The sequence below is a fragment of the Peromyscus californicus genome, unplaced genomic scaffold (genome assembly GCF_007827085.1).
Source record: "Peromyscus californicus insignis strain IS unplaced genomic scaffold, ASM782708v3 Scaffold_2__1_contigs__length_46816999, whole genome shotgun sequence".
In the NCBI taxonomy this organism is placed as follows: Eukaryota; Metazoa; Chordata; class Mammalia; order Rodentia; family Cricetidae; genus Peromyscus; species Peromyscus californicus.
Genome location: NW_026294540.1, coordinates 42037131 through 42108682, shown reverse-complemented (window position 1 = coordinate 42108682; position 71552 = coordinate 42037131). Strand labels below are relative to the sequence as shown.

General features: G+C 47.7%; 1 protein-coding gene and 1 non-coding gene across 5 annotated transcripts; one reads left to right on the top strand and one right to left on the bottom strand.

The window, feature by feature from the left end:
- The first annotated feature begins 24774 nt into the window (after positions 1-24774).
- On the top strand, positions 24775-24848 carry Trnan-guu (transfer RNA asparagine (anticodon GUU)). The gene has a single exon. It is a non-coding gene; the product is annotated as a tRNA-Asn (tRNA).
- A 7084-nt stretch (positions 24849-31932) lies between these two features.
- On the bottom strand, positions 31933-67954 carry Uspl1 (ubiquitin specific peptidase like 1). Of its 4 annotated transcripts, none has more exons than XM_052754567.1 (10): positions 67738-67950; positions 65869-65963; positions 64485-64650; positions 63821-63949; positions 55797-56418; positions 51814-51927; positions 48995-49124; positions 45127-45252; positions 38737-38894; positions 31933-33932 (listed from the first exon to the last, which is right to left on the bottom strand). In XM_052754567.1, exons 3-10 carry the CDS (start codon positions 64578-64580, stop codon positions 32116-32118), a joined length of 3192 nt encoding a protein of 1063 aa, XP_052610527.1. In that variant the 5' UTR covers positions 64581-64650; positions 65869-65963; positions 67738-67950; the 3' UTR covers positions 31933-32115. The 4 variants fall into 4 exon arrangements, with proteins under 4 accessions (XP_052610527.1, XP_052610526.1, XP_052610528.1 ...); XM_052754569.1 differs by lacking the exon at positions 65869-65963 and having other exon boundaries at positions 33174-33309; positions 33762-33932; positions 67738-67954; XM_052754566.1 differs by lacking the exon at positions 65869-65963.
- Between the last annotated feature and the right edge of the window lie 3598 nt (positions 67955-71552).

The following is a 71552-nucleotide window of genomic DNA, read 5'->3' as shown; positions in this document are numbered from 1 at the left end:
GTCCCAATTAAATGTTTTCTTTTATAAGAGTTTCCATGGTCATGGTGTCTCTTCACAGCAATAGAAACCCTAAGACACCATCTTTCTTTCTTTCTTTTTTTTCAAAGATTTATTTGTTATGTATATATTGGTGAAATTATTAAGGCCACTCCACGTGGTTAAAAGGGAGATTTATTTAATGGCGTAACTTACAAATGAAGGGATAGGTAGGTTGCGGGTTCTGGGAAAGTCGAAGCGCAATCCGGCGGTGCTCTCTGGAGAACTCTCCCCGGTCTCCCACTAGCGTGCAGGGTCCAAGCAGGAAGAGTGCGCAGCGCATCCAGATCTCGGGTCTTCAGGGCCCTCCCTTGGCCCCGCCTTGTAGGCGTGATAGCTAACGAAGTCTCAGTGGGGGTTGGAACTTCCAGACCAAAGCTGGAATGGCTACCCATGTATACAATGTTCTGCCTGCAGGCCAGAAGAGGGCACCAGATCTCATTACAGATGGTTGTGAGCCACCATGTGGTTGCTGGGAATTGAACTCAGGACCTCTGGAAGAGCAGTCTGTGCTCTTAACCGCTGAGCCATCTCTCCAGCCCGACACCATCTTTCTACAGATAAAGAAAGTGAGGCTGACGCAGCTGCTGTGACTTGGGAACAGACACAGTCAACTTTAAAAAGCACGGTTCTCAACACCAGACCCGTCATTCTTTAGAGCGGGTTAGGCTCAAGCAACTGAGCCCATGCCACATATCAACCCGGAGAAAGGGCACCACGGAAACCCAAGAAGCCCTCCATACACAGCCACACACCAGAGCCAATCACAAGAGAGTCTGGCAAGCATTGCCCCACCCCTCAGCAAAGGATGATTCCTTTTGACCACGGCACGAGTCCAAATGCAGATGAGAGCACAAAAGTCAGTGAGTGGGTAAACACGTTGCCGCAAAGTCAAAGGAGCAGCTTGGTAAGCCCGAGTCTCCCAACGTGAACCAGGGACGATAAGCTACGGGGAGACATTGCACCAAAAACCCAGGGCGTGATGACAAGCTCAGAGGAAGTAGTCGTCTTAACAAAGACAAGGACCACTGGTCAACATTTCCGAGTGTGGAATCTTCTCCCATCTGAAGCATTGTGAGAGCCATCAGGGAGCTGAAAACCAACACTTCCCCCACTCCCCTGAGTGCTCCTTAGGCGGGTGGGTACCCGGAAGTCTGGCAGTAACTCCAGTCAGATGGTTACCTCTTGAGCAGGGGCCAGAGGCAAGTAGGGAGATGAAGGAAGAGTGAAGGATGCCAAAAAGTGGACTGCCTGCCCAGCACAAGGAGACGCTGCCCTCCGTGTGCTCCCCCAGGTCTCCACCCACTCAACCTTGCACTAGAGAAGCTCCGCTGTGAGGAGACAGAGGGATGCGCTTCCGTGCCTGTGTGTCTTTTTCAGGAGAGAGCAGAAGGAGTTGCCTGGCTTCTCCCTCTCCACAAACAGAGAGATGTTCTAAACTTGCCAGTGTTCTGAACACCCTGCCAAAGGGCTTTTCCCTGCGTTCATCACTTCCTCTCCAGCTTCCCCGGCCTGTGTGCTCTGCAGAGTCAGGGCTGGGAGTTTTCACCACAGGGGAACTTTTGGTGACATCAGTCACTTCATTCAAGACAGAAAGGAATCTTCGGATGCTTACTAGGGGTCTGACCCCATAATTCAGAAACCTGGCTCAGACGTAGATAGAGTTGGAAACAGATCTGTTTCAGCTGCCAGAAACTGCTGCTCAGAGCCTCTCCCCTTAGAATCACTGTATGAGGCCTTAGGGCTGGGTCATGTAGGAGGCATAATGGAATATGTGCACCCATGTACATGCATAGTACACATAATTCCTGCACACAAAACAGACACACCCACAGGCAACATCTATGCACACATACATACTCTCACCCCAACACTGAGGGCTTATGCATCCTCAAGGCTCCTCAGTGTATAAAGATTTCACCAATTAGAAGTTTCCAGTTGGGCATAGTGTCACATGCTTATAATTCCAGCATGCTGGAGGCCAAGGCAGGAGAATCATGAGTTGGAGGCCTGGACTATAGCAAGACTCTGTCTCAAACAAAGGAGAAGATAAAGTCTGGGGTAGTCAACCAAGCTCCAGTGGAAGGCCACACAGGGTAGCCTGGGATAGTCAACCAAGCTCCAGTGGAAGGCCACACGGGGTACCCTGGGGTAGTCAACCAAGCTCCAGTGGAAATCCACACAGGGTAGCCTGGGATAGTCAACCAAGCTCTAGTGGAAATCCACATAGGGTAGCCTGGGACAGTCAATCATGCGCCAGTGGAAGGCCACACACCCAAAACTTTTAGGGCAGTACGAATTGGTCTCATTGGGGGAGGGGCACAAAGTTGAGTGGGAAGGGAAGGGGGTGGATCTGGAAAGAGGTGGGAGAGGGGTGAATATGATCGAAATGCATTGAATGGAATCCTCAAGGAATTAATCAAAAGAAGAGGAGGAGGATGGAGAGGAACAGAAAGAGGAGGGAAAGGAAGACAAGGAGGAGGAAGAGAAAAAAACACAGCAACAAGTTATGATGGTGGGTGGTGATGATGGTGATGGTGGTGGTGAAGGTGGTGGTGATGATAGTGATGGTGGTGGTGATGGTGGATGTGGTGATGATGGTGGTGAAGGTGGTGGTGATGTTGATGGTGAAGGTGGTAGATGTGGTGATGGTGATGATAGTGATGATGGTGATGATTGTGATGGTGGTGATGATGGTGATGGTGGTGGTGGTGGTGATGGAGGTGAAGGTGTAGTGATGGTGGTGGTGATGCTGGTGGTTGAGGTGATGCTGGTGATGGTAGTGGTGGTGGTGGTGGTGGTGGAGTCTCAAGCTGTGTGCACCAAGGGCACGTTGCAGTTAAATGGACCGTTTTCGTTCCTGTTGACCCGGAGGTATGCGATGCCGTGGTTCACAGGGAAGCCAGCTCCACATAGTTGTTGGGGGTTGTCCATGTGGGACGGCACTGCTTCCTCTCCAGGGCTCTGGGGCGGGAGGTGTGGGTGACCTACAGAGCCCCTCCATGCTGGAACCCTGATCCCACAGCATGGTCTGTGCGGGAGCTGCATCACCACCGTCTCCTCTCGCCCAGGTGACAGCAACAGCGCCTGCCCATTCCGGAGGACACTGTGTCTCACAAGCCTTCCCCTCCCCACTACCGGGGCCGGGTAACAGCTATCTACCTGCAGAATCAGGGCAGTGCCGAGGGGGAGGCCAGGGTTGCCTCACTTCCGTGTACGGGCAGGAGGAAGCCCTGCTGTCAGGTCTGTAGGACAGTGTCCTGTGTGCACACTTCCTCTTTCCCAACGCCTGTGTCACTCCCAGCCTGTCTCCTACCACAGTCCCCTCCTTCAAGTCCCTGGGCCCTACCATCCTAGTCCCTTCTCTCTCTTTAGGAAATGAACCCCTCCACCACCATTAGCACCCCATCCTTAGAATATGTCCCTTCCTGAATCTTTTGGGGTTTTTTGTTTTGTTTTTTTGGGTTTTTTGTTTTTGTTTTTGTTTTTTTTCTAGACAGGGTTTCTCTTGTAGCTTTGGAGCCTGTCCTGGATCTTGCTCTGTAGACCAGGCTGGCCTCAAACTCACAGAGATCCGCCTGGCTCTGCCTTCCAAGTGCTGGGATTAAAGGCGTGCGCCACCACCTCCTGACTCCTTCCTGAGTCTTGAGAAATTCTCTCAGGCTCTGCTTAAAGGCATATGTAGCTTCCTGGTACCCAACATTCTCGGGAGAAGTGGGATGAGAGGAAGTTCTGGGGCCTGAGGGAGCTGGAGGGAGACTGGTGGTAGACGTCCCAAAAACAGGTCCCAAATGCCTCTGTCCAAAGCTCTGGATCTCTCTGGGAAGACCGTTTCTCTCCATCTGAAGCTGAGCTTGGCACAAGCTTGATGGGGATGGTGGATATTTTATGCCAGATAGACTCTCCCGTTGAGAGTCACAATGGGCATCCTTGGTTATTAGCTAGAGAAGCCCTCAGTCTAGCATGACAAGAAACCAATGTCTCTTTATAACAATACTTAAAGACCTTTCAAAATAATTCTGGTATCTCGGTCCTGGCTCCTTACAAACCTAACACCCGCCCCATGGGCTGTTATCAGTTCAGTTGTGTTCCCAAAATTTAGACACAGAACATCAGAACACAACCTTACTCATAATCAAGGTCACTGCTGATATAATTCATCATATAGGGTCTGATGATGACTGATGCAACTCCCGAGACAGCTTAGCAGATAAGAGCATGGGCTGCTCTTGCAGAGGTCCTGGGTTCGGTTCCCAGCATCCACCTGGTGACATACAGCCATCCATAACTCCAGTTCTATGGGGTCTAGTGCCTCTTCTGACCTCTGTGGGCACCAGGCACGTGCATGGGACACAGACATATATACAGACAAAACACATATACATTAAAAAAAAAAACAAATAAATCATACCAGCATACGGAGGGCCTTCATCCAATATGAACAGTGAACATAAGATGCTGAAATAGATGCCCGGGGGGGAAATGGCACATATTGACGGACTCAAGGCAGGAGCGTGTGTCTACAAGTTCAGGAATGATAAGGGCCGCTGGCCGCACCAGAAGCTGAGGGAGCACGGAGCGCATTTCCCTTCAGAGCCCTCGGAAAGCATAGCCCTGCCTACGCCTCGACACTGGACTCCAGTCTCTGTGCGAACCCATCCGGTGTGTTGTGTGTACCTGCATGAACTCTAAAACCTCAGACGATAATCCACACAAGTGACCCCAGCTCAGAACGACTCCTTACGCTCCCCCGCCCCTCCCAGTGGAAGGTGCCTGTGTTTCAATCCCTCCCACGGACGTGGAAAATTGTTTCTGATTGAAGCCCATCACGCTCTAGCCTGGTGACTGTCACATATCACAGAATCTTCCAGAAACAGAGACAGGATGCCGCTGAAGAAAGACCAACGGGAACAGCCAGCAGTGTACACGCGCTGACACATGCTGCAAGCAAGAAATGACATAATTCCCCAACGGGAAACTGAGCAAACGCTGGCTGGAAGACATGGCAAGACTCCCGTGCCACTCAGCTTACACGCCCTTAACTCTGTCATTAAGCAATGGAGGGCCAGGCTCAGCACCGTGTGCTGTGCTCACCGGCATCAGTGGGACCCTGTATCCATCAACACGTCTTCTCTGGCTTTGACATTGATTTATTGATGGGTACTGTTCAGAGAATCAAATTTTTCAAATGTTATCAGTATTCTGAGGAAGAAATTGCTTTTAAAGTTGTAAATATAGAGTTGTTCAGTAAAATAGACTCAATTGAATTTGAATTTTGGACAACGAATAATGTTCTTGTATAAGAGTGTCTCAAATACGGCATGTGTTTTTGTGTGTTTGAGGGGTTTTTAATATCTTTTGTTAATCCTTTGACAGTTTCATATATGCGTGTAATTTATTTTGATCAAAGCCACCACCTGTTCCCTTCCCTCCCTCTGAACCCTTCCTCTTCCCAACAAGTCCAACTCCTACTTTCATGTTATATATATATATATTTTCTGTGTTTGTGTGCCTGAATGTACGCATCTGCACTATGTGCATGCAGTGCCCACAGAGGCCACAAGAGGGCATCAGATCCCCTGGAACTGGAGTTAGGGCAGTTGTGAGCCAGCATGTGGGTGCTGGGAACTGAACCTGGGTCCTCTGCAAGAGCAGCCAGTGTTCTTTAACCACTGAGCCATCTTTCCAGTACCTGGAGTGGTTTTATACAGCCACGTTACATTTGTCAAAATTCACTGAACTGTGCATTTGAAATTTACATCATGCAAACAACATCTCTAAACATAAATGCCCCATTTGCTAAAGCTTGGAGAGTTGGGTTTCTGTGAAAGTGGCTGACGGTAAGCCCTGGTTAATTAAAAGATAAAGATAAGGGCAGTGAAACGAAAGCATCATGGAATCCAGTATGCCTCTCATCCCACTAGGCTCTCAGTCCTTCAGAAGGAGTTGTATTGATTGTGTCAATCACCTTCTTCAGTCTTCGGGTACAGTTGGGTGGGAAAGCAAGTCCTGCTGGGTGGAAATGAGATCACAGGTGCTTATTCCAAGGGAGACTGAAAGGCCAGGAGAGTTAAACCATCAGGCACTTGCAGGCAACTTGGGAAAGCTTCAGAAGCTCAGACATAGCCGGGTGGTGGCGCACGCCTTTAATTCCAGCACTCTGGAGGCAGAGGCAGGTGGATCTCTATGAGTTCGAGGCCAGTCTGGTTTACAGAATGAGTTCCAGGACAGCCAGGGCTACTCAGAGAAACCCTATTCAAAAAAAGAAAAAGAAAGAAAAAGAGTCACAGCCCTCAAATAGGGTGTGTGAGCCAGACATACCTGTTTTTGATACACAGAAGGTCCCCAAATGACATCTGAGTTAGACTTGGGGGGTGGGGGTGGGGTTTACACCGGATGCTTCACTTCCCACTACCGGCCCCTTGCTGCCTCTGTCCCCGCCCTTCCCACGTTTACTCTATGGAGTAATCTGGAGTGGGTTTTATCTCAAAGCAGCTTCTGCAGCCACATGGGACCCTCCTGTGGATCCTTCCCTTTGTCCATCATTTTACCCAAATGCATGGTCCCCAGGGGCAGAGTCTGCCCTGCAGGTGCCCGGCCTGGCTGGTAAAAGAAATTTGGAAACGGACTCAGGAGGGAACTGGAGGAGAATTTACTGGAGCCAGTGATCTAAAGAGCAGCAGGCCAAGCTGCTCGAGGTGCCAGCAGCTGCCGAGAGGAGGGGTGTGCAAAGAGGGGAAAGAGAAGCCTGCACTCCTCACAGAGAACAGCTAACAGACACTCTGTGGAGGGCAGGGTGGGAAAACCAGGAAAGAGAAAGAACCCTTGTTCCTTCACGTGTGAAAGAGTACAACATTTGCCTTCTTCTCTGGGTGAGGTGGACCTTGGGCACCAAAACAGCACTCCTTCCTTTCAGGTCAATGAAGGGGGAAATATTTAATTTTAATAGCATATAGGCTCGTCTAGTAGTCAGCTAAAATGGCTCAGAGTAGCCTCAAACTCAGGGCATGTCTAAGACGGGAAGGCAGAGAGTTACCGCGGGCTGCCTTTATTATTGTACGTCTGCCGCCGAGCTGGGTCAGCTTTGGGCCAGGAAGGAATGAGTAAAAACAGCTATTGCCACTCCTTACCCACTGTGTGATATTTTGATTGCACTCCGAAGCTCCTGAGACTGCCAATAAGTAAAGTTTGCTTTGAATCAGAAGGTGGAGCTAGCTACTAGCCGACCAAAATTAACCATAGAGGTTTAGGAGGACTGAAGACAGAAAGAGAGACACAGGAAGTAGTAGGGTGGGGCTGAAAGAGGGTCACAGCCCTTTTTGGATGAGGAATGTGTGTGTGTGTGTGTGTGTGTGTGAGAGAGAGAGAGAGAGAGAGAGAGAGAGAGAGAGAGAGAGAGAGAGAGAGAGGGAGGGAGGGAGGGAGGGAGGGAGGGAGGGAGGGAGGGAGGGAAGGAGGGAGGGAGGGAGGGAGAAATCACTTCTCCACTGCTCCTCTGATCATTCAGGATTTTACCGTTATCTGACTCCTGAGTTTTTATTGATAAAGAATAATTAGATAAATGCTTCACCTACCTTTACATTTTGTTAGTTTTGCATGTCACTCTTTAACGCTGCAATTAGTTACAAGCTTCTTGTGGTTCTTTATCACTCGTGGAAAGGCTGGGGCTGGCTTACTTTTAATGTAGTAATCCATTGGGAAGACTAGCACTTAAAAAAGAGTTACAAGCAGCTTGCAGACTTTTCATTATAACGTTTTATAAATTGGCCTTTCTTTCTCCTCCTCTTTTACTTGGTTATTGCCGACACCAATCATACCACTTGCCTAAGAGGAAAGAGCCGTATTGGAATTCATACGAGGCGTTCCCCCAGCCCCTTATACCACTGCCCACTCAGCCCGTCTGGAGACTCGGCGATCAGAAGCCTGAAGGCCCATCTCTAAACTCCCGCCTTCCAGGGGATGCTCATGCCAGGCCACCAAGTACAAATCCCAAGATGTCTTCCAGATTCCTTGTGGACCCCCAGGCGGGTGGGCTGCGGGGGCTCTATTCCTGGTACCTGCTCCATTCGTTGGGAAGACACCAGGCAAATGCTCCTGGCGATGGCAGTGAACGGCTGTGCCTGTGACACCGGTGGTGCCATGGGGAAGATAAGAAGCTTGGAACCCCGCGAAGGAACACATGAACAGAATGAAAGCAACTCGGCAGGGCGACTTCTTTTTGTAAGAAGGGTAGACCAGAGCCCAAACTGGACTGTCAACCTCACATGGCCAAGAGCACCTCTGTCTCTTTTCCCTAATGCATGTGGTGACTAGATCTGATCCCAGCGGTGGGAGATCAAACTTCACAACCACCCGGAAGAGGACGGCTCAGAGATACGGGCCCTTGGCAAGCTAACCACCTTCCAAAGAAAAACAAAACAAACAAACAAAACATTTCCCACAGTGATTGTTGTATGAGCCGAAATCATGCTGCATGGTCTCCCCTTTTTTATTTTATTTTATTTTATTTTAGTGGTGGTGGTGTCACTAATCTGGACAAGCTTCATTTGGGAAGATAAAAGAAACTGGGCCCATGCTCCGCTGCAGCAATGACCCTGCCATGTTCGGAGACAGGAAAGAATACACAGCTCTGGTTAGGAAGTACCTCTGGGAAAGGTCCCAGATGCAAGTTCAAGAGAGATAGATTGCTGAGGCCGTGGTAGTTTAAATAAGAAAATGTCCATATAGTCTCGGACATCTGAACATTTCCCCCAAGGTGATGGCACTGTTTGGGGACATGTAGAAGGTACAGCCTTTCTGGAGGAAGCATGTCACTGGGGGTGGACTTTGAGGTCTTGAATCCTTACCTCCATTTTTTTTGTAATTTTTTTATTTACATTTATTTATGTGCATTGGTGTGAAGGTGTCAGATCCCCTAGAACTGGATTTACAGACAGCTGTGAGCCACCATGTGGTTGCTGGGAATTGAACTCAGGAACCTCTGGAAGAGTAGCCAGTTCCCTTAACCACTGAGCCATCTCTCCAGGCCCCTCACCTACATCTTGATGCTCGTGGTTTAAAATGTGAGTTCCAGCTCCCGCTGCCATGCCTGCCTCCCTCCCTGATGTCATGGACTCTAACCCTCTGGAACTATACACCAAATAAACTCTTCTATAAATTGTGTTGGTCATGGTGTTTTATCACAGCAACAGAAAAATAACTAATACAAGACGGCAATGAGTTATTAATCCCACAGACAGACAACAGTGTGGCAAGGGCTTTGAAGAGAGGAAGTCAGGGTCTACAGGGAGGAAGTGGGAATCTCTTCTACTTCTCTGACAGTGAGCATAAGCCTACAGCCAGGCTCGCTGATTCCCAGGCAGGAAGCGAAGACCCGGTGTGAGGCAGGAGGGCTGGTGTGAGGCAGGAGAGCTGGGGTGAGGCAGGGGGGCTGGGGTGAGGCGGGGGGGGGGGGGGGGGGGGGGGGGGCTGTGGTGAGGCAGGGGTGCTGGGGTGAGGCAGGAGGGCTGGGGTGAGGCAGGGGGCTGGGGTGAGGCAGGAGGGCTGGGGTGAGGCAGGAGGGCTGGGGTGAGGCGGGGGGGGGGGGGGGGCTGTGGTGAGGCAGGGGGCTGTGGTGAGGCAGGAGGGCTGGGGTGGGGGGGGCTGGGGGGGCAGGGGGCTGGGGTGAGGCAGGAGGGCTGGGGTGAGGCGGGGGGGGGCTGTGGTGAGGCAGGGGGCTGGGGTGGGGCTGGGGTGAGGCTGGAGGGCTGGGGTGAGGCGGGGGGGGGCTGTGGTGAGGCAGGAGGGCTGGGGTGAGGGGGGGGCTGGGGTGGGGCAGGGGGCTGGGGTGAGGCGGGGAGGGCTGGGGTGAGGCGGGGGGGGGCTGGGGTGAGGCGGGGGGCGCTGGGGTGAGGAAGGGGGGCTGGGGTGAGGCGGGGGGGCTGGGGTGAGGCGGGGGGGCTGGGGTGAGGCGGGGGGGCTGGGGTGAGGCGGGGGGGCTGGGGTGAGGCAGGGGGGCTGGGGTGAGGCAGGGCTTGTGGCCCCCAGTACTCTCTTTGATGTAAACTCCCTGGCACCTGGGAGTCTGCTAACTAACAGTTCACAGTCATGTCCAGTTGGTTCCTACGGGCGGAGAAGGCTGCCGCAGGTTCTGTGGTCTGTGCAGCAGCTGGATGCGAACATCCGATTCTTACACTCTTAGCCTGGACTCTCAGAGTCCAGAGGAGAGAAACCCTCGTTCTCCGACAGAAGTGAACAGTGGAGACTCCACCTTTTTCCCCACTCCCCAACCTTTGGAAGATGATTTGACTGACCCAACCTAGAACTGTGGGAGAAAGGAAATACTACCCACGTGCAGCTCAGCCCCATGGTCAAGCCGACACTTCCCTGGCTGGCGGGCTCACCAGCCTTCCTCTCCAGGTGGCAAGATGCAAAATGGCATGCAAAGCTTCAACGCCCCCAAATTCCACGTGACCGCATCGTTTCCGAGTGATGGGTGTGTGCCGAACTCTAATCCCCGGCAAACCACAAAGGGGCCATTGATGACCCGGCATTCCTGTTGGGACCGCCTGCCTGCCATGTCCTTTCTTCTGACGAAGCCATTTTCTCCAGGAATGATGGGATGACCGTCTGCCATCATGAAGCAGGAGATTGCAGTGGAAACTTCCAGAACACATTGGCCCGGCAGAATACGCTGACCCTGTTGTCAGCCTGCTGTGCAAAAACAGGCAAACGTGCTTGTGTCTTTCCCCGATGTCAGAATAACAGTCCGTTCACAAGGTGTATCAGTTACAATTAGCCGAACAGTCCCATTTCCCTTGAGAGCCAGCTGTTGGCAAACAGAGTTCTTTTATATCAGTCTTCAATATTAACTCTCAGATCACACATTACACATCACACAGAAGGTATATCTATCTATATAGATATAGATATAGATATAGAGAGAGATGGAGTGCTTGCAAAAAGGGTAAAGAGGCCACAGCAGCAGTGGCCAAGGAGTGTAAAGAGGTCTCCCTGGAGGCAGAGACACAGCTGGATGCTAATGTTACATACACTTAATCTGGGCAGATACAGGGAGATAAGATGCTCAGATAAGATATTAGCAAATCCAGGTCTGGCCTAGTGGTACACTGCCTTAATCTCAGAACTCAGGAAGAAGAGACCCGTGGATGTCTATGGGTGGGGTGGATGGGTGGATGGATGGATGGATGGATGGGTTGGTGGGTGGATGGGATGGGTAAGTGGGTGGGTGGGTGGGTAAGTGGATGGATGGATGGATGGATGGGATGGGGTGGGAAGCCATTCGACTAATGCAGTGGTGACTGAGCTCACTCAAAACCCTAGAGACAGCTGAGCATTCTCTACCTGTGTGTCCCTTGATGGCACACTGTGTGGTCAAATAACACACCAGTATGGTCATCACTGTCACAGCATTAGATGCCCTCCTCTCTATGGGGTCCAGACCCAGGGTATTGCATCCTATGACCATCTGGTAGGTTCAAGGTCTCCAACCTAGGTTTTATGACATGATTTGAATATGTCCACATAGTCATATGATCCAAATATATTTGGCTAAGTTTATAGGTAGCACTGTTACCATTCTTAGCCTGTACCCCTAAAAGCCAGATTTAATTAATAAGCCAATTAAAAGAGCCAAATTAATAATAAAATGCAGAAAAGGGAGATCTATTCAATGTGGCCACACTGAGAAGAGGGACGGACACAGAGAGATCCAGTGACCTCAAGTCCATCTTTAGGATGTTTAAAGTAGAGGGCCGGGCTATGCGTATCTAAGCAGTCCTGGTCAAGGCGTGGTCCTGCCCATCACTGTCTCTCCTGGAGGGTGGTCTGACCATCTGTAAACTTTAGGAGAAACATGTCCCCTCTGACTGGTCCAGGCTTTAGGCTTCCTGTTCTCCCAGCATCAGGCCCGAGGGCATTCCAACTTCTCGGGAGTCCATTGTTTCAATGGCCTGAGAGGCAAAGTAAGGGACAGCAAGTTGTCTTTGGACTGTCTTCATCCCCACCCGACTGGACACGGGACATTTTACTTATAGGAATAAGTTACATCATAAGCCTGTGCTTTCCTGATTGGTACTGTTTAGGTAATGCTGTCTACATGGCAAGGAAACACAGGGTCAACCTACCTCTATATTTATCCTTAAAGTACAGCCAAGTGCGGCATGTAAAATGGAGTCACAGCAGCCAGGGAGCAAGGAGGGAGGAAGTGGTCCCAGCATCCTAATGGCCTGTCCCTACCGACCTAACTTCCTTCGCTAAGCCCCACCTCCTAGAGTCTCCATCACCTCCCATTGGAACTTCAGGCTGTCAGTCAAGCCTCTGGCGGACCCATACTATAGCAGGCCTGCATTAGCAAGCTAGTATTCCTGTTAGATGGAATGGTCCACGGAGCAGAGGATGGATGCGCTTTATGTTTGGTTATCATTAAAAGGAAAAACACAATATAAAAAGTCTTGTATTGACCTCAGCCAAGAGGCGCGACCTGTTTTCCCAGCCACGGCAGAACCTGATTTAGAAGGCTCTTCACTCCTTCCCTGTCTTCCTTCCGTGACCTCATCGGGTGCAGCAAAGCATGATGTGCAAAGCATGATGTGAATCCCACAGGGTTTGGCTTGGGGCCTGTTCTGAGATCTGTAAAAGCGATGTTTACACCACGGCGCCTCTCTCTTCCTGTGTCACCTGGACAGGTATTCCCCTCAGGCTGTCTGTAACTGTCACGGAAGGCAATTTCACGAGAGGCTTTCACCCACTTGGGATTTGTGTGCGGAGCGGTTGCTGTTAGCATCTGATTTACACCGAGTCGTTAGGCCTCCGCCGCCAAAGAGAGAGAGGCAAGAGACAGGCTTTCTAAAAAACTGGCAGTCTGACTCCATCTCCCTCACCAGATTGGCAGCGGAACAGACTCCCGTCTGTCAGACCCACCTGAAGTGCCCTCCTTCATGCAGCACCAGCTGTCAGCGGGAGCACTGGTTCTGGGGGGCGGATGTTGTTCCTCCAAAAGGCCGTGTGCTAAAAATATTGATGGCCGAGATTGACACCCAAAGAGCACTTGGCAGTGAGGAAACCGTGCTGTGAGGTAGGTGGAGCCTGCCCTTCAGGGAAAGAGCTCCCAGCTGCCCAGTGTAAACAAACACAGTGCCCTGGCCGCCCTACATGAACTCTGAGAACAGGGGCCTCTCACCAGTGGGAGGCAGGGGACCCCTCCTCTTTCTTGTCTCATACCCTCTGCTTCCCAAGCTAGCACTCATGCCTAGTAAAAATGTCTGGGGTAAATGAGATCTTGATATCCCATAGCTGTGGTCTGAGTATCCCCCGACCCCCAAATCAGCCTGCTGGACTGAGATCCCTCAGTGGGCAAGCACTGGGAAGCGGGGACCTAGGTGGGGGCTGGGGAGTTGAGTCATGGGGGAAGAGGCTTCATGAATGAATGAATGTCTTTCTTGTGTGTCTGGGGTAGTTGTCATGGAAGTGAGTGACTTCTCACTCCCGTGGAGGTGCTCTAATTACTGGCCCATCAAGTTGTGAGAAAGAGAGACTGTCTCCTCTCTTTTGCCTCTTCTGTGGACACCAGCGCCCCACCCCCCCCCCCCACCCCCACCCCCGCCCCATGAGTTGAAGCAGCACCTAACCTTCAACAACCAGATATGGCTGCAAAGTCCCAGGCTCCAGAACCATCGAGCAAGACAAACAAATGACTCTTTCTCAGGTAGTGTGTTTGGAGACAGAAAAGTGAAAGGTCCCAAGTGTGGGATTCAAAGGGGATAAATGGGCAGATTGTCCTTTCGGGTAAGAAGTTTACTGGGGGCTGGAGAGATTGCTCAACAATTAAGAGCATGTGCTGCTCTTCAAGAGGACCAGAGTTCAAGTCCCACCACCCACATTAGGCAGCTCACTCCACTACAGCTTTGCATACAACTCCAGCTCCTCTGGCCTCTGAGAGCACCTTCACACACACACACACACATTTTAAAATAATAAACCTTTAAAAAATAAGTTTATTAAAAGAATTATTAACATCATAGGCATACAGATAACACCATGGCAGGGTTCTGAGGAAAATTCTGGCCCATAAGGGTTTTCTTTTCTTTTCTTTCTTTTTTAAAAGAATTATTTATTTTTAATTATCTGTGTATGTATGTGGGTATGTTCACGTGTGTGTGTGTGTGTGTGTGTGTGAGTGTGTGTGTGTGAGAGAGAGAGAGAGAGAGAGAGAGAGAGAGCGCCAAAGTCAACCTGTAAGCCCCACCTGCCCAGGGACAGATAACTTCCTGGAATGCTGGGGGCTGTGGTTCTTGTGAGATAACAAGCCACATATTTTCACTCCCCTAAACAGTTATTTGCCCTGGACGTGTTTGATTGGATGTGGGCAGGAGGGTACATAAGCAGGAAATAATGTCAGGATGTATCCTTACCCCTGATTGGACCTGATGGGAAATATGGTGGCCTTGTGGTTTTGCCTTTTTAAGCCTCTGCAAAACGTGACTCATTGTCATTTTCTGGGAACCCCAAATGGACCTGGCCAGAATCCATCATCCTGGCCAGTATTTAAAGCTTGCTTCAAATTTGGCTCGAAATTGAGAAACTGGTTTTTCTCTCAAGATTCTCAGGTTTAGCAGGTGCTCACAGAGTATAAAAGAGGGTGTCAGATCCACCAGAACTTCAGGCACAGGGGGTTGTCGGTCACCTGACCACACGGGTCCCGGGGGAGAAACTCGGTGCCATCACTCTTAAGTGCTGAGCCGTCTCTGAGGCCATCTTCTTACAGGTATCAGAGGAAGGATGTCTCACAGTCCTAGCCTGCGGTCAGGCTGTCCCTGATTCCCGGGGGGGGGGGGGGGGGGGGGGGGGCAGGGAGAGAAGAGGAAATTCCAGAGAAGGAATTTCAGAGGATGTGGGGGAAGGAAAGAGGTGGACCCATCTAGTTGAGGTGTGCCCATTGTGTGGATGGTGGTGTGCCACTGCCAGTGGCCTTTTGATGCCCCAGGTAGTCTGTTTAAAATTCATAGACAAGAGCCGGAGAGATGGCACAGCGGTTGAGAGCACCGGCTGCTCTTCTAGAGGACCCTGGTTCAGTTCCCAGCACCCACACGGCAGCTCACGACTATCTATAACTCCAAGATCTGACATCTCACACAGACACACATGCAGGCAAAACACCAATGCATATAAAATAAAATAAAATAAAATAAAATAAAATAAAAGGCATTCATAGACAGGCTCTTGGTAAGGTGTCTCTCCCTGAGGCAGTAGGAATATCAGAATCCACTCTGAGGGTGGAGGACTGTAGACGGGTACAACCTGAGCGGCATTAGGTCTGGGGTTCTTACATACGCAGCCTTTTTATTTATGTGAAAATGAAATGGGAATAGTTATTTTAGAAAAGGGAGGTGGAGGAAGAGATGAGGAAAAATGGATATCATCTCAAATCTGCCTTCTTCTAAGCTGAATAATGTGTTCCAGGGTTAGGGAGGGGCCTCCTGTTAGAGGAAGAAGTCAGGTGTTGACCCCTGGGACAAGAATGTTGTCAGACACACAGGCAGGTAATTAGATTGACTTTTTAAATGGCTAAATAGCCCAAGGTTACCCTAGCTCTAGACCTGTAACATACTAACTCCCCATGCCCACGGACATATACAGTTGGAATTTTATCAACACAAGGGCAACAAAACTCGGCTAAAACTACTTTTCTTGGACGTGAAACCTAACAGGCACCCTTCCTGTTCCTTTGGATTGCCTCTGCCCTCGACCTCACATGGCTTCCATTTTCACTAAACAGGCTTTCCATGGTCTCTGCCCGCACTATTACAGGGAACGCCTGAGCTATGCCCCTGCATCTAACCCTCCTGACAACCCAGACACGCACAGAATTCACCCTAGCCTTGGCTTTGCGTCTTTTACAATCCATTGCCCCACTGTGTACAAAACAGAGTGTAACACCTCCACGTCTGTATTAGTTATTCATTGCTGTGCAGCACATTCACACACACACACACACACACACACACACACACACACACACAAGTGAGTGACTGACTATAACAATAAATATTCTCTCTCCAATTGGAGGAACGGCTCAGCAGTTAAGAGCACCGATTGATCTTGCCGAGAACCCATATGGTGGCTCACAACCGTCTTCTGCTTCTGTGGGCACCAGACACACATGTGGCGCACATACATAAACAAATGCGGGCCACCACTCATGCACATACAAATAAATAACCAAATCTGAAGATTAAAGACAGACAACAACAAGCAGCCGGGCAGTGGTGGCGCAGGCCATGAATTCCAGCACTTAGGAGGAGACGCAGGAGGATCTTTGTGAGTTCAAGGACAGCCAGGGCTACATACAGAGAAACCATGTCTCAAAAAACCAAAATAAATAAATAATAGATATAAAAAAAAGAAAACAAACAAAGAAACAAACAACAAGACATTATCTCAGTATTCCTGTGCTTAAAACTCCCGGGAGATCTTAGCTGAGCTTTCTGGCTCCAGATCTCTGTAGGGTTTGGTCAAAATATTGGCCGTGGCCATAGCTATCCTTAACCTTGATCTGTTCTAGAAGAATCACTGCTAATACGGCTCGCTCACATGTAGAGCAAGTTGCAGCAGACTTGACTTCCTCCGCCATGTGAGTTTCTCCCGAGACCTTCTGTATCCTCATGACAAGGCAGCTGGCTTCCTGCAGCAGACAGGAAGGAAGGGACCAGGCAGCTGGCTTCCTGCAGCAGACAGGAAGGAAGTGACTAGGCAGCTGGCTTCCTGCAGCAGACAGGAAGGAAGGGACCGGTCTTCTCTGACCTGATCCTAGAAGTGCAAGGGCATCCTTTCTTCCAAATTCAGTTGTCTAGTCAGTCACCGGTGATTCAAAGATTAACAAGACACTTGCAGAGGGATGAAGGACATGACCAGGTTCACAGGTGGATGCTGGGCAGCAGCCCACACTTGGAGAGGGTCAGCATAATGGCACAGACCCCAGCAATGATGCTACGGCGGCTTCTTCTGGTCAGGACCTTACCTCTGCTGCACCAGTACACGACACCATAATGGACACTAGAGAAATACAATAAGGTGCATTCATTTTGCCCAGCAAAATTTGGGCACTATCTCCTGACCACCAAAATTAAACAACTTTGCCCACATCACCCTCTGTGGTGATATTTTTGTTTGTGCTCTAACAAATAAAGCTTGCCTGGAGATCAGAGTGCAGAGCTAGCCACTATTTAACCAAAGAGACCAGGAATTGGTGCTACACACCTTTAATCCCAGCAGTTGGGAGGAGGAAGAAGGAAGATCAGGAGTCCAAAACCACCCTAGACTACACGAGATTGATCCAGTCTAAAAGACCCAGGCGGTGGAGGCTCACGCCTTTAATCCCAGCACTTGGGATCTCATGCCTTTGATCCCAGTACTTGGGAGACACACGCCTTTAATCCCAGCACTAGGGAGGTGGAGACAGGAAGTGATATGGCTGGGCAGAGAGAGGAATATAAGGCAGGAGGAGACAGGAGCTCAGTCCCTTTCAGGCTGAGGAGTTGGTGAGGTAAAAGGTGGCTGTGGCTTGCTCCTTTGTCTCTTGGATCTTTCAGCATTTACCCATATGTCTGGCTCTGGGTTTTTATTATTTTTTTTTTTTTTTTTTTTTTTTTTTTTTTTGGTTTTTCGAGACAGGGTTTCTCTGTGTAGCTTTGCGCCTTTCCTGAAACTCACTTGGTAGCCCAGGCTGGCCTCGAACTCACAGAGATCCGCCGGCCTCTGCCTCCCGAGTGCTGGGATTAAAGGCGTGCGCCACCACCGCCCGGCCTGGGTTTTTATTATTAAGACCAATTAGGATTCACACTACAACCCTCTTTCTGTGTAGGGAAATTAATAGAAGACAATAAAGAAAATCGAAAGTTCAATGCTTCAGCATTTGCTAGGGAAGGTCCTTGGCATAGGAGGTAATGCAAAGAGGAATCAGTTCCCCTCTAAAATTGCCCCACAGCTGACCTTCCTCCTGAACTGAGCAGCCATCCTACAGAGCACAGGCACACCGGTGGGTTAACCTTCCCTCGTGACTCCACTGAATCTACAATCTGAGGCCCTAGGAAGAATGGAAAAGCCAGGCATGGCAGCATATTCCCGTAACCCTAGCACCCGGGGGCAGGAGCAGGAAGAGTATGACTTTGAGAGCAACCTGAGCTACAGAAACTTCCAGGTCAGCCTCAGGAACCCTGCCAGACAGGACTGCGGACACAGCTTAACTGTAGAGCACTTTCCTATCACACACCAGGCCCTCTGTTTAACCCCCAGCACCAGGCCATCAACACTAGCCCTATAGGAACCACATGAGTTTTGAACCACGACTCAGGTCACAGACAGTCCTATTGTTTGGCATGAGGTTCAATAATGGGATGGGATATTTTGCTCTATCTCTGTTAAGGATTCCTGAAATATCCTCGTGCATGCTCATTTATTTTTAAAATAATTTCATACACTGTAATACGCATCACACACATAAAAAGTATGTGTAAGATCTATGTGCTTTTGAAAACCTAATCAAAAGAACACCCATGTATTTACCACCTGCTTGAGAAATATTTATCAGTTCATTATTAATAATAAGCTCCTAGTATTTTCTAGGTGTTTATGATGTGTCGACCCCATTGCAAGTATTTTACATATATTGTCTGCAGAGTCTTCCCGCATTAAAACCAACACCAGCACCCTGAGAATTAGGTACTACTGGCATCATCTAACTGCTTGAATGGGAGCTCCACCTCAGCCCCTGGCACCCTGGCATCCTATACCCAAAGAGTCTGGAATGTTCTGATGGAAGATCCACCTCAACTCCCCTCCCCCATCTCTTTCCCCAAAACCCGCCCCTTCAAAGCCCTAACCAAACACAGCTCCTCCCCCAGAGAGGCTCAAGATCACTCCCACAGGGTATTTAAACTGCCTCTCCCCCTCCCCGCCCCCCCCCCAAACAGACATGTGGTTTTCTGGTGTTTGTCCCTGTCCCTATCTCCTCTCTTGGGTGGGTGGGGGGGGGCGGGGGGCGGAGAATCACCCGAGAATGCTTTACCCATTAAACCAGAGTTTTTCTAATTTGGTCTGATTTGGTTTGATTTGGATTGCTGCATTGGTGGAGAGGCTTATTGGGGTGCGAAAAACTTATCACTAACAAAGAGAAAGGAGAGTCTCAGTAGGTGGAGTGGGGCCTTCGGAGAAAGAATGAAGGGGCACAAAGAACCAGAAAAAGCGTACTTAGATCCTGCCCGGCATCCCAAAGAGACATAGAAAAAAGACGAAGTTACACCAATCTGACTCAAGATGGGCAGACCCAGCTGAACCTCCTGTGTGTGTGTGTGTGTGTGTGTTAGGGATTCTGGGAAGGAAAAGTACAGCATCCCATTAAAGTAATAATTGTCCCACCCATCTCTTTAGCACAGCTTAAGGTGAAACTGCCCTCCTGGGGCGGTCCCTCAGCCAGGTGACCCTGTCCACTCAGGCCAGAGAGTCTGTCCTCTCGACCAGAACTTTTCTTCTTAATGACCCTTGATTGCCATGCTAACATTGCCTTCTCCAGAGTGTTTGTCTACAGAGGTAGCAGCCATCACACTACAAGGTGGCCCCGAGGGATCTTGATAAACAAGGAACAAGATCTTAAAGACCCGACCGGGCGGTGGTGGCGCACACCTTTAGTCCCAGCACGGGAGGCAGAGCCAGGCGGATCTCTGAGTTCGAGGCCAGCCTGGTCTACAAAGCGAGATCCAGGACAGGCACCAAAGCTACACGGAGAAACCCTGTCTCGGAAAAAAATAAAAAAAGATCTTAAAGTCCCTAACCCTACCCCACCTGTAGTTTAAAAAATAAAAATCAAACCACAGGGGTCTAGACGGATGGATCAGTGGTTAAAAACACTGGCTGCTCTTGCAGAGGACCCACGTTCTGTCCCCAGCAACCCCATGGCTACTCACATCTGTAACTCCAGTTCCAGGGATCCAGTGCCCTCTCCGGACCTCTGCAGGCTCCTGTGTGCTTGTCTACAAACGGCATTTGATAAGGAAGAGAACAAGTGAGTCTACAGGGGAGCATGTTCTCCAGGCTTCTGTAGAGCCGGTGCCTGAGAAATGGGCCGCTACTGTTGTTTGTGGTGCTGGGATTGAATCGACAGGCTCGCCTGTGCTGTGCAAGAGCTGTGCTACCACGGAGCTGCAACACACCAGCCAGAGCAGACCTTCTCAAGAAACGCTCTGAAGAGCTGGCTCCACAGTCAGGAGCAGAGTACCTGGGTTCAGTTCCCAGAATGCACGTGGTGGCCCCTAATGGCCTCATGGCCTCCATGGGGACCAACCATGCATGTGGTACACAGCCATGCATACCAGGCAGAACACCCATACACATAAAATAAAAGTAAACAAATAATTAAAATAAAAAAGAGCAGACAGTTCTGCCTTAATGACCCGGGGCTGCACAATGGCCACAGTGTCCCCTAACTGCCTGTTCCTCATCCCAAGACCTTGTTTGAAGTCACCGGCAATCAGAACTCCAGCCATCTCTCCAGCCTGTGGTGGTTCCTTTTGTTAAAAAAAAAAAAAAAAAAAAAAAAAAAAAAACGTTGGTTGATTATACAAGTAAACTGCGCTCACCGTAGGACTACGTGTTTATTGAGAGAGTAAATCAGCAGAAACGCTGCCCCCAAAGCAATTAAAGAAATGCAATTGTTTTTTTTTTTCAAATGGAAGATACACATTATGGGTGTATTAAATTAAGAAAAATCAATAAAAATGATAAAATGCCATGCCAAGATGGTTCTGGGAGAAGCAGTCTGCTTACACAGCATGGTGAGAGGAAGCCGCTGCTGAAAGAGATCATGGGAATGAGAGGTAGGGGCTTTCCTGTCCTTAATCTACAACACGTGGCTATCCCTTCCCCAGTCAAAAATCTATAAAATGTGTCTGTCCTTTGTCCCCTTATCGCATTCCCCACCAGGTTCAAGATAAGGCCAACGACAAACTGACCACTGATCTGTTATCTTACACCACGAGGGAAATGTGATACGTACACCATCCTCACGCCGGCAGACCTCAGCCCACTCCAACAGCTTGTTCTTTTTCTCTGTTGCTGGTTAGCCAAAGTCTGACTCTCCCACAGGTTCACAGAAGTAAGAGAATGGGAACAGCCCAGAGGGAAAAGATAGACAGGATAAGTTAAGGAAAGCTGGCAAGAAACAAGCCAAGCTAAGGCCGGGTATTGATAATTAAGAATAAGCCTGTGTGTGTGATTTATTTAGGAGCTGGGTGGCGCACTCCCCCCCCAAAAGAGAGAAATTCCCCAACAACAACCCCATGTGCCAAGTCTGGGCAGTGAGAGCCAAGGAGGGCTGCCTTGGGTATTTGGAAGGGCATGGGCTTGGAGGGCAGAGAGATTTGTGTTCAACTTTTTTTTTTTTTTTTTTTTGGTTTTTCGAGACAGGGTTTCTCTGTGTAGCTTTGCGCCTTTCCTGGATCTCGCTCTGTAGACCAGGCTGGCCTCGAACTCACAGAGATCCGCCTGCCTCTGCCTCCCGAGTGCTGGGATTAAAGGCGTGCGCCACCACTGCCCGGCCAGTGTTCAACATTTTTAATTAAGACTTTTATGGTTATAGTCTCCTGTTCACAAAACCGTATGTTTTTATGATAATATTAGAAAGCAGATACAAACAAGCACATACGTCATGTCTCTCAATGGGGACCCCTACCCTGGTAGTAACACGTGAGGTGTATGTGCATGTATGACATGACAATGGCCTGGACATGGCCAGACTCACAGGCTGTGACTAAAAGTGAGCCTTCTATCTCCTTCTTCTACTACTCTGTACCCTTTGTTTTCTCCACTGAAACGCTACTCGTGCTATAACCTTTTGATTGCCTTGTGTGTGTGTGTGTGTGTGTGTGTGTGTGTGTGTGTGTGTACAGGTGCACATGCAGGAGTGGGGGTGTGTGGGTGTGGGTACACACACACACACACACACACACACACACACACACACACACACACACACGTGGAGACCAGAGGACTACTTCAGGTGCAAGTTCCCAAGTGCCATACACATTGGTTTTGTTTGTCTGTCTGTTTTGTTTTGTTTGTTGTTGTTGTTTTGTTTTGTTTTGTTTTTGGAGGCAGGCTTTCTCACTGGCCTGGGGCTTCACGAATGGATGAGGCTGGCTGCCCAGGGAACCCCAGAGATCCACCTGTCTCCACTTCCTGAGTGCCGAAATTAGAAATACTAGGACTGCAAGCACATGCCACCATACCTGGATACTTAGTTATCTGTTTTTGTTTATTTATTCCCTGGGTTCCGGGGATCAAAGCCAGCTCCTCAGGTCTGCTCAGGCAAGCACGTATAGAAGGAGCTCTCCCCAGCCCCCCTTTTTAATAGCAGCAGACAGCCTCCCTTTTAACCACTAGAAATCCAAGTACAATCGAAGCTAAGGCTTCTACCTTTTGCTCACTTCTTAGCTTTCCCCATTTTCCTAGCTCAACCCTGGACCAGGGACAGAAGGAAGTGGGGTTGGGGAAGGGACAGGCAAATTCTTCATTAAATTGGTATAATTTTAAGGTAACTTTTAAAATTATTCAATATTTTCAAGGTAAAGACCATTGGTTCTCTTTCACACACAACCATCCATCACAAGTTCCACCCACACATGTATTTCTGAAGGGCCAAAATAAAGACACTTGGCTCCAAACATCACCCAACACACAAGAACCTGGCTCTTTAGGTGGAGACTGAGACATCTCCCCTTTGGCACACACAGGCCCAGCCTGGCAAAGACCTTCTCTTTTGTTTTCCCGGCTGTTTTTATTTTACTGTGTCTGTGCACCGGGTATGTGCAGGGCTCACAGGCGCCAGGAGAGGGCACCAGATCCCCCAGAACTGGAGTTACAGGTGGCTGTGAGCTGCTGTGTGGGAGCTGGGAACTGAGCCCCAGTCCTCTGGAGGAGCAGCCAGTGTTCCTAACCACTGAGCCATCTCCCCAGCCCCTGCTCTCCTCTTGTTTACAGCAGGTGCTGAACCCCAGTAGCCCAGCCACCTCCTCGCTGAAGCAGAGCTGGCTCTCAGTGGGTGGAAGCACACGGAAGGAAAATAAAAGATTCTACAGTTCAAAAGAAGGATCCAGAAAAGACACGGTACTAACAGTAGGGAAACGTAAAACACATCCATTAGGATAGTTACTAGTTTTTAAAATGCGGAGAAATTGGAAGCTTGTGAGTTCTTGGTGAGAATATACAGCCAGGTAGACCCAAAGATTCCGCTTCTAGATGTGTCCCCAAAAACCAAAAGCAGGGCCTCCAACAGGTGAGCCGCGCTCCTAGAAGGCAGCCATGGAGAGCGGAACGACCAACCAAGTGTGCTGTGGACGACTTCAGGCGGGAAGTCGCGGTTAGAGCTACAGTAGGGGTAAGTCACGAGGACATCACACCAGCCCTTCCAGACTGGATAACTCCACCTAGGTGAGCACTTAAAAATAGTTCAAGTAATAAAGGCAGGACGAGGCTTACCGGGAAAAGAAGAGGGATGGGGGTGTTGTTGCATATAAATGTACCTAATGCCAGTTGAACCGCATGCTCTATTACAATGGTTCAGATGGAGCTGCAGAGATGGCTCGCAGAGTTCAGGGGTTCAGTTCCCAGCACCACGTGGACCGGCTCCTAGGGGATCTCAGGGCACCGCACTCACATAACACATACCATCACCCAGATGCATAATTAAAATAAATCTGTAAAATACAGTTCAAATGGTACGAAAAGGAGAGCGGTAAATGGGAAGAGCCAAGCAGAGGAGGAGGAGAAAGAGGGGGAGGAGGAGGGGGAGGAGGGGGAGGATGAGGGAGGAGGAGGAAGGAAGGAAGGAAGGAAGGAAGGGAGGGAGGGAGGGAGGAAGGGAGGAAGGAAGGAAGGAAGGAAGGAAGGAAGGAAGGAAGGAAGGAAGGAAGGAAGGAAGGAAGGAGGAGGAAGGATGTGGAAGCTTAAAGACCTGGGGAGTTGTCCCCTGAGTCTGTGGGGTGCTGGGGGAGGGAGAGGTCTGACAGACCCGGAGAATTATTACAGGCAGCTCCTTCCTCCTCCTCCTGCTCAGGGTGGGCGCATGCTGCCTACCCCAACCCTCCCGAGGCCGCCTGGTGTCAGTGGGTTAAATTTAGAAGCCTGGGGAAGGCCCGGCCACCAGTGACTATTTAAAGGAGCATTTTAATTGCCGTAAATCTCCTTCTGCTGACCCCCTAAGCCACGCGTGCTCAAAGGAGGCTCGGGTGTAAAATCGTTCTCGGGAGGTGACTAAAACCAACCACCACGACCAAAACTTACTTGTTGTTTGTTTGTTAAACGGATAAAATGCAAAATACCTACGGCCGGCCCACAGATCACAGAGCTCACAGGCCTGGGGAAGTGCTTCTTGTTTGCTCTCACGGTGAGAGTGGGTGAGAGCACGCCAAGGTGGGCGGGGCTGGGGAGCCGGCCCAGGCCGAGGCTGCGAGCCCGCCCCGCCCCGCCCCGCCCTCCCGGGGCCGAGGCCCCGCCCCGCCCGGCTCTCCCGGGCCGAGGCTCCGCCCCCGCCCCGCCCTCCCGGAGCCCAGGCTCCGCCCCTCCCCCGCCCTCGCGCAGCCTCAGCCCGCAGGGCTCTGCAGGCCCCGGCGCCTCCCGGGAGTCCAGGGCGGCGACGCCCAGGCCGGCCGCGGCAATGTGTACACAGCGCACGGCCGCTCGAGCAGCTGGGTCTCTGTGGCGCAATCGGTTAGCGCGTTCGGCTGTTAACCGAAAGGTTGGTGGTTCGAGCCCACCCAGGGACGGCAGCGCTTCTTTTCTTTCCCAAAACGTTTTTTAGAAATGCTTCCACCGTTCTGGGATACACAGCAACTACGTGCCTGCCCAAGGCTCACTCACGCGGCGGCAGTCCTGTCTCCACCCTTTTTGGAGAGGATATATATGCAAGTGTGTTTCTGGAGCTTGGTCCACATCTGCTCACGAACAGCTGCGTTTGCACTGGAAACCAGCAACTCAGACCACCCAGGAATAGGGAACGTATAACACCACCCGTGTGGCTCAGAGGAAAGGAAAAAAAAAAACCCACCGTGAAACCGAATAGCAAATGCAGTTTGCTCTGTACAGTCGCAGCTACTTCCAAACGGAGGAGCAGGAGATGACTGTATGCAGAGTCTGGGAGAGCATGCCATGCCGAATGTAGCTAAGGGGCATCCAACTTTTGGACAATGGCTTTGAATCTAGGAAAATACATTATGTTTAACCTTAGACTGCTGGCAAAAACAGGAATTGTACGGGTTCCTGGTAAAAAGTTCTAAGAGAGAGCCAGGCATGGTGGCGCATCCCTTTAATCCCAGCACTCGGGAGGCAGAGGCAGGTGGACCTCTGTGGGTTTGAGGTCAGCCTGGTCTACAGAGCGAGTTCCAGGACAGCCGGGGATACATACAGAGTCCTTAGCTCAAAAAAATATAAACAGTTCCGAACAGCACATTTTCACCTTTAGTACCACAGAGGACGTCTTGTGGTTTTTGACTGAAGACTTCTCATAAAAACGAGAAGTCAGCTCCTATAATAACAAACTTTTCTTCCAAGACTGAGGTAGTGAAGTAAGGGCCTTGTCTCTGGGACCTACATCTTCACCACAGAATTAAGAGATCTAGAGTCTAGAGTATGGCTCTCCTCTCAATGCGTGGGTCGCGCCCCTTTAGGGGTTGTAGATCAGATATTTATTTACATTGCAATTCATAACAGTAACAGAATTACCGTTATGAAGTGACGACGAAATAATTTTTTGGTTGGGGGTCGTTACAACATGAGGAACTGTATTAAAGGATCACAAGCATTAGGAAGGTTGAAAACCACTGGGCTAGAAGGGACAGTTACCTGAGACCCTGAGGTGTCTCTTTGCAGATGCTTCCACCAAATAACTGTTGACTTAAAAAATCCTAAAGGCCATGATGGCACATGCCTTTAATCCTAGAACTCAGGAGGCAGACACAGGTGGGGCTCTGTGAGTTCGAGAACAGCCAAGGCTACACAGAGGAACCCTGTCCAAAAAAAAAAAAAAAAAAAGAAATCTTAAAGGAGGTTGGGCTGCTAGGCAGAGTAACAGGAAATTTCCCAAGATGTTCTTAGGTTGAAGCCTTCCTGAAATCCCCAAAATACAAGGTATGAAGACCCCACACCATCCACTGGTATGTGCCTTATAGTAGATGTAACAGTGAGTTAGTGAGTTGAGTCAAATGATGTGTCTACACTATAAATCATTTTGTTTGTTTGGATTTTGGTTTGTTTGTTTGTTTGTTTTTGAGACAGAGTTTCTCTGTGTAACAGCCCTGGGTGTCCTGGAACTAACTCTGTAGACCAGGCTGGCCTCGAACTCACAGAGATCTGCCCGCCTCTGCAGGATCAAAGGTGGGCGCCACCACTGCCTGGCTTATACTGTAAATCTTACCTAGCATAATGTCTGCTATTTCTAGAATTAGGAAGGGCTTAGAAAGCGGGGCTTCCATCTTGAAACTGAACACAATTACCAGAGGCTACAAGCTCCGTAGGGTGGGGCCTGCCTTCTATTGTGATGACCTTTTAAGGCTCATGGACTTCGTCCCAATGAAGCTTGAGCTGAACACCGGGCTTTGTCCTGTGTTCCTCCATGAAATTTTCCCAGCTTACACGCACCGTCTACAGGTTTCTTCCAGGGTCCTGCTGCCTCCCAGCCCCCAAGCCCCTTTCCTGATGTGCCCTTCTCAACTTGACCCCATTTACCTCAGTTTACCAGCCCAGCCATCTCCTTCTGTGAACAGCAAGACCACCCTGAAACTAGCAAGCTGCTTGTGGCTAGCCCTGGAGTATGAACTCACGGAGGGCACACATCAAAGCTTCATTCCCACTGTCCATGGAACACAGGCCTGTCGCTCGGCACCTGATCAGTACAGAAGGAATCCTGCTTTCTCACAGCTGGGTAATGGAGAAGGACAAAACTGCAAGTGATGGGTAGGGAGCATGAGGCCCACAGAAGACCATTTCCAGGCTGTAAAGTAGGCAGTCAACATGGCTGGAGCTGTGTCCTCCCGATGGACGTGAAACAAGTCTCCCAGATCAAACAGGAGGAGCATTTAAGACTGGAAAACTCCAAGCAAGTGAGCAGGTGGAGGGTGAAGACAAGTACACACATGGGACAAATGTCCTTCCCTCGGCTGTAGGGCAGGCCCTGGAGACCCCAGCATGAGGCTGCACTTCCCAGAGTGAAGTCAGGGCTAACTGCCAGAGGTCTCTGCATTGGGAACAAGGTAAAACAGGTCATGTGGCTAGCTTGGCCATAATGCCAAGAAACAAGAGGTCAGGGAATGGCTGAGAGGCAATGGCATGCCCGGGGGGGGGGGGGGGGGGGGGGAGGCAGTTCAGGGCTCGGTAGAGTACTTTAAAAAAATGGATGTGATGCGTCTTCCTGGATGCTGACACAGGAGTGAATGGCCAGGGTAGGGCCTGCATTACAGCATTCGCGGGTGGATGCAGACATCTGTGGGAGACATTCAGAATCGGGGCAAGTGCAGTGGGGGTGGGGAATGTTCATTTGTCTTAGACTTGGTATGGAGGTGTTGCTCTGGTTGTTCTCATACCCTGGACTACAGTGATCTTCCCAAGTCGCTGAGAAACCTAAATATATGAAAAATTGTCAATTGTCCATGTTGAGTTCATTTTAGTTTTGTCTAATTTTCCATCATGGAGTTCTCTTGGTGGCGCACGCCTTTAATCCCAGCACTCGGGAGGCAGAGGCAGGCGGATCTCTGTGAGTTCGAGGCCAGCCTAATCTACAGAATGAGTTCCAGGACAGCTAGGACTGTTACACAGAGAAACCCTGTCTCAGAAACCAAACCAAACCAAAAAAGCTTAGGAAAAATTTGAACTCACTCGGTAATTGATAATCTCGATCCTCCTGCCTCCACTTCCTGAGCACTGAGGTTACAGGGGTGCACCACAAAGCTTGGTTATGAAGTTCTTCTAAAACTCAAAACCTAATTCCAGGGTCTTTTTCTCTAAAGACAGTTTAAACACAAGGGTCAGGAGGAAGGAGACGGTTGGGAAGAAACTAAGACACACTCAGAGTACGGGTGTGGCCTCCTCCAGGCCTCACTTTGTTCTTCCTGAGAGTGCTTCCTGCTGCCCAGGCCGCCACCACCTAGGACCGAACCCGGGCTGTGTGCATGCCAGGCAACCGTTCTACCAACTCAGCTGTACTCCCCAGGCCTGCTCCCTTTTAAACTCATTTTCCTCTGAAAACCTTCATTTATTAAAGTCAATCTTCCTGAGAGACTACCAGAGGGTTTGGGGAGCCCTGAGAAACTTCCAAATGGGAAGCTAAGGACTTTCCCCAAACACATTGTGATGGAATTTTGTGTTGACGTCCACGGGATCCACAGACTTCTGAAACATGCTTCTTAGCCTCCAAAGCTTGAGTGGAGTCTTGGCTTTTAGTTATTGAATTTGTACTCAGAGTTCTAACAAAGGCCACAGGCATGTCAACTCCGAAAGTGTCGATGCCTCCACGTGGCCACAGCTTCACCGGAGATGTATCACTCTGAAACGCTGGATCCTTGACTACACACCAAGGAATGTCCGATGAGTCACTGAGGCACAGTTAAGTTGATTACGGCTCTGGACAGAAAGGCAACAGGGTAGCTCGTGCCCCTTAAGACTTGGGGTGGGCTCCAGGGAGCTGCCCTAAAGTCTCTTTACGACTATGTATGAGTCTGTGGCTATTACATCACTCAGATGATGTATTTATATCCACATGTCATGACGAAGATTAAATTTTTTTTTATGAGCTACTTTGCTGATTGTTCAGGAGCCACCTCTGTAAATGGGATGGTAAAGCCGTTTTCTGGGGTGTATTATTACTCAGGACTGAGAGGAGAGCAAACGGGAGTGAACCCAAGGCTGTGAACACTCCAGTCCAAAGCAGGCCTGGTTCAGTATCGTCCTTGACACAGAGATATCTGGGAGAACAGTTTTGTTATCAGTAGCACTGCGGTTTGCAGACTCTCAGGACAGGGTAAGCTAGGTGCTGGGGAGGCCACCTCCCTCCCCAGGGACTTAGTGTCCCCGTCCTTCCTTTAGGTCTGGAAAACAACTAAGATGAAGGATTTTAGGGCAACACAAAAATCTGAACAGAATAAAAAGCCAGTTGATCTTTTTTTTTTTTTTTTTCAACTACAACTGTTAATAAAAGGTTTGGGACACTAAGAGCTGTCTTGGGGGTTGAACAGTGTGCCTTGTTACAGTACGGAGTGACTGGATGGAAAGGGCTTTAACAGTGACCCTTTCAGAGGGACTTCTGTGGAGATTTACATCGGCAGATACTCATTTGCATCCCTTGCTTTCTGGCTTCCTTCAATGACACTACACACTGGAACTGCGCCAGCTTCCACTCTTTAGTTAGGTGGTTTTTTTTTTAAGTGGGGTGTGTGTGTGTGTGTGTGTGTGTGTGTGGTCTCTGCAAGCAGAGTGTTGATCCAGGGGAGGCCAGAAGGAAATTCGGTCCCACATGACTGAGTAGCCAGTGATGATCTGACACTGGGTAGTTTAGGCATATTTAAGCGCAGCACAATTTGGGGGAAAAAAAAGTTTCCTAGTGATAATGAACTCAATCCCATGTGCACAACAAAGCTTAAGACATGCCTGCATCAAACTCTTGTCAAGCACAAGTGACGTCTTCCACAGAGATGGACCTACAGATTAAGGATGCAGGCTCAAGATAAAACAATGCTGTGCTAAGGGTCTGGGGGAGCCAGGGGTGGCCTGGCCACACAGACAGCACCCCACCACTACTGCAGCTTTCTGGTTGGAAAACAGGTTATACGTATTTCCCTTTGAGGAGCATGTCCAACATTCCTGGTTTCCCTAGTGCTTATCTGTGAGCACAAGGGCATCCGTGCTTCCTACAGGTAGGGCGACGGGTATGTGCCAGTGAGTCCAGTGCCCACAGAGGCCAGAAGAGGATGCTGGATCCTTTGAAGCTGGAGTTACAGCTAACTGTGTGCACACCTACAAATGCCAACTTAAGGATAGATTTATTTTGGCTCCTAGTGGGAGGGTATGCAGCCAACACGGCAGGCAAGCCTGGAAGCAGAGGAGTGAGGCAGTGGTCAGGCTGCCCGCAGTTAGGAAGCCGAGTTGGCCGGAAATGCTGCCGGGCTCTAAAAGCCCGGGCTCAGTGCAGAGATGCACTTCCTCCACCAAGGTGCTACCTCCCGAGTCCCACAACCTTCCCCAACGCTACCCTCATCATCATTTTCAATAATGGGCAGTTATTCAGAAGTTACTTAGCCAGGCGTGATGGCTCCAGTCTGAAACCCCGAACTCGGAATGTAGAGGGATCAGAGGAACGGTAGTAGTTCCAGGTCAGTTTTGGATACAATGAGTTCAAGGCCAACCTGGGCTACATGAGACGCTATTTCAAAAAAACAAGTTTTTCCAGCCCTGGGAGAAGGTTCAACAGGTAAAGTGTTGATACACACACACACACACACACACACACAGGTTGGCTAGCTACAACAGTCTACAACAGTCAGAACCAGGAAGTAGCAAGTTGCGTGACAGACCCTGCCTCGTTAAAAAGTGGAGAGTGACAGAGAAATACCCTCAAGTCAACTTTGGGGATCCACAAACACATGAATGTTACCCACAGGTGTACCCTGCCCTAATACAAAATCCACAGAACACTTTCCTTAGACCATGCATTATTTATAGAAGCAGAAAAGTACATATGGGGTTAAACGATTAAACCCAGTGCCTTGGCCAAATGCTGACTGCCAGCCACCCTAAAAACTCAAGCTTTACTCAGATCACCAGGGATGCTTTGTTTTTTGAGTTTTTTGAGACAGGGTTTCTTCACTGTGGAGCCCTGGCTGTTCTGGAACTCACTCTGTAGACCAGGCTGGTTTTGAACTCACAGAGATCCACCTGTCTCTACCTCCTGAGTGGTGGGATTAAACGTGTGTGCCACCACCACCAAGAGCTGCTTTTGAACAACCAACTTCATCTGGAAACTGAGGTTGACTAGTCCAATACTTCTAACTTGATCCGTCTAACTTAACAGGCATGCTCCGCTGATCTGTACCTCACTCATGGGAAGGCTGAGTTTTGAATGAATTAACACCTCACATGAACAGAATTTAGCTTGTAAGCACTACTACTCTTCAAAGCAGTAAGATTAGGGGGTGCCCCAGGAGGCACAGAAACTGCACTGGGAAGAAAGACGGTATTTACGACAACCTACACCTTAAGCACACCATAGACTACTATTTCCTGTAACCCATCATACTGCTCACTTAACGTTGCTCCAAGTTCTAATGACGGGGCTTCCTGCCACCCTCTGTGAGGAGAGGACAGAAGATGGGTGGCACTGAGGGTCCCAGCAGAAGCAGCAGGCTTGGGGTGATCGGAAGCCACTGTCAAGGCACTCACACGTGCATTCAACAACTTGTCTGTGTGAACTTGGGTTTTCCTGAACCAAACACCCATGTTTTCAAAAGGCATTTTATTTCTGTGTGTGCATGCTTGTGTGGATACAGGTGCGTGGTCTAGAGGCCAGAGGCCAATGTCAGGCCACCCCACCTCATTCCTTGAGATGGAGTCTTCACTGCAGCTGGAGCTCACCGCTCTGGCTGGACTGGCTGGCCAGCTCCTGGGATTCTCAGACCTGTGACAACAGGTGTGCAAAGCCAGGTCTGGCTTTTTACAGTGCTGGGAACCGAACCCAGTCCGTCATGCCTACAGAGCAAGGGCTTTACCACCCGAGTCGTCTCTCCAGGCCCCAACATCCATCTTAAAATCTGGAAATTTAATGCAGCCAAATGTACAATCTGCCACTCTGTACTCACAAAACGAAACTGACAAAAACAAGGGTTTTAATTTGCAGCAGGTCCCACGCTTCACAAGAACCAAAGGGAGAGCCCAGGAGCTTACACCTTCCCCGAGGCTAGAACACAAGGGCGTGCATGTCAGCCAACACTACCCATAAGTCATGTCCTCTTGCAGTAGTGGTCAGTGTTAAACTAAAACGTTAACAACAACTCAGCAATTCTCAAACAGATATTCATCAAAATGAGGTAGATCTAATGTGTCATTTGTTAAAGAATTCAATGCTGAAGTAGGAAAAAAATCATCAAAAATATCAGTCTTCATGGGGCTCCCCAAGTTCAAGGTTCTTATACAGGCACTGTCTGGGAGTGAAGGAAGCTCGGCTCCACACTGGTTTTTCTCAGGGCTGCAGTAGTTGTGGTCCTGTCTCAGGTAGGTGTTCTGGGAAACAGCACTGAATTCATCAGGTGCTAGTGTGCTGTCCCCCATCTCCAAGGACCTCCAGTCGGGCTCCACACTTGCTGAGGGCTCTGACAGGGCCGTAGGCGACAGCAATTCTGCTAAAATCTCCTCCTGACTCTGGCCGTTACATGAGGCACCACCAGGAGCAGTGGCACACCCAGAATTGCTGTCTGCCAGGTCAATTTGATTCTGCAACTCATTTAACAGATCTTCTATGGACTCACAGTCGTTTGGAGACCCACATTGGGACACTGGCTCTGAATGGTCACTTACAGATGTCCCACGGTTCGGGGAAGACATGAGAGCAGCTAGTTTCTTCTTTTTTGCCTTTAATTTTTTAAGAAGTTTGAGCCGAAGCTTATGAACCTGATCTTCAGCTGTACCTCCACAGCTTGCTGGAGAGATGGCGCTTTCACTGCCATGGGAACTGTGGGTGAGGGGGGCTGCACGTGAGCTTTCCTGCCCCTTCAACGGGGGTGACGAGGCCGTCCCACCAGCATGGGACACAGCAGCTGTACTACCTGAGGGTGGAGAGCTGCTGCCTGGAGACGGCTCGTCCACGTGCTTAGCCGCCCTCCTGGACGTCCTCTTAGCCTTCCGGTTTATATTTTTCGTCTTAAAGCCATCATAATTATTGGCTCCTTTAACGGAGGGCTGCAGGTCAGTCACTGCTCTATTCTGAGCCAAAACACAGGGCGGCATGAACGCACCACCCCTGCTCAACAGCCCTTTCACCCAGCTTCCCACGAAAGCTTTCTTCTGATTATCTTTCCGAGGCTGATTCTGTGGTGACCTGGCTGTTCCCACATTAGAAGATGCTGCAATGTCTCTCTTTCTCAGATCAGATGCCCGAGGTTTACCAGGTTGTGCGGGTTTTAGCCTCTCAGCTGTAAGTGGCAGCAGCTGTATCTGAGTGTCCTTCTCAGCTGCCATGGACTTCAGTTCCTGAGCAGGAATAGGAACAGGGGCATCAGTCACGGGTTTAGGAACTACAGTGTCTCCTGCTGCCTGCGGGGATCCTGCTGCCTGCGGGACTCCTGCTGCCTGCGGGGCTGTGCTCACAACTGGCAGGCTGACTAGCTTTCCTTCACCGGGGCTAGACAGTAGGGAAGTCATCAGCGAGTCTCGTGGCGGCCATGGAAGTGCTCTGCCCAGTCCTGCACTCTCCGCCACAGGCTTGTCTTCTAACAGGCCATCTCTGGAGTCACTCTGAGAAACAGAGGCAGTTTCGAGCATGCCTTTTGTTCCCGGAAGTACACTATCGCCAGGAGCTACAGCTTGGACTTCTGGAAAAGTCTGAGGAGCAACTGGCATGTGTGTGGGGTGGGCGACTGAGGGTTCTGAGGCGGCAGTCCCACCCACAGAACACAGTGCTGGTGAAGCTGGCTGCTCCTCACCTGACCCGTGCTGCGCTCTCGGCTTTGTGTGTGGAAGGCAGGCGGCTGGTTCAGTCGGCACCTGGAGCTTTCTTTCCCAAACAACAATGTGTATCTCTGAGGCCGGCACCTCACATGTCCCGTGTCTTTTAGCACACGGACCCTTTAAGTCATCACACTCCAGCCAACTCCCTGGGAAATAAATAAAACACAAAGTCACAGGTGAGACCCTCCCCGACACCATTCTCCCTTCCCCGCAGCTCCATCACTCCGCACCCACAGGAGGAGCGCTGTGAAGCACAGCCTTCTCCTCGGCTCTACTCTGTCAGGTGCTACTTTCCATTTGACCACAGAAGTTACAGGCTACACAGTGCAGAAATCGGAAATTCAGGGAGGTCTGCTGGACAGTTTACACTCTTTATTAAACACACACTAAATCACACTGGAATCACTTGAACTTCCGAACTGCCTAATACACTCAACATCACAAAAGAGTAAGCTGCTCCATGTACACAGCAAGTCTAAGGATCAACACTGACTGCAGCACTACAGGGAACGGGCTCAGGGGTCATCATATGGCAGCTTGGGCACTGGCAGTCCTTTCCACTTGCACAATTTCAGGGATGTGGTAGGTGTGGTACGGTAGAGGACATAGGAAGGAGACTAAAACACAGAACAGCAGTAAGGAAGCAACTATTAAACTATCCCTTAAAGGAGAAGGAAAAAAGACACCTTAGAAAGATAGCTATTTTCTTTAAGGGGAGCTAATGAATGCTGGCAGGGCTGTGAGAAAACTGGAACCCTGTGTATTGCTGGAGGGATTATAAAATGCACAGAAATAATCCAGCCATTCAGAGAGTGCACCTGAGTGCACACCCCAGAGAAGCGACATTGGGCTCTAAGAGCCTGCCCATCAGTGCCCCCAGACAGATGAATGGGGCCGTTACTCAGCTTTAGAAAGGAGGAAATCTGGCACATTGTGACAGGGTAAACCCTGAAAATGTGCTAAATAAAGTAAGCCAGACACAAAAAGGCAAATCCTCTGGTTCCACCTGCACGAGGTACCCAGAGACACAAGGTAGACCAGAGCTACAACAGCCAGGGTAGGTAAGATGGGGAACTGGTGTCTAGTGAGTATAGCTTGTTTTAGTGATGAGCGAGCTGCAGACATGGGTGCTGGAGATGGATCTGTAGGACTGTATATGAGGTTAACGCCAATGAGCCTTATAAGTGCAAAATACTGAAATGGAGATTTTTTTGTTTTTTGGTTTTTTTTTTGGTTTTTTCGAGACAGGGTTTCTCTATGTAGCTTTGTGCCTTTCCTGGAACTCACTTGGTAGCCCAGGCTGGCCTCAACTCACAGAGATCCGCCTGGCTCTGCCTCCCGAGTGCTGGGATTAAAGGTGTGTGCCACCACCGCCCGGCTTGAAATAGAGAATTTTATATTATGTCCACTTTGCTACAATAAAAAAATTAAGCAAACAGAAACCATGGCTGGAAAGGAAAGAAAACAGAAGAAAGATAGCAGGGGGTGGGGGTGGGGGTGTTACAGGGAGGTGGAGTCACTCATATTTATTTACATTTTAGTTATGCCACAGGGTAATTTGAGAAAAGCTAACAACTACAAGTCTGGATGAACAATAGCTTTTCAATAATTAGCAAGGGAATTGTGACCAACAAACACACAGCTCACTCCATCTACAGACAGATGCGGTGACCTGAGAAAGCGTGGAGCCAAGTATCACGTGCACTCTAACACGTGGTGACAGCATTTAGACATCACAGCTGCAGCAGTGGGGACATCCCAGCCCACAGCACTCTCTCTCAGTGGGACAGCATGCAGCTGCAGCAGTGGGGACGCCCCAGCCCACAGCACTCTCTCTCAGTGGGACAGCATGCAGCTGCAGCAGTGGGGACGCCCCAGCCCACAGCACTCTCTCTCAGTGGGACAGCATGCAGCTGCAGCAGTGGGGACATCCCAGCCCACAGCACTCTCTCTCAGTGGGACAGCATGCAGCTGCAGCAGTGGGGAACATCCCAGCCCACAGCACTCTCTCTCAGTGGGACAGCATGCAGCTGCAGCACTCTCTCACAGTGGGACAGCATGCAGCTGCAGCAGTGGGGATGTCCCAGCCCACAGCACTCTCTCACAGTGGGACAGCATGCAGCTGCAGCAGTGGGGACGCCCCAGCCCACAGCACTCTCTCTCAGTGGGACAGCATGCAGCTGCAGCAGTGGGGACATCCCAGCCCACAGCACTCTCTCTCAGTGGGACAGCATGCAGCTGCAGCAGTGGGGATGTCCCAGCCCACAGCACTCTCTCACAGTGGGACAGCATGCAGCTGCAGCAGTGGGGACGCCCCAGCCCACAGCACTCTCTCTCAGTGGGACAGCATGCAGCTGCAGCAGTGGGGACGCCCCAGCCCACAGCACTCTCTCACAGTGGGACAGCATGCAGCTGCAGCAGTGGGGACGTCCCAGCCCACAGCACTCTCTCTCAGTGGGACAGCATGCAGCTGCAGCAGTGGGGATGCCCCAGCCCACAGCACTCTCTCTCAGTGGGACAGCATGCAGCTGCAGCAGTGGGGACGCCCCAGCCCACAGCACTCTCTCTCAGTGGGACAGCATGCAGCTGCAGCAGTGGGGACATCCCAGCCCACAGCACTCTCTCTCAGTGGGACAGCATGCAGCTGCAGCAGTGGGGACGCCCCAGCCCACAGCACTCTCACAGTGGGACAGCATGCTTGGAGACATCCTCACACAGCACACACAGAAAACACACTTCCCCTCAAGCTAAAGGGCCCATTAAGAACTAATCTTCAAGACCCAGGTGTGGTGGCGCACATCTTTAATTCCAGCCTCTGGGACACAGAGGCAGCTGGATCTCTGAGTAGAAGGCCAGCCTGGCCTACAGAGTGAGTTCCAGGACAGCCAGAGCTGTTACACAGAGAAACCCTGTCTGGGGGGGAAAAAAAAACAAAAAATAAAAAGAACTAATTTTGAGAAAGAGGAAACAGGGAGGTTAAGAGAGGAGAAAGTCCTTTCTGCGGCTGAGCTTCAGACAATTTAGATGCTTGTGTACCGGCCAATTTCTAAGTCATCACAGTTGTAACTAAACAAATAGAGGCCTAAGGCTCAATAATTTTTTTTCCTTTAAATCCCTCAAAGAGAAAAATTAAAACAAGATTAAAATACTATCAGTGAAGTGGACATGATCAGCAAGAGCTGGAGAGGCGAGTGTGGGTTATAGGTAGGGAGAAACAGTCAAAGCACGCTGTATACAGGCAAATGTCACAAAGAACCCCACAGTTCTGCCTAATTAATACAGTGGGGGGACACATGCATGCATGCATAGAGACAGACAGTTACTGGAACGACAAAGTCTCCACCACTGCCAAGTGCCAGCAATGCTGGGGACAACCGCAATTCCCTTTCACTGCTTGTGTGAATGGGAGATGGCAAATTTAGCCCCTTTAAAAGACAGCACAATCGTTTCTCACAAAACAAAACTGCCATTTGATCTAGTAACCAAACTCCTGGGTATTTATACAAGCTGACTGCAAAGTCTGTATCTAAATTGTAGGTATTTAAGCAGTTACTCATATCTGCCTAAACATGGAAACAATCAAGATGGTTTTCTTTGTATGTGTGTGTTTAGGAGGGTATAGACCAGAAGACGACCTCAGGTGGCATTCCTTAGGCATTGTCCACCTTCACTTTGAAGAAAGGGTCTCTCACTTGCTAAGGAGCTAGGCTGGCTGGCCAGCAAGCTGCAGGGATCTGCCTCTCCAGCTCTGGGATTGTAAGTGTGCACCACTGTGGTGGTATTGTGTTCCCCAAAATATTGTGCACCCTAATAAACTTATCTGGGGTCAAAGAACAGAACAGAAACTAGATACAGAGGCTAGAAAATGGTGGCACTCACACCTTTAATCCTAGCATTCCAGAGGTAGAAATCCCTCTGGATCTCTGTGAGTTCAAGGCCACATTGGAAACAGCCAGGCATGGTGACTCACGCCTTTAATCCCAAGAAGCGAGCCTTTAATCCCAGGGAGTGATGGCAGAAAGCAGAAAGGTATATAAGGCGTGAAGACCAGGAACTAGAAGCATTTGGCTGGTTAAGCTTTCAGGCTTCTGAGCAACAGTTCAGCTGAGATCCATTTGAATGAGGACTCAGAAGCTTCCAGTCTGAGGAAACAGGATCAGCTGAGGAACTGGTGAGGTGAGGTGGCTGTGGCTTGTTCTGATTCTCTATCTTCCAGCATTCACCCCAATACCTGGCTCAGGTTTGATTTTATTAACAAGACCGTCTAACAATTCATGCTACACACCACTGTGCCCAGCATTTTGTTATGTGGGTTTTGGGACTCACACTTAGGTACTCCTGTAGCACGGCAAGGAATCTGCCAATTGAACCATTTCCCCAGCCCCAAGACGTCTTCTCCTTAGGTGGTGAAAGTCCCTAGGCTTCAGCATTCAGATACAATGGGATGTCATTTGAGAAACACGTGTCAAGCTTTGAAAAGACTTGGAAGAACACTAAATTCACATTACTAGGCAAAACCACTGCACTGGAAAAGGCTGCCATGTGTATAATAGAAGCTATTTACCGTTTTAGAAAGAGCCTGACTCCTAGGAGGAAGGCAGTGGAACTGAGGAAGGGTGGAGGTGGAGGACTACTCTGTGTGGTGCTACAATGTGGATACATGTTGGCACAGCCACACACTTACCAATGCACAACCAATGAAGGAAGAAATACAAGTAAATAGGTACATCCTACAGATCCATGGCATAGAGTTACAAAGGATACTCCAAAACACCACATTTAAAATTAAAAAAAAAAAAAAAAAAGAGGAAGGGGAAGAGGAATTCAAGACAAAGATAAGAATACAGAAAAAAAAAAAAAAAGTCCAGGGGAAGTCTGTCTTTACAACAAAACAAAACCCACGAGGCTCTATTTCCCACGCTCAGTATCATAAAACCTTCCAACACTTACCATCAGTATCTAAAATCCACGTTATAAAATGGTTATTTGCTTGGTACTGTATCACAGATGTGACTTGATAAAGACTACCTTCAAAACGAAATGCATAGTGCTGCAGATCCTTCCGAGGTAAGCCCTCCACGAAGTGCAGCATGAATATGGGCGATGCTCTGTGGAAAAGAGGCACAAGTCAAACCAATTTCATGCCATGTGTCTGCCATTCAGGACCGTCCAGTAGCACGAGGCCGGCTGCACTAACTCTGCTCCAGCACCTCCACATGTGTGCCGGAATCAGCCAGGAGAGGCGGCTCTAAGAAGCATGGGACACTAAGCCCTTTGGAATGGCGCCGGCAGCAGCTGGGCCTATGCAGTGAGACTGACAAGGCCCTTAGACAAAACTGGCTGTCCCAGCAGCTCAAAGCTCAGAGCCCCGTGCTTCGGAGCTCAGATGGCAGAAGCCCAGCGCCTTCAGGATTTCTCTGGTTTAAGGTGCCTAAATCAATCACTTCTGTTAAGAAGAAAAAGCAGTTAGTGAAAAATCTCAGGTCTAAGATATTCAGACACTGAGTTGACCAATTTCTCCCTCTTCTCAGGAAGTAAAGAGATCCGTTAAATTCAAATTTGTACTTAAGAAAAACTTAATTTGTACTTAAGTGGAGGAAGAAGAAAATAAAATACACTCGTTGATTTATTACAAACTATAAGATTCTCAAAATGTCAAAAGTACAATTCACTATTATAAACATGTCAAACTGGAAACAAACCTACAGACGGGCCTCAAATAAGTAGATGTAACAAAGCTCTTGGGTTAAGAAATGGTGGATACCCTAATAGTTAATCCTAGTATTTAAACAGATGTCAAATCTACTTCCTTATCAGAATTTATTCAGCAAAAAATGAACTTGAATCAATGTCCAAACTGTAAGATTACTCAAACTGACAAGGAATGGCATGTAAATCACTCCCTATCAATTATGCTGTTAGAGGTAATTAAGTCCTCGAAACTGAAAAACCTGAAAGTCCTACAAACCATCCATATCACCACATTCTTTGTCCTGGTGGTGTTTGTATTGTTTTGGTATTCCAGACAGGGTCTCTCTGTGTAACAGCCCTGGCTGTCCTGGAACTCTCTCTGTAGACCAAGTTGGTCTCGAACTTACCAAGATCCACCTGCCTCTGCCTCCCAAGTGCTGGGACTAAAGGTGTGCAACTACCACTGTCCCTGGCTTGTGCTGGTTTTAAAAATCTGACTTAATTTACCAATTCCAAGATGTCGCTGACCATAAAATGTGCCAGTGAAGTATACATACTATCAAATGTTAGGATATGAAGGATGTGTCTTTCAGTGATCCATAGTAAAACAGAGATTCTCACAGCTGGACAGGCAGGCCATAGATTCAGACTCTCTATTACTAATAAAATTTTTCAATATTAAAGTCTTGTATTTGGTTCCTTGAGCCTCACACGTATGACACTTAGCACTCCAAGTACCTTCTGAGGCTACTTACCTAAAACCTCTATACTAGAAAACCTCTACGTCTGCACATGAACATCTTAGGAAAAATTATTTATTTATAAACATATATATATGAGAACAAGGGTAAATGACCCAATACATGTGAGAGCACCTGCCAGACTGCTTGCTTTTTATACATTCTAAGGCTTCTGAAGCAGTAGCCTGTGAGTGAGTCAAAGAGCCAAGACGAATCCACATTCACACTCCAGCTGAACACAAGCAGAGGCCCCAGAAGCTGCTTTGAAATCACGCAGGACAGAAATGTCATTACGCAGAAAGAGGGGGAAAAGACAATGGCCAAGCTACACAAATTCTAAAGTAGCTATCTATGCAAGCCCCCCTGCAAAGAGGCTGACCATGTATCTCAGTTCTCCAGGGCCTAAAGGAGAGGGGCACGCTGAACAACGTCACAATCTTGACAGGACGCCCTTCCACTTCAGCCACACAGGCGGGCGAACCCTCCGAGTGTCCTGTTACCACTGGGCCTCACAGGCGCTGAGTGGGCTGCAGCACTGAGTACACCCCCACCCAGCTCTTCTCTCCGTCATCAGGGAAGCTCTAGAAGACAAGTCCAACCCCTGTGCTTTACCATGTCCAAGGTCATGGCGGCCTCCACCACCAGACATTTCATCAGGCAGCGTTTGTTTTAAAAACAGCACAAGTTACCACGGCGCCATGTGTGTCCTCCACTCCTGGCTGCTTCTGGATCTCTAGGCTCTAGCACCCCTACAACTCCAAACCCCAGCCTGTCCCAGCCAGGCCCTCAGGAACTGAGCCCTGCCTGCTTCATTTCCAGGCTTCTCCTACCCGAGCCCACCCAGGATGTCAGCCACAGAAGATGCTCAAATCTGAGGAGCGCCAGTTAGTTTAGCTCTACTGTAACCATGGGAAACAGAATGGACCACCAACCCTGGAACTAGAGTCAATAGAAGACAAAGAGTCATCGGCATCTGGGCCACAGAGATGAACCTCTCTTGGAAGGATGAACCTCAGGATACATTCCCCTGGCCACCTAAAGACAGCAGGACTACCAATCCCTCCCCACCAGGACAGTCACATCTTATACTAAGAGCTGGATCACAAAGTCAATTTTCATCAGAACTGCTCTAATAACTCAAATCTTAGACAATGCAAATTTAGCAATTCCATATCTGTACTACAGTAATGTCAGTTTCAGGCAAAAACAAAGGTCTGTAAACATTATTTTTAAGCCATAGTTCACTTTGGGTTGTATCACCCCCCATCTTTCAGACGCCAAGAAAACATCCGAGTCAAATCAGCTGGAACTCAAACGGTCAGAAGACAACCATCTTCAGCAAACCCAAGTGGCCCACAAGGGACACGACTGCTGTCTGGAGCTGGTTCAGGAGCCTGAAGGCATTTCCTGCCCAGCACTAGAGATTCAGTTAAGAAGTAGACTCTCGGGCCACGGTGGCTGTGCCGCAGTGCCAGAGCTCTGGAGGGAGGTCAGGGCTTGAGTCTGAGGCCAGCTACATACACAAACCAGGTCAGCCTAAGCCACAAGGCAAACCCTGTCTCACCAGCCAAGAGACCCCATCCCCTGTCTCCAACAACCGAAACAACAACCAGCAAGGGCCTGAGGTGACGGCACTCACCTACTATCTCAGCGCTCAAGTCTGAGGCCAAGAGGACTAAGTTCCAAGGCCAGCCTAGACTACACAACTACAATCTGGACACACAATAAAAAACAGACATCAGGAGAGCACCACAAACAAGCAGAATAATAAAGGTGCCCCAGCTGAAGTTGAACTATAACAATCTTCTCAAACAGCAGCCTGGACCATGACCTCCTGAGATGGTGCCAAGAGCCTCAGGCTCATCTCAGTAAGTCAGGCAGTCAGTGCTCACACCGTCAGACCCAGGCTAGACCTCCTAAACAACTCACTCATTTCAGTAAGTCAGGCAGGAAGTGCTCACACCATCAGACTCAGGCTAGACCTCTTAAACAACTCAATTAGAGAGAAGTGGCGGAGCTGGACTCAGCAGGCATGTTTTACCGCCCGATTCCCGAGGGCTATGTATTACACATGTGGGTGATCTGAGACTAGGCCCTGGGAGGACTGACATGAGATTTTAGAATGATATATAGCTGAATTACAGTCTCATGATCAATTTATTTGTTTAGGGTGTCATGACGGATGGACTGACTGACCAACCTACCTACCGACCTATCTATGCTGGCTGGTCTGGAACTCACTTGTAGACCAAACCAGACTTGAACTCACGAGACCTGCCTGCCTGCCTCTGCCTCCTGGGTGCTGGGATAAAAGGTGTGCGCCATCACATTCAGCTGATGAATGTCCTATCATCCCTAAAATCTGCGTTAAATTTGTTTCTAAGTTCTATTAAATACTAGCAAGTTGTACTAATTTTGGAGCAAAACAGTCTTATACAAATATCTTGTCATTTAAAATTTAATTTACCTTCAAAGAAAATAGAAAATGTCCAAATTATAAATCTGGCTTATTAACTAGTCCACTGGAATTTAAAACACATTTTAAACTCAAACATGATTGTATGTAATGGAAACATTTGCTGATCAGAGCACGAATCTTTTATGTAAATAAAAGCAACATATTTATACAATTAAAAAGTGTATGCTGCAATGCAGTCACTTAGCAGATCAAACAACATAATCCAGAGGAGTAACTCCTCAGCCCCCAGCCGGAGAGAAAGCAGATGCGGTCGTCAGATGTGATGACGAACACCAAGATGCCCAGGGAACCCACAACAGCCAGCGTGTACCGCTGCTGCCCTTACTGCCCTGGTCCCCAGGGTCCCCAGGTCACACAACAGACTTCCAGGCAAGGCAGCTGCTCCTCCTCCTCACTCTGCCTCCTCAGAAGCTGCTGAGTGTCAGGAGTAGGGAAGAAGAAAATAAGCTAACCGTCAACAAGGACAAAGACAGAGACAATCCTGAAGCCAGCAAGTAGTTCGAAGATAGACAGGGAGCAAGGCGCGGTGGCGGGCACACACAGCTTTAATCCCAGCCCTTGGGAGGCAGAGGCAGGTGAATCTCTGTGAGTGTGAGGCCAGTCTGGTCTACAGAGTGAGATCCAGGACAGCCAGGACTACACAGAGAAATGCTGTCTCGGGGTGGGGTGGGGTGGGGGGACAGAGACAGGGTAGAGAAACATTACCTAGCATAGCAGAATGGAGGAGACAGTGACAGGAGTGCCACACAGAGGCACTGTCCACAATTAACATGCAACAGATGCGTGAGTGTAGGGTCAGGCTCCGGCCCGGGGATGGGAAGGAGTCTGGAGAGCACTCCTATGTAGCAGGCCCAGAGAAGAGCCACAGAAGGGAAACTGGAGAGGAGGATGGAAGTCAGCAGCAAAGTTTCCAGTGTGGCGAGGACCCACAGACTTGAAGCATTTGCACGACACTGAAACCATCCAGTGAACAAAGCAAACGAAACAGCAAAACCTTCCACGGCTGTGCACACCATCTTGAGGGAAGGACACGTGTCCACCAATAATAGTGCAAACACAGTTCTGGTTTAGACTGGGTAAGCACTTACTCACAATGAAGGACGTGAAAACACTTGAGCAAAGACGGGGCCATGTCAGACCCAGGAGCCCCAGCCCCACAGCACTGCAGACAGACAGCAGAACCAGTGGATGCTAACTCCAGCACTTGCCAAGGGAGGCAGAGGGTGGCAACTCTGAGCCTACCCTGGGCCGCCAGCAAGGCCGTCTAAAACAAAACCAAGAGCACACTAAGCCACCACCAGCTGAGGTGGGAGTGCAGACTGCACAGCAGCAGCGTCCTGAGCTGCAGGGCTGAAGGGGAAGCCTAGAGGGGAGGGAGGCAGGCAGACGGCGGCTTCAGTGCAGGCCGCAGCACTACTACGTTCACGGAGAATCTAGTAATGCAGTGAGAATAACCCTTTAGGAATACTCTGAGGAACTGCTGCAGCTCTGAAGGCAGCAGAGGTTAATGTCACTGGTTGCTTCTTACATCAGATTACAGCTCACCCTTTACTGCAGCCAACCTGAGCTGGAAGGCTCCAGAACACTCACCCCTCAGCGGATGGGGTTGTTCACTGCCAAGAGCTGATGTCTAACACCTCCCTAGCCTCTACCCACCAAAGGAAGCAATCACTTAGAACAAAGCCAACAGCTTGCAAATACAATGAAAACACTTGCTCAACCTCAGTGAAAAGCTTCTAAGACGATGAAGAATCAGCCGCCTGATATCTGGGAGAAGACAGACATTAAGACACACAAGGTAGGCTGGAGAGATGGCTGAGTGGTTAAGAGCACTGGCTGCTCTTGCAGAGGACCCAGGTTCAATTCTCAGCACCCACATGGCAGCTCACACCTGTCTGTAACTCCAGTTCCAGAGGATCTGACAACCTCACACAGAGATACATGCAGGCAAAGCACCAATGCACATAAAATAAAATAAACTATATGCATATATGTATACATAGACACACAAGGCACTAGCATGACTCTGTATATCTTAGTTCTTGAAATTCAAGAAAATCCAGAACTCTAATGACTAGGCATTTCACAGAAGAGGAAAAAATTTAATACAGTCAAAGTGTGTGCGCGCGCGCGCGCGCGCGCGCACACACACACACACACACACACACACACACACACACACACACACACTATAAGAGAGGGGCCAACCACCCCACAGCACCCAATTGTGGTGCTCCACCTGGTATAACTTGTCTACCAGAGTTCTTTAAAATGATAAGCATTTGGCGGTTCCTAAGGATGTGTTCACTCAAACTTCAAAAGGTAGGTTGTCGTCACTATTCCCTTCCCAATACATAAAAAATGTAAACCCATCTTCATTACATCCTAAAAATTGTAAGTAAATAAAATTGTAAGTAAATTTAAACTCACCTTTCCAACACCATTTTTCTTATTTGTGATTTACTGTGGCAACTGTTACACGGACCAAAATGGGCAGCATTGAGTGGGTGCCACTCAGGAACAACATTTGTAAAGGTGACCAGACTCTTCAAACACCTACAAAAACAGGTACAACTTGAACCCATTTGCTAAATTCATTTGTATTAATTGAGCATGTTCAGCTGCTCGCTCGTGCTTCATTTCCCACCATGTATTAGTGCAGTGATGGCCTGCCCTCTCTAGCTACGCTGGAGACTGCAGACTCCACACTGACTTGTTTTCAGCTAGGAGAAGCACAGAGGGGTGAACGGTAGTTTCCCAGCACCAATGCCATTGACACTTCACTCCAGAGAAAGACCTGTGAGGCCCCACTGTGCACATTGGAGGTTTAGGGTCACTCCTGGTCTCTACTTATCATGTTCCTGGATCAGTCCCCAGCTGCAGTAGCCAGTGTCTCTAAACACCGCTAGGGACCCCAAGAGGAAGAAGCATCAGGCTCTTGGTCAGCATCCCTTCTCTAAGGCAGTCAAATGTCACACTTGTGTATGCAGTGCAAACTGACTAGCCATCCCTGCCAACAAGAGGGTGCTATTTTCAAATCCGTACAACCTAACTTTCTTCCTATTAGAAAAACATCCTTGTAGAACACTTCTGCTTCTACACAGGTTGTTCAAGCACTGGATTCACTTAGCTTGAATACCTGACAGCAACAGTCAAGATGATCTTCAACTGTGTATAATGAATCCTAGTTGCATCAACTTTAAGAAAAATATTTTATTAAAACAAGTATCATACTGCCAAAGAAACATAAGCTTTTCTCCTCCAAATAACAAATAATATTGGCATATGGTACCTGAGCAAAGAAAGCACTGGCAGTTAACAACTGATTGGTTTGCAGAAAAGCTAACCTTTTAAATGCAAAGCAACATACAGGTTGTTCTGTATGCCCAGACCTGTATGCCAAGACTGTGCATCATTCTTTAAGATATGATTAAGTAAAGACCCCTAGTTCTTATTTAGTACTAAGGATTTTGTCTCCATTAATGTTAATGTGACATTTCTGAGCACTTAGTCTGTGGACCATTAGGCACAGAACGTGGCACTCCCCTGCCAACCAACTCTCAAGCGGCAAGTGCTCCAGCCTCTGTACAGACGAGAGGCAGACAAACTGGGTCTGCACCCAGACCACCAGCCTCTACAGACCCGTTTCTAGCCTCTCCAGGAAATAACTACTGAGTCAAATCAAAGCCTTACACTGGCACAAAGACTAGAGGCACCACATGAAAGGACTGGCTGGAGGGCATCTGTCAGAGCAAGTACAAGTGAGTGTTTGTGACCTCACGTACAATGACTAAATGCCACTGCATCTTAGCTTTGACTCCGTAATTGCTTTTATTTTTAGAATGAAAGAACACTCTAAAGAAACTTAAACAATCACTGTTTTTGTGTGTGTGGTTTTTCAAGACAGGGTTTCTCTGTGTAACAGTCCTGGCATCCATTTTGTAGACCAGGCTGGCCCAAAACTCACAAGAGAGATTTGCCTGCCTCTACCTCCTGAGTGCTGGGATTAAAGGCATGTGCCACCACTCCCAGCTAACAATTACTTTTAAAGAAATAAAAACCAGATGCAAACCAAAGTGGCTGGTGGCTTCCCCTGGAGCTTTCTCTGAGCTCTGTGAAAACGCTGTTCAAGCCCACTGACCATCCGCCAAAAGCTTGCACTGACTGCTGAGCCACCAGCCCTCTCCAGTGAGTTCAGAACTACTTTCCTAAGCAACTAGTCATCTGAACTGGCCACAACAAAAATCACTCCCAGGGGCTAGGTGAGCTCCTGGCACACAGAACACACTCAATGAAAAGCTGTCAAAGTGCTACCTGTGAATTTTAGAAAAGCTGTAATTAAGCTGATTTCAGTCATCCGCTCTGTTTACATTATTAAAAGCAGAGGTAGTGATTAGGGAGTTTGGCACAGTGAGCACATGGAGGGAAGAAACAACTCCAGAAGCCTCCTGAGTCTACTGCCGATGAGTTCCTCACTGAGTTACTATGAGAAAACCAGACCATTTGTACAAATCAGTGGAAACCCAGGAATGGAACACTCGCTTGCTTACACAAATATTTCAAGTCACAGTGTGAATTTTCACCCTTTCTTAGCAGTTGAGAGCAACTGATTAAAAAGTACACTTCCAAAAAAAAAAAAAAAAAAAAAAAAAAAAAGCCGGGCGGTGGTGGCGCACGCCTTTAATCCCAGCACTCGGGAGGCAGAGCCAGGCGGATCTCTGTGAGTTCGAGGCCAGCCTGGGCTACCAAGCGAGTCCCAGGAAAGGCGCAAAGCTACAAGAGAAACCCTGTCTCGAAAAACCAAAAAAAAAAAAAAAAAAAAGTACACTCACTCTGAGCCGGGCGGTGGTGGCCCCTGGGCTACAGAGCAAGTTCCAGGAAAGGCACAAAGCTACACAGAGAAACCCTGTCTCGAAAAGAAAAAAAAAGTACACTCTGAGCCGGGCGGCGGTAGCGCACACCTTTAATCCCAGCACTCAGGAGGCAGAGTCAGGAGGATCTCTGTGAGTTCAAGGCCATCCTGGTCTACAGAGCGAGTTCCAGGACAGGCACCAAAACTACACACAGAAACCCTGTCTTGAGGGGAAAAAAAAGTGAACTCCTGCAGCATTCTTCCAGACTCACCTCTCTTCTGACTGTTTCCTACTGTCCAGAGCATCCTTTTGAGATCATGGCTAGCTGTGTAACAATTTCCTCACATTTTACCTTCTAACTTTTGAAGCTTGCTCGTAGGTGAGCTACAGTGGGAAGGACTGACCTCTACTGTAATATTATGAAGAATGACCCACAAAGCAGGTTGTCTTTTTTTGGGGGGTGGGGTGGGGGTGTTAAGAAAGGGTTTCTCTGTGTATCCCTGGCTGTCCTGGAACTCACTCTGGAGACCAGGCTGACCTCAAGCTCACAGAGATCTACCTGCCTCTGCCTCCTGAGTACTGGGTTTAAGGGCGTGTGCTACCATGCCCGGCTGGTAGGTCATCTTTTAATAGCCAGCTAGCAGCTTCCCTGGTCTGCTCAAGAGGGGGCATGTCAGACAAGTACCTACCCTCTCTGACTGCTCTCCTGAGCCAGAAAACAGAGGTAACCTCTGCTGGATGCTACCATCCACTAAGAGCAGCTCCATGACAGAGGCCTACAGCAAACAAAAGCCTCATCTTTAACAGAAGGGTAAACAAAACACAGTTCCAAGGACTTCTGAGCAGAAGCCCAGCTAAGGGCTTTCCAGGGTGTAAAGGATGCTACTCTCATCTCTTTCTAACTCCCACTAAGGAAATTAAGAAGACGCCTTTGAGCCATTCTTCAAGCCGTGGATTTGGGGGTTTTCTTTTTTTTAGCTGATTTACAGTAGCAAGCCAACTGTAGTATAGTCTTGTGTTGCAAACTGTTCCTTTAGCTTTAGTGGGCAGAGTTAAGATGTGGAAGCCAGCTGTGATCCATGCCTCTGTTTGCAGAACTCAGAAGGCTGAGGCAAGAAAGTGGCAAATCTGAGGTCAGCCTGAGCTACTCAGCAAGACCCTATCCTAGAAAAAGAAAAAAAGAGATGTGCTGGGGTCCAAGCCAGGGTGACACAGCTTCTACTCTACCATTCTGGATCCCAAGGCAGAAAGTCTCAAGTCTTGACTAACCTGGGCTACACGGCAAGTCCTGCCTGGGCTATCCTATAACCTTGTCTGGGGGTGGAGGGTGTATCAAGGGTGGAAGTCCCAAGACAGAGTACACTATAGGTGCAAAATGTGTTATTTAAATTACGCTGTTACGAACCATTTCAGCAGAAAGAATCCATTAAAAACCCTAAACTGACCTGTTTTGATACTGGTGTCCACAACTGGAACATTCAAAATTCCAAGAAAAAGAGTATGTAAAGAGCTTCTCCACATGGGGGTCTAGTTTTAAGAGTGCAGGAAATGCAAACACAGGACTTTCCATCTCACCTGCAGAAGAGAAAAGAGAAAAGGAGAGATCAGAAGTTGCAACTGTCAACCGTACAGGGAAGGCAAATGGTCAACAGCCGCCTGCAAGTTTCCAGCACCTAGGTGTGAGCCCTGCCTGGCGGTCCGTCCATCACGGTAGATCTAGAGGAAGGTGGAACAACCCTCCAAACACAGCCAGCATCAACTCAGCTCCCATGCTGGTCTCTTATTTTGTAAATGTCATGAAAGCCTAAGAACATATGACACCCACACTGCCTTCCTTCTCAGAGCTATAATCCTGTACATTAAAACAAAAACCATGGAAATGGTTTGCTACAAATACTGAAAGTCAGTGAAAACATTAGAGAATCTCATCAGAATTGGTCATAACCATTCAAATACCACCTCTATTCAGATCCACCAACTCTACAGTGGAACAGATTTGATATACAAGGGTAAAGGATCAATTTTGAACCTCCCCACTTATTTTAACTATAATTAAACTCCTGCCACTTTAGACTAGAGATGGTGGGATTCTGCTGTCCCTAAACAAAACCGGAACCCTAAGTGCCAGCTTTGAGATGAAGGAGGCTGTTTAACAGGGGATCCCATTCTTACAGCCCCACTCCAGTGGTTTCCTTCTCATCCTCAGGGCTTCCGAGGTCCAGGAGACAAACTGCAGACTGCCTCCTGCCTCCTCCTTAGACCAAGCCTGCTCTCAGGGTCCTGCTCTTCCCTAGCCTGGAACTACAGTTGCCCAAAACTTGGCCAGCAACTGTTGTGATGGAAGGACCAGAAGGTAGACAACAGGTTTCATTACCCAAGCATGTGCTGCAAACATCTGCAATTGCAAAGGCTGTTTTAACAGTCGTCTGTGTGATATAATCCCATTACCTTTTTTTTTTTTTGAGACACGGCCTCAGTATGTAGCCCTGGCTGTCCTAGAATTCACTATGTAAACCATGCTGGCTTTGTAGACAGAGATCTGCCTGCCTCTGCTTCCCAAATGCTGGGATTAAAGACATGTACCACCATACCCAGCCATTACTATTTTTATATAAAAATGTAAGTCAAAAATAATATATTTTTTATAAAGAAAAAGAAAAATCACCCTCTTAGAAATGGCAACTGTATGAGTTGTGGATATTTAGTACATATTTGTGATTAAGTCACCAGACTAAATTTCAACTATGCTGTAACTAAATATTAACTAAGAAGGTAAACAATTTACAACTCACAACAACAGCATTAAATCTTCACATCTAACATATGTTCTAATATATATAAATTAGATATATATTTTATTTTATTTTCATTTTGAGGTAGGATCTTACTGCGTCATTCTGGCTGTTCTCAACTCATTATGTAGACCAGCCTGGCCTCGAACTCACCTGCCTCTGCTCCCAAGTGCCTCCACATGACACTATACCTGGGCTTCTACTACATATTTAAAAACGTGGACAAGTATTTTATGTCAATCTGTCACATAGGTGTGTGTACACAAGCATGCACACAAAAGTGTATATATACACAAACACAAGGAGTTAATACAAATATGAAAGGGTAATAAAAAAATTTCTCTCAAAAAAACTAACAGTGTGTGGTAGTGCACACGTGTAAGTCCAGCTACTTCAGAGGTCCAGGAAAGCGATTCATGAGTTCAAAGAAAGCCTGGGCAATTAGTAAGACCCCACCTCAAAGAATCCAACCAAACCAAACCGAGATAAAAACAACAGTTTTCCTTCCCTAACATTACAGATCTTGGAGAGACCTGGACAGAGACTCACTTGCTCCTGCCTTCTACTTACTTACTTACTGCTCCCATTAAGGCAGACATCCACCCCTGTGCTCCTTCATTAGTGAGAAAGAGAGCCTAGACGGCAGATTGAAGATGCCCTAGACACTTGTACCCCCCTTCTGCTATCACAACACTGAAACACGGTCCCAGAGAGTTGGAATTCCCTCAGGAATCGTGTGCTGGGAGGAGGAGAAGGCTGAGGCTCTGGTGTCTGACAGACAGGAGCTTGTCTCCCATGAAGAGAGTTCACCCTGCAGGAGAAACTCAAGCCCACACAAGGGTGGATCAGTGATGGGCAGGAGCACATCCTGTCCTCAAATAAAACCTAAAAAATTCCCATCAGGACCTGAAGGTCACTGGCCTGCTTTACTTGTTCCTCTTCTGATGTGGGCCATACTGAACAAACCTCCTTACTTGGCTTTTCACCGTTTCCTGTCAAAATGGCCTGTTGAGCACTGGTAGCTGAGCCTGATCTGTTGGAGCTCCCAGGACCCAGACCAAGACCCTAACAATCCCGGTTACATGTACATGATATACTAACATATCCCTGACCAAAACAGTACCACAATTCAGTCTTACATGATGCAGCTGGAGATTTAGTCTCAAAGTTGAGAAGAGCCAACTATATACCAACTCTTTACCAGACTTGACAGGAGTCTGGATTAGCTGCTGGAGGAAGTAGCCAGGAGTGCTGGCCCTAGTGTTCACCTGTTTCTGACAACTCAAGAGCTGAACCCCAGCCTGCATACTTAACAGGTGTAGACAACAGCCATGGAACCAGCGGTAGACTCCTAAGTAAACTACCACTACCAGACTCGCCCCGAAAAGGTCCCATACTAGTACTAAAATAATGCATTTCCTTATGCCGTACATATTTCTACAGTGGATCAGTCAAGCTACACAATTACTTACCTAATGTGCATCTAAGCTTAGGCTGAAGTTTAAAAAAAATTTCTTCTCTAACTTCATTCAGACAGGTCTCTATCTCCGCAAGTATTTCTGACGTCAGTTTTTTACAATCTTCACCTTCAAAAAAAGTCAGAACATTATCATCTCATTAACGTATTTTTCCAGAAAAGAAACTGAAATAGTAATAAGAATGAAAGTTTATCAGTACATTTTGCACAGACAAAAAACAAAACACATTTCTTATTATGCCCCCCCCCATATGCCATATATTCTGTTGACATCTGCCGTCAGGAGAGCACCACCTGCCCTCGCTACCTGGACCAGATCTCAAGGAAAGCCTTTCTCAACAACAGCAGATGTAGTAATACACACGTTAGAACGATGAGTGCTTGACATCCCAGTGTGACTTTGGAAATCATTCCTACAGCTTCATCACACTCGAAAACAACTACATTCCCAAAAAAATGAGCATCAAGCAAGGCTCGTGAGATTATACAATACAGAACAATGCAGCCCACACAGCTAACAAGATAGGAAACAAATTATTCTGTATATGGTTAATATAAACTAAAAGTAAAAATTTCAAATTCTGCTCTTCTCAAATCATCAGTGAACTGTCACCTACTTGGCACCAAGGTTCACGTAGCAAAAAAAAAAAAAGGGTGAGCTAAAGGCGAGAATGCTTGTGAAAAACCATAAAACTCACAAATGACTGATGCATGAAAAAAATTCAATCTCAAACTCAAATTTAAAAAGGTCTTACTTTACAAAATCCTAACTTCTAAATATTTAGGCCCAAAGGTGGTTAAAGCATCTGAGATATATTTTTCCATATAATAAAAAGAGCAGCATATTCTTTTTGATTTTTCTCTACAGGTGTGTTCCTGATTGTATGTGTCTACCACATGTGTGCAGGTAACTGTGGAGACCAGAAGAGGGTGTTAGATTCCCGGAACTAGAATCACAGGCAGATGAGAGCCACCATGAGTGCTGGGAACTGAACCCTGTGGAAGTAGCCAGTGCTCTTAACTGCTGTGTGTCTCTCTAGCCCTGAGAAGCTATTTCTATCATTCTTTTGGAAAGCCACTCAGCAGAAACCTCAACACACACATTCAATACCCTTCCAGGATACTAATCTGCACGGTTTTCAAAGGCTCTGTGGCTGTGGTCATGTGAACTCATAATGGTACCCCACAGGGAAGCAATGCACAGCACCCACACAAACGACCTTGCAATCCCCCATTACACCTTGTAGTGTATTAACAAAGAGGACAGAAAGCTTGCAACAATGGCAAGTCTGTCAAAGAACAAAACAAACCAAAACCCCAAACAACCTATGTGCAAGCAAAACCAGATAAGAACACACAAGGAGACTTCAAAACATTTCCAAAAGGTGAGGAGTCCTGCCTTGACAGACAGGAGACTTCAAGAGCCATCATCTGAGTGCGGGCCCAGGGGAGACCAGGTGACCACGGCGACACAAAAGGTACAGGGTTATGCATGCTGGTGCCTGACAAAGTGGCACCAGAAAGTGTCTGAAAAGGAAGAGAAAAGGGACTCTGACCTCATGCCATCCATAATTAAGAACTTCAGTAGCCTGGGTCAGCAAGCTGGCTTAGCAGGAGACGGCACTCACTGCAAGGCTGACACCCTGAGCTCAATTCCAGGACCCACAGATGACAGGAGAGACTGACTCCAGACAGCTGATCTCTGGCCTGAGTGCGCGCGCGCGCACACACACACGCAATAAAAATGTATAAAAGAATTTCAGCCAGGCAGTGGTGGTGCACACCTTTAATCCCAGCACTCGGGAGGCAGAGGCAGACGGATCTCTGTGAATTCGAGCCCAGCCTGGTCTACAGAGTGAGATCCAGGACAGGCTCCAAAGCTACACAGAGAAACCCTGTCTCGAAAAACAAAACAAAACAAAAACAAAAAACAAAAACAAACAAATAAAACAATTCAATGTTAGAAAGTAGACTATGACTTCTCAAAGAACATAGTCAGTGAAGGACTTCCTAAATGAATAAAAGGAAAATTGTCCTTAAAAAGCTAGATTCTAAAAGAAAGACAAATTCTTTCTTGTAAATCAAGACTTTAAAGTAAAAAAAGGGTCAATACAATGGCTCAGAGAGTTAGGCCCTTGCTATCTAACTTGATGACCTGAGTTAATCCCAAGGTCCCACATGGTGGAAGGACAGAACAGACTCCTGCAAGCTGTCCTTTGATCTACACACACACACACACCCCAACCAAATATGTAATTTTTTTTTTTTTCCGAGACAGGGTGTCTCTGTGTAGCTCTGGCTGTCCTGGATCTCACTGTGTAGACCAGGCTGGCCTTGAACTCACAAAGATTTACCTGCCTCTGCCTCCCAAGTGCTGGAATTAAAGGCATAATACGCCACCACCACCTGGCATAAAATATTTTCTAAGTAAAATACAAGCTGTAAACTAGGAATCAGCAACATATATCTGACATAAAATAGCAACAAAGACATAAGGAGAACACATCCAAACAAGAACATGACAATCAACAGAACCAATTTCACAGAAGGGTGGAGGGAATGAAAAAATATATGTCAATACATACACCGAGACAAAGATCAAGCTCTTCCAATTCTGAGAGAGGCAACACCAGTCTGAAGACCATTTCATGCACTAACAACATCCCAGAGAATACATGGATTGGGAAGTATCTGATACTGGAGTAGTATTGACACTGCCCACTGACAGCTGAGTAAACACACAACTGGCCTCTATACCAACAGGTCCCAACATCCCATTTCCAACCAACCACAGACTGAAAGTACCTGGGAGAAAAACATCATCTGTACTAAACAAACAGACCTCCTGATCAGTACTGCACACATACTAATCAGTGTTTGCATAGCTTTACATTGCATTAGGAATAAATAATCTAGAGATGGTTTAAAATGCATGGGATAGGCTTAGGGTAGAGCTCTGCCTTAGCATGTGCAAAGTCCTGGGACTGATCTCAGCATCACAATGTAAAATAACGTTGAACATGATTTCAACATGGGCAGCAGGCCTAAGTAGGTCAACCCTACGTTCATTAAAATGTAAAGTATATGGGACAACATGCACTCACATTATACAAACATTATGCCATTTCTCACAGAGGACCCTGGTATTGCAGGAAGTCCTAGAGCTAAGCTTCCATAGACACCAAGGGAAGACTGTTCCGATGGGTTTCTACTATTATTTCATTCATTCATTCATTCACTCATGTGTGCTCGGAGGGTGGGATGGATGCTTTCGTGAGGAGTCTGTCTTCTCCTTCCACCGTATGGGTTGTGGGGATGGACACCAGGTCATCAAGCATGGTGGCCAGCACTTTTACCCACTGAGCCATCTCATGGGCCCGAGAACGTTGTAATGCTTTTGGGTCGAAGTTAAGTTTCATGAGTATCCTATTTTATAGAAATTAAAACAGGGTGCAATGGTGCATGCTTATAATTGCAGCATGCCAGAGGCTAAGGCAGGAGGAATGCAATTTCCAGGCTTTGGCAACATAGAAAGACATTGTCTCAAAATCAAAACGAATCAAACACACATCTGTATAAATAAATGTATGTGTATGTACATACATACATACATACATACATACATACATACATACATATACACCAAAATTCAAGGATGCTCAAGTCAGTTGCATATCCCTGGTAGTCAAGGGCAGAGTGTTGGGGATTATCACAGGTGACTCTCATTTACTACTTCGATCTCTTTGGTAGATTCTATGATGACTACTATCACCCTAAGGAGCTAAGACATAGAAAGACACCGCCACTTTCTTCAGTGGCAGCTTTGGAGGCAGTCACATGCTGTACCCAGCACAATCTCTTAGGTCCCCTGCCTAGGTCTCTACATAGAATAATGACTGCTCATGGCTTCTTTTCCACAAGTGGTGAGACAAAACAACACTGACATCTTCCAACTTAGAAGGACACAGAAGCACGAACCTGTGACAGCATGCAGGTGATGGGTGTGCAGAAGCGTATCTGCTCGGTGGTATGCTTCCAAGAGCCTCCCAAACACACACTCCTCCCTGGAGCACATCTCCAGCACAGTGTTCTTCAGCGCCGCCAGGTGCACCAGGGCCGAGAGGATACAGTCTAGCCAGCAGAGCGCCTGAGAGTTTTTCCACTGGACACAGAGAGTCTGGCCAAAGGATAAACATCTGCTCTTGGATGGCATTTTCAGCCCAGATCCTTCACTTCGGGGGAGCATTCCAGAGACAGTAACGGTGGCAGGATCTTCTGTAGGAGCCACGTCCATGTTTCCAGCTTCCAAAGTCTCATTCTGCTCCGAGGAACCAACTGTCCTGACAGGACTCTGGTGACCAACGTTATCTGGTAAGCTTGATGAGGTATCACCACACACTTTTCCATTATATTTACCATTCACAATCTGTTCACCAGTGACAAGGTGACTTCTAGTCTTTTTAGAATGGACTGGAAGCGGTGAATTCTTACAGCTGGTTTCCAACCTCTTTCTTTTTTGAGGCTTATTTTGAGTGTGACAATCTTCCGAATCAGGAGAAATTAAATTAGTAAGTGATTCAGAGCCCAAAGGATAAATGCACTAGAAAGAAAAAAATAAAATTGTTAAAAAAAAAAAAACAAACCTCAATAATAATCCAAATCAGTTGAAGTTTTACCTTAGATTCCTGTGTCATAAAAAACACACAATTTCGCCAGGCGGTGGTGGCGCATGCCTTTAATCCCAGCACTCGGGAGGCAGAGGCAGGCGGATCTCTGTGAGTTTGAGGCCAGCCTGGTCTACAGAGCGAGATCCAGGAAAGGCGCAAAGCTACACAGAGAAACCCTGTCTTGAAAGCGCAAAGCTACACAGAGAAACCCTGTCTTGAAAGAAACACACACACACAATTTTAGCATTCATGTGACATGAGAGTATTTCACACAACCTAAATTTCAAAGAACTATAGTTAACTATCAAAGTTTGCCCCACCCCAAAGATATCTCCCCTAGTTCATTTGCATCATCAAATCCTGCAAGCCTGGTAGAGTGATAATGCAGGCCTTTAATCCCAACACTTAGGAAGTAAGAGCAATGTGGGTCTCTCTGAGTTGGAGGCCAGCCTGGTCTATATAGTGAGTTCCAGAACAGCCAGGACTACATAGAGAAATCCTGTCCCAAAGGGGGTAAGGTTTTAAGTTACAGTAGACTAGGCTGAAAGAAAACACTATTTTGGTTTTAATTAAACTCTCTCCCTCCCTCCCTCTCCCTTTCTCTCTCTCTCTCTCTCTCTCTCTATATATATGTGTGTGTGTGTGTGTGTGTGTGTGTGTGTGTGTGTGTGTGTGTGTGTGTGTGTATAATATATATATACTGTCAAGTAAATAAAAGCTTTCATCAATGTAAAGAAAGACTATGTGTGTTACTTTGGGAGAGGGAAGAAACTTACAGCATTAAAAATTGAGAAAGTTTGCTTGTTTATTTTTTTCAATACAGGGTTTCTCTGTGTAACATTCCTGGCTATCCTGGAACTCACTTTGTAGACAGGCTGGCCTTGAACTCACAGAGATCCACCTGCCTCTGCCTCCAGAGTGCTGGAATTAAAGGCATGTGCCACCATGCCCCACTGGGAAAACACTTTTTTACATAAAATTTTGCCAAGTACTTTCTATGCATCTTATATGTTCTTTTTTTTATCCCAACCTTTCCATTTCCTTTTTTAAATTATTTATTTATATATTTATTTATTTATTTATTATGCCGAATGCTGTTTATTGAAGGAGGGAAGAGGTCTTAAATAAAGGCTTACAGCACAATGGGAGAACCCCGGAGGGCAGAAGTTCGCTACAGATGTTTTACAATCTTGCATCTAAGCTGTTAACGCCCATTATGCAGGAGCATCTTATATGTTCTAAGATCTATTTTTATTATCCTTACTGATGTGTGTCTATGTCTGAGTGAATGTGGTGTATGTGGATGCCTAGAGGCCAAAAGAGGATGTCGGATGCCTAGGAGGAGGAAGTCACAGGCAACTGTGAACTGCCTAATGTGGGTACTGAGATTGAACTCAAGTCCTCTGCAAGAGCAGTACTTGCTCTTAACCCATGAGCCATTGCTCCAGTCCCTGGATCCTGCATTTGAAACAAGCTCAAGGGCTTGCAAATATCTCATTTGAAACATGCCTTCTTGCCAGGTGTGGTGGCACATGCCTTTAATCTCAGCATTCGGGAGGCAGAGGCAAGAGGTTCTCTTTGAGGTCAGCCTGATTGACAAAGCCAGGGTTGTTACACAGAGAAACTCTGTCTTGAAAGGGCAAAAATAAGTAAATAAATAATGCCTTCAACACCACTATGGTAGACTGGTGTCCTCCGGTGAACTGAACAACCACACCTCCCTCAGTCAGTCCTCCAGACTGTGCTTGGCTGTTTCCAGCTTTGGGGGGACATCAGGTACATGAAGCACAGGGAAGCCAGTAAGTCCTGTCTCATCACAGGAAGAACTAAGGCTCCTGATTGCCTGCCTGCACCGATCTCCTCAGCAGCATCGAGTACTATGGCTAGTACTTGGCTGCTCAGCAGACACTATTATATGCATCAGAAGCCTTGCCTGGTCAACCCCAAGAATACTGATACTAAATCAAGCCATTACCTAGGAAGCTGGGGTGTTCTCAGGTAATTTACCTCATGGCTACAGGTATGTAGCATGAGCTAAATTTCCTTTCCCACTGCACACAGAACTCTGTGAGCACTTCAATTTTTCAGCACAGACAAGCTCTGCACTGTTAGCTGTACAGTGAAGTCAGTACCAGCCTGACCTAAACCTCATGCCCGAGGGTCCCTAAACCCCCGCTCAGCCTGAGAATGACAACACTCACAATCAGCAGTGAGTCAGGAACGGCATATGCTTGTAATCCTAGCACTTCAGCAGCTAAAGTGGGAAGATAGGAGATTCTAGATCAGTTTGGACTATAGGGCCTGCCTCAAAAACTAAAACCAAACCTACCTCAAAATACAAAGAAACCAAGCAAGCAAACCACTGTGAACAGAGCTTTGAGTACCAGAGAATTCCTTATCATTTAAAAAAGGAACGCATCAAAGACTTGACTAAAGACTATTGTTCAAGGGTGGCTGATCACTTTGTCTGGTATCCAGTGCTCTGAATGTGCTGTCCAAACTCCTAGATCAACCCAACCCTTCCTTTGGGCAACAGTGCCCACCCTCTGCTCCACAGGGTAGCCTGAGCCACTTACCCCTCCCTAACTGATAGGACCAGCATATCAACGTCTAGGTATTTTCCCAACTAAAAACAAGAAAGGAAAAGAAAGGAACAACAAACCTCTTCCTCCTCAGCCAGTTCTCGAACCCGTTCACTTTCATCACCACTGCTTTACCCAACTGGGCAGAGGTCCTCACCTTCCTCGAGCTCCTTTTCATTCCACTTCCAAATCCATGCCTGTCTCCTTGGCTTTCTTCTGACCCAACCGTCTCCGATCCTGGAGTCTTTGTAATGTCTCCAACCTCTGCACATTGGCTCAAGGCTCAACCCCAAGTCCTAGTCTAACTCACCATTCACACGGAGAGTTCAGTTAGCCACATGGTGTATTCATGACCACCAAATCTTGACCTCCAATCCCAAATTCTCCATCAGCTGTCTGATGTTCAGCTCCAACTGCTTCTCCACCTGTCTAAGTTTATCTTAGTCTTCCCCTAAATCTTGCTTTTCCCAACAACTTCCCTAGCTCACCAACAACAACTCAATTCATCCAACTGATCAGAAGGAACACCTGGGAATCATTCCTGCTCTCACTCCCATGCTGTTTCCTAAACCTCCAGCAAATTCTGTTGGTTTTACCTTCAGAGAACAGCGGGCCCTCTGCAGCCACAGGCTCCGTATCCATGGGCTCTACAGCTATGTGGTTAGGCCTCTGACGGCTGTGTCTGTAATGAGCATGTACAGACTTCCTTGTCATATCCCTAAATAATACAGCACAGCATTCCATTTACATTGTAGTAGGTGTTGTGAATAGTCTAGAAACGGTTTAAAGTGATGCAGGAGGATGCAGATTGGTCATATGCAATCCTCTACCATTTTATAGAAGGGACTTGAGTCCCTTGTATAAAGTAAAGGCAGCCTGCAGAAGGACTATAGAAATGGAATCCATCTGTGGCCTGTCACCTCCACCTCCACCCTTTCTTTCTCCCTGGAATTCTGCACTTGCCTTTCCACTAGCCAGAGGAAAAACTGGCTTGCTTTCTGCACTGCTCTCATAACCCTGCAACACTCTGTAAGCAGATGTTCCAGGGTTTTACCTCTACACAAGCAGTCTGTTCAGAGAGACACCAACTATGCATCCCATTACTTAACTGTCATGCTATCTACCTGGACACCAAGCATTTCTGAAACGGATACCAAGTGAGCAAACAGCCCTCAGAGAAGCCAACTGCCAACTCCAGGCACTGTACTCCCAATGAACTGGATACAACTACATTTCCCATGACCTTTGAGCATCAAGATGTCTCAAAGTCAAGAAAATGTATTCACTGGTATATTCTAGAGAACACAGATAAAGCAATACATAGGGCAGGCCAAGGAGCAGGGAAGAGAGAGGTGTGGCACCTCTGTCCCATCTGGGCACACCAGTCTGAAAACTCCTGGAATACTCCTGTTTCTGCAGCATTTGATGATTAGTTCCCCACTCCCCCACCCCTGAGGGTCAGTGGACCAGCTTCAAGTGCCAGCAGTCTGGCCATTGGTCTTAGGACCCTAAGTCACCCACTGGGAAGTCAAAGGGGCTCATTATGGATGCCAAGAGCCCCACCCATTACCCAGACTGTCAATCCAGAGCTCAGGCTCACACAGACAGGGACTATGCCCCTCCTCCACCATTCCTCCAGACTCCTCCCTCAGCCATCCTTACCTCGGATCATTAGACTGCCTCCTTCTGTCCCCCGCCACTCTTCGGATTTACCTGCTCTCACTCTACCTGCACTCGAGTACAGCGCCAATGCTTTCAATGCAGAAGACAAACATGACTGGCAGCTTCAGGTCTCCCAGAGCCTTTGCTGGGCCTGCTTCTCCCCATGACCAGAGGACTCTATCCTCTTCCTCTTAGGCCTGCTCAAATTTCACTTTCTTTTCCCTTTTTTTTTTTTTTTGGTTTTTCGAGGCAGGGTCTCTGTGTATCCGTGGCTGTCCTGGAACTCACAGTAGACCAGGCTAGCCTCGAACTCAACAGAGAGCCACCTGCCTCTGCCTCCCAAGTGCTGAGATTAAAGGCGTGTGCCACCGCAGCCACACCACCCAGCCAAATTTCACTTTCTTAATAAAGCATTCCTCCCACTACTCTATTAAAAATTCCAAATGCCCTTGGGGCTAGGGCAATGGCTCAGTGATTATGAGCATTGTCTGCTCTTGCAGAAGTCCTAGATTTGAGTCCCAACACCTACACGGAAGCTCAGAACTGCCCGTAACTCCAGTTCCAAGGGACCTGATGCCCTCTCTGGCTTCAGCAGACAGGTATGCATGTAGCACATACATTCTGACACACACACATACGGGTTTTTATATTACTTAAAAATCACAAACTCCCTGAGCAGTGGTGGCACACGCCTTTAATCCCAGCACTCAGGAAGGCAGAGGCAGGTGGATCTCTGAGTTCGAGGCCAGCCTGGTCTACAGAGCGAGATCCAGGACAGCCAGGGCTAAACAGAGAAACCCTGTCTCCAACAAAAAAAAAAAAAAAAAAAAAAAAAATCACAAACTCAGGCTGGAGAGATGGCTCAGCAGTTAAGAGCACTGGCTACTCTTCCAGAGGTACTGAGTTCAAGTCCCAGCACCCATGTGGCAGCTCACAACTGTCTATAACTGCAGTCCTGTGAGATCCAATGCCCTCTTCTGGTATGCTGATACACATAAAGACAAAACACTCATATACATAAAACAAACAAATCTTTTTAAAAAAAACATAAACTCTTCCTTTCCTCACATTCAACTTCCACTGCTTAATTTCTCTCCCTAACTTTTTGTTGTTGTGAAAACAGGGTCATGAGTGTCAGGCTAACCTTGATCCTCCTGTTCATCCTCCCGCCTCTGAGGACTATAGGAGAACACCACTGTGACAAACCTCAGAGTACTTTTCATCACTTCGCAGGCACATATGCATGCTGTTTACTGTCTTTCCTATCTTCTTTAAGACAGTACCTAGTACTGTAAGCGTAGACCCAAAACAGTGACACATTTAACTGAATAAATGCATAAAGAAGTTTGTACTTCTACGGTTAGTATCCCCCTCCTGCAATACCCCACAAAAGTATCGATTACCAGCTATGTCATTTAGTCTATTTTCCTAACTATGGTTGGTCATCAGACCTCAAATGACAACACTGCAGAATTCCAGGCAAACTCTATAGGTCAGTGCCTGGAGGTGAGACCCAGGAGCATGATGAGTTTATCTGGAATAGACAGAGCGGGAACTAGACGTCCACAATCACAACCCTGCGGATCTGTGCAACGCCCTCTTCCCAGAACCTACCAATCTGTTCTGTTAGTTTAAAAAAGAGGATATCTATTTTGCAGAATAACTATTCTGAGAATTATACATGCATGAACTGCTCATGCTCGGGACCCTCAATTCCAAGCACCACCAACTAGAAGCCAACACCAAAGCAAAGCCGCGCGCGGCCCCCCCCCTCCCCCGCAATTAAGGGCCTCACCATGGAAAAGGTGGTGTGGTGGCCAATACTGGGGAGCTCCCCTGTGTTCAGTGTCCTCTACCATCACTGCCAAAGCCTCTGCTGTCCTGAGTGAACCCGACTGCAGGCATGTAAAGTGATGACCTTGTCCTCTGCATGTGGCTTTGTTGCCAAATGACCAAGGCTTAATATAGTTTGATTTATACTTAAACTTAAATATTTGATGGGATTAACATTGGTTAACTGTTTTTATTTCTAGATTTTATTTATTTTATGTATACACGTGTTTTACCTGCATATATGTAGATGCACCCAGAGACTGGAATTATAGATGGTTGTGAGCCACCATGTGAGTGCTGGTGACAGAACCTGGGTCCTCTGCAGTAGCATTAAACATTGAGCCACCTCTCCTGATTTTTTATTTGACAACATTTTAGGGATAAGATGACAGGTTTATATTGGCAAGAAATACAATGTGTGACGTTCTGTATATGAGGAGGAAAAAAGAAAACAAGAATGGATCTGAGAGTGTTATCTTGGATTGGGGGGGTAGTTTAAAATAGTTTGTGGGTCTATGTTTGTGAGAGGTCTTACTGCTGCTTTTACTTAGCAAACTGTGGGCACTAAATATACAAATTATGAAATATAATCCATCCCATACAAGAGTTGTACCAGGGGAACCATTGTTTCATTCTAAATGACAAGCTGCTGCTTCTTATGAGAGAAGGTCTATTGGCTCAGGCTAGCTTCAAAATTGTGGCAATTCCACTCCATCCTCCCAAATGCTGGGATGGGCATGCACCACGCCTGTCTGCCTTAATGCTTTTAAGTACATAAAAGTTGGCTCAGAGCATATACACTGTTTTTGATATAACCAATTACCAAAACATCCTTCCAGGTAAAATGGAGATTAATAAGTACTATATGCCCAGGTGTGATGGCACACACCTTTAATCCCAGCACTTGGGAGGCAGAGGCAGGTGGATCTCTGAGTTCAAGGCCAGCCTGGTCTACAGAGTGAGTTCCAGGACAGCCAGGGCTACACAGTGAGACCCTGTGGGTAGGGGTGGGGGTAGGTGATGGGGGGGGGGAGCTACTATATGCTACAGACTTAATAAGGCTCCCCCACAAGGTTAACAGCAAGTAACAATAACTTAGGAGTTCAACTGAAAAATAGTATTTTAAATTGTTTGTCAGAAATATTTAAAAACTAATGTTATCTATGCATTTAAAGTCTATACTCTGAAAAATACAAAATGAGTAAAATTTGAACAATGAAGGCTGAAACCTATAAACTATATAACATTAATACTTTACCTGGAGATCCTCACACAGAGAGATAGACTCTTGGAAGTTAATTTGGTAAGTTTTTAAGGTGTTCAGCTTTCCTTTTGCTCTACAAGCAGGGCAATGCCTATCCGATGTAACTTTAGCTGAATCATAATTCTAAAAGAGAAATAAAGCAAATTAAAAGAGACATTCCTAAATTATATTAAGTTACAAAAGAGTTAAATGGAAGGATAACCAGAAAAAAAAAAATGTACAAATTCCCACCAGAAGGATTCTGGCAAGATTAAAAACAGCAAACAAAAAAAACCATGGACAGTCTTAAACAGTTATTATCCAAATAAGACACATTTATAGTTTTAAATATTAAATTTTGAGTTAAAAACAGTATCAGTTTTATTCACAAGAAAAAGGTACTATCAACTGCCAAGGAAAATGCTTTTGTCCATATTTTCAGAGAATAGAAAACCGTAAGAGCTAGGCATTATTTCTACTTTCACATATCAATAACAGAGAGGTAAACAAATTATAATAATCTTTCGCCATTGCTGTAAGATTTCCGTGGAAGATAGAATTTCTTAGGACTTCATTCATAAAATGAAATTTAAAATTTTAAGTCTCGTTTATAATTTGAATGTCAAATACAAGAGAAAAAAACCAATTTTGCACTTAGGCCAAAAATAAGTTCACTAACTTTTCCCAAGTACCCCAGCTTGGGGAGTGAAGATATCCCTATATCAGTCCCTGGTCCAACCCGTGGCAAACCATTTCCAATCTTCAGAGAAGCCATCAATCCGAGTCATTGGCTAATTTATTTCACTTGGAATATGCCAATATCACTAAGGATTTTTCAATGAATCCTGGAAAAAAAAAAGTCAACAAACAATTAAATAAAAATCCTATTTACTCTAAAAAGAGATCTTTGCTATTTTATAAGACAGAGATATTAAGTATATTTGTGAGCTACAAGTATACTTTGGATATATACTTGGATATATACTTTGGATTTGGATAAACATTCTGTGGTCTTGAAAATGCCTAAATGTATTAGTTATTTACAAATGGATGAGGAAAGGGTAGAGAGTGATCACAGGATGCATTTTTCTAATTCATGGGATATTAAAACTTTTCATAGAGGCAGCTACCGGTTAAAGCAAGCTAGTCAATGGGTTTGAGAGCCAAAGCTGTTCAGCCTCTGTGCAGTGTGAACCACCAGGTCAGCACTGTAAAGACCTGAACCTTTCAGTCCACTGTTCTATCAAAGAAAGAAAAGAAGAAACCACCCACACAGTTTATACCTTCCTACAGCTGTCAACCACTACTTCTGCACCAGCTGGGAATACTTTCCTGTTTGAAGACAGGGTCTCACTAAATAGCCCTGGCTAGCCTGGCACTTGCTATAGATGTAGACCAGGCTGACCTTGAACTCTGCTTGCTTCTGCCTCCCAAGTGCTGGGATTAAAGGCCTGCAACTACAACCAGCAGAATACTACATTTAAAAAGTTACCAACAAAACATTCTGCTCTTTGTAAAGATAAGTACTTCTATAGTACAAATGACAAGTGATAAGTATGCATTGAGTATAGTTCAGCTCCGACCCCATTAGGAAGATTCAGGATAGTGAAAATTCTTAGACACAGCTCAATACAAGAAAAAAAAAAAAAAGTAGATGGGCGGTGGTAGCGCACGCCTTTAATCCCAGCACTTGGGAGGCAGAGGCAGTGGATCTCTGTGAGTTCAAGGCCAGCCTGGGCTACAGAGTGAGATCCAGGACAGGCTCCAAAACTACACAGAGAAACCCTGTCTTGAGAAAAAAAAAAGAAAGAAAAAAAATGCTTAAAAAACGGTTTAAGTATAGACTTAAAATACAACAAAACCAGATCTAAAAGACCTTCAAGCAGAGATAGGTTATCATTTAGCCAAGGAGTTGAAACTTCAAGCATAAATCTTGCCAAAACCCAAGGAGGCCAGCCTGGTCTACAGAGCAAGTTCTAGGACAGCCAGAGGGCTACACAGAGAAACCCTGTCTCAAACAAACAAAAAACACACACACACAAAATGAAAGTCTGTGTCCACACCTGTAATCACAACACTCAGGAGGAGGAAGCGGGTAAAATTTAAGGCCAGCCACAGCTATAAATGAATTCAAAGTCTGCCTGGGCTACAAGAGAACCTGATGAAAGAAAAGAAAAGGGAGGGGAAATAAGAGGAGGGGAGGACAGAGGAGGAAGAAAAGGAAGGAAAGGAAAAAAGAGAAGGAAAGGAAGGAAGAGAAAGGAAGGAGGGAGGATGGGTCAGTCTTAGTGAATCTCAATTTCCTGATGCTGAAGAAATAACCACAACCTTTAGCTCGGTCTACTCACAACATATTCACAAAAAAAAGAATTACAGGACTAAGAAAGTCAACCTTATACGACCCAGAGTGTAAAAGCCTACGCTATGCACCTAGGTTTGTTCTAAGAAGTGAATGAGGCCACGCTAACACCTAAGTTACAGTTACCATGTGATGCTGCTTCAGGAAGAGGCAGACAGACAGTGCCCTTCTGTCCGTCTGCATTCACTCTCAGAGAGAAACCTGCAGGCTCCTTTTCATCTACCTGAGGATCTAGGAAACGTCCAGAATGGTTCTTTCTCAATAGGAAGTAAAAATGAGAATCCTTCAAATCTGCTCTCCTGATCCTATCACCCACTATTTCAATAGGAAGGCAAGGCATATCCCAGCATGGTGGTACACGCCTTTAAGCCTTTAATTCCAGGCGTGGATCTCTGTGAGTCCCAGGCCAGGCAGGGCTACTTAGTGAGACCTTGTCTAAAGGAAGGAAAGAAGGAAGGAAAGAGAGAGACCAACCCAAGATAGTGGTAAAAACACCAAACAGTATTAGGACACTCCCCTCCCCCAAAGATTATTCATGTTTAAAATACCAGAAGTAGGCTCTCCAGGTCTTTCACTCTTGTCTTATATACAAAATCTTGGGTTGGGTCTTAAGTTTCAATTTGTCCCATAACAATTACCTTCATTATCTTTTCTCAAAAGTAACCTGCTCCTCCCGAATGGTGCCTAAAATTTGGCATTTCTGGGCTTCCAAACACACTAGAAAAGTTTGACTCTTCTACTATCATCTCCCTCGTGTATGCACAGTAAACGTCATCTAAACCCGTGGAGCGTGCTTTGGAAATGTTTGGAATCCGTCTGTCTTTCCATTCCTATCACTGTCAAAATGACAGCTCGGCTTCAAATCACCTGCTTAATCCACCCAAACAGCTCACTACGACCTAAAGGTTGTTACGAGGGGGAGACCAATCAAGTTTTCCAGTCTTCATCCCCAACACTTTCCCCCTCACATCCCGCCCCCTTCAATGTTGGTAAGCCACTGACATTCCAGAGACCCTAATGGGAGTTATCAGCCCAGAATGGATCCAGTTAGCAGACAATCACGAGAGAGACGTGGTTAATAAATTTAATTCACTTCACGTGTAATGTGGAAACTTATAAGAGGTTCTCGAAGGGCCTTGTACCCGTCGGAGCTTTACCTCCCAGCTAGGCATAAGAGCTGTCAAAGGCAAGGCCAAAAGACTTAAATCCGAGGCAAGAGGTCGGCTTTCCGAGTCCAGTTCTGCTTGGTACCCTGCCCAGCTCCCCGAATCTGAGACGAACAGGGCCACGAGAGATGAGCTAGTTCAAGCGCCAACCAGGGAAGCCCAAGAGGCGCGGCGCGGGTTCCGTTACCTTGCCCATCTCCACGCTCTCCGTGGGGCGGACACAAACTCTGGTTTCTCTTCAGCGTTTACCTCCCTCAGCCCAAATGGCCCGGATCCCAGTCTGCACCTCCATTCTTCCCACCTGACCCTTGTTCCCAGCCCATCCTTTCATCGGGCCCACGACCCACCCCGGGCACTGCAGCCGTCCCAATGTCCATGTCCCGAGGAAATCGCACTCTCTCCCTTACCGGTCCGAAGCACACCCCTTCTTCGTGCAGAATCGGTCCGAACTCCTGTTCCAGCTTGAGCTCCACACCATCGACCCGTAACGTTCAACCCACGTTCCCCGCGGACCGCTCCTCCCCCACCGCCGTCTCCGCTAGGAAAGCAACTTCCGCCTGGGAGTCCGCCGCCAAAGAGGCCCCCCCCGCAACACCTTCCTGAGGAGCGCCCCGCTGGAAAGCACGAGGGCAGGGCGGGCAAGGGGGGGGGAAGGGGAAAACGAGAGCACTTCCGGCCAGGCTCCGCAGAGGCGTGGCTTGGCCTCCCGGCCGGCGCAGACGCAGTCGGAACTGCGGCGCCAGGAGGGGCGGGGCCCATAGTTGCGGAGCGGGGGGAGGGACGGTTCTGGAAGCTGCTGGAAAGCGCTCGAGTGACGGAGGAGACGCCAGCGGCCAGGGGGCGGGGCGTGAGACGCCAGCGGCCAGGGGGCGGGGCGTGATTAAAATGAGTGCGCGGCGCTCAGCGGAGGGATTACGCGGCTGGGGAAGGAGTGGTCGCGGGCCGGCCGCCGGCGCGCAGGCCCCGGGGACCGCCATCATGGCGGCCGGCGCGAGCCGGGGCCGCGGGCCCTGGGCCGGGCCGCCGCCGTACGTGTTCACAAAGGGTCCCCCACCACACACGGAGCTGCCCCTCCCTCCCCCACACCCCTCCTTGGCGGCCCGGGGCTTTTCCTTTCTCTCCTCTCAGATCGGCTCACGGTAAGGGGAGTGGCGAGAGTCGAGCCCAGGGGCCCGGGCTGGCACCGAGCCGCCGACCTGCGCCTCCCAGCCGCCCTGCCTCCGTGAACTTGGGAGGAGGAGGAGGAGGAGGAGGAGGAGGAGGAGGGGGGCCCTCGAGGTGCCGAGTCGTGAGAACGGCCTTCCCGTAGGCAGGTCATGTGGCGCTCAGGACGACGTCGTGACTGGACGCGTTCTCAGGACAGCCGAGGCCTGGGAGGCCTTCGGGTCGGTCGTCTCCGAGGCCCGGGACGACAGGAGTCGCGCCGGGCGCTGGGGGCTGCGGTCCTGGGCCGGTCCCGCCGCGGTGCTGGCCGAAGTGCTGGTCATTGTGGTAGCGCGCTATGGGGGGGAACAAGTCCGCTGGCGGAAGAAATGATTCAATGAAAGACTTTTCAGTTTGTGGTGCTGAGGAATGCAAATCGCCGAGCGGTCCAACAGAGACTGCGTTAGGGTTTTTGTTTTTTTTTTTTCTCCCTCAAGACAAAAATAAACTGGTTAGGGTTTGCTTTTTTTTTTGGCATTTGCACTACATAATTAATGCAGCGGTGTATTTATTGTAAGATCGAACTAGTTAGATTTCTTTTTGTATGGATTATGAAATTTTGAGAAAGTATCTCTTCCTGAAGTAATAGCCAAGAGTAATAGGGTTATTTCTTGTTCAACGGGTAATTTCCATTTTTAGAGTAGAGTGCACTCTCCCTCTACAAACACTTGCTGAATGTCAGCTCATAAATCGAACGATCTAATTGGCTCAGTTAAAATGTATCCCACCTTCTGAGATGTAAAGCAACACCCCCCAAATGGTTATAATCATAATTAAATTAAAATTTGATTATTGCAGTCTTTAATGAAAATTTTATTTTAAAAAAATTTTTTTTGTCCTGGGGGGGGGGAATTAACAATGACAAAATGGAGGTGGGAAGTGGAGAAAAAAAGCCAGAGGCTAGTAGTCCCTAGCTGAGAAGATGAATGCGCTTCTGCTTATCCTTCCCAGTGTATTCAGAATGCCTGGTTTTTATATACTGGCCCCAAAGAGTGTGTAGTTACCTCTAGTAGGCTAAAAGCTGGAAGTCTATCCACTTCCACTTAGAAACTCACATTCAATGAAGGAAGCTTTTATGCCCTGCAGAGCATTTTGTGAGCTCTTGTACTCTTCTATGTTGTATACCTTAACTGAAAACAAACCTTCAGTCCCATCCTGAAATAGAAATACTACCTCGGTGCCGGGTTTGGTTGAATACCTCTGTAATCCCAGCACTCAGAAGGTGAAGGCCGGAAGACCTTGGGTTGGAAGCCCGCTTGGACTATTTAACAAACGAGTCCATAACAGATTTGAGACCTTGTCTTAAAATCAAACCCCAAATCTTACCTGCTATGATTGTTTATTCTGGTCTCATTAAAAAAGTTACTGGGCTGGAGAAATAATCCAGCAGTAAATTACTTGCCTTACACTAATGAGGGCCTGAATTGGATCCCCAGCACTTACATAAAAAGCCTGACCCAGGTGTGTTGACCTGTTAGCCCAGGCTGGGAAGGGGCAGCCTCGTGGATCCCAGGGCCTCACTGGCCATTCAGCTAGCTGAATCTGTGAGCCCCAGATTCAGTTAGAGACCCTGTCTCACAAAATGAGGCAGAGAAGAAGAGACCTAGCATTGACCTCTGTCCTCGCTTGTGCACTCATGACACACACTCCAGCATGCTCCTGGGCAACAGAACTTTCTAGTAGCACCCAATGATACAGTCTGTAATCCCTTTTCTAAATCTTATTTTCAAAAAGCTGGGAAAGCCAAAAGTTCTTTGGTAGTTAAAAAAGATGTAAACCCATGAAATGTGTAGGGTTTTTTGGTTTGGTTTTTCGAAACGGTTTCTCTGTAGCTTTGCGCCTTTCCTAGAACTCACTCTGTAGCCCAGGCTGGCCTCGAACTCACAGAGATCCGCCTGGCTCTGCCTCCCAAGTGCTGGGATTAAAGGCATGCGCCACCACCGCCCAGTGAAATGTATAGGCTTTATCCTATGTGTTGTATTACATTAATTACAACATTAGGTTTGATTGCTGTGTGCTGCTCTTGGCCACTGGCATGTGATGTTTTCTATAATGGTTTGTGGACTTTATACCTTTTTTTTCCTTGTTTTACTAGTACTGGGAAGTGAACCAGGGCCTCACAATGGTGCTGGGCAAGTACTTTACAACCTATCCATACTCTCAGACTGCTACTACTACTACAATACTTTACCACCTAGCTATACTTCTAGACGAATACAACTACTACTACAACAGTTTCACAAAGTTGCCTTGGTTAGCCTTGAACTCTAGTTCAGGGAGACTTTGAACTTGTGGTACTCATGCCTCAGTCTCCTGAGTAGCTGAGATAGTCCTCCTGTACTACCAGGACCCATTGTAACGTTTTTAAATTCCCAGCTCTTAGATTTAAAGAATTATGAGCTGTATTTATATTTGACAACTCTTCTTGAGCAAGACATTTGTTTAAAAATGAATTTGAGCCAAGTGCTGGTGGCGCACGCCTTTAGTCCCAGCACTCGGGAGGCAAAGGCAGGCAGATGTCTGTGAGTTCAAAGCCGGCCTGGTCTATATAGTGAGTTTCAGGACTACACAGTGAAACCCTGTCTTGAAAAACCAAAAAATAAAATAAGAAATTAATATGAGACATTATTTGTTCTCAGTGAGTTCAAGTGAGTTGAACGAGAACATGCTACTCATGTACAATTTCTGGGATATGCAAAGCTCTTGTCAGTGTAGCCATATATTGAGGCAAATGTTAGTTGTCCCAACGTGTTGTTTTGTACTCTTAAAACTTTTAGGTAAACCATGACATGATGTGTCCACACTTACCTGGTTCTCTTTTCCCCAAATGAGCAGATAAAAGGAGTCACAGAGTAGATGCTGGAGTATCTGGTGTCTAATTCTGTCTCCTTTGCTGTGTACTTTATGCAAGTTGTTTAATTTTGGTGCCCTGAGCTTACACATCTGTACAGTGAGAAATTTGGAGCAGATAAATAGCTTGAGGAAACTCCCTTAGAGTTGTAACATTACCTGTAGAATC

What these genes read in the sequence shown, in the direction of transcription:
- Uspl1 (XM_052754567.1), bottom strand. Translation starts at nt 64,580, where the DNA reads ATGGCTTCTCTGAAGATTGGAAATGGTTTGCCACGGGTTGGACCAGGG. An exon ending in TCACCTGCATGCTGTCACAG is followed by an intron (nt 51,928 to 55,796) that starts GTTCGTGCTTCT and finishes CTTTTTTTGAAG; the next exon opens with GTGAAGATTGTAAAAAACTG. An exon ending in GTGGATTTTAGATACTGATG is followed by an intron (nt 33,933 to 38,736) that starts GTAAGTGTTGGA and finishes TTTATTTCCCAG; the next exon opens with GGAGTTGGCTGGAGTGTGAT.